Source organism: Cherax quadricarinatus, chromosome 43 (assembly GCF_038502225.1).
Source record: "Cherax quadricarinatus isolate ZL_2023a chromosome 43, ASM3850222v1, whole genome shotgun sequence".
Taxonomy (NCBI): domain Eukaryota; kingdom Metazoa; phylum Arthropoda; class Malacostraca; order Decapoda; family Parastacidae; genus Cherax; species Cherax quadricarinatus.
Window position 1 is genome coordinate 14162197 of NC_091334.1, and position 72089 is coordinate 14234285.

Below are 72089 nucleotides of genomic sequence, written 5' to 3' on the forward strand. Positions count from 1 at the left end.
TAGGTGGGCTGAACTGGAATGACCTGACTAGGGGTCAGGTAGGTGGTGATGGTTGCCGATATGATGCTTTCCAGGGCATAGTTCTAGCTGCTCAGTCAAATTATGTTCCAAATAGGGAAATCAGATCAAACAAAAATGATCCTAAATGGATGAACAATAGATTAAAATATCTGATTGGTCAAAAGAGAGGCATATATAGGCAAATCAAAAGAGGAGAGGGGCAATTAAGAAATCGATATATTCAGTTAAAGAGAGAAATAAAAAAGGGAATTAGAAAAGCAAATAGAGATTATGAGGTTAAAGTTGCAAGAGAATCGAAGACTAACCCAAAAGGATTCTTTCAGGTATACAGAAGTAAGATCAGGGACAAGATAGGCCCAATCAAAAGTTCCTCGGGTCAGCTCACTGACAGTGATAAGGAAATGTGTAGAATTTTTAACACATACTTCCTCTCAGTTTTTACACAGGAGGATACCAGCGATATTCCAGTAATGATAAATTATGTAGAACAGGACGATAATAAACTGTGCACTATTAGGGTCACAAGTGACATGGTCCTTAGGCAAATAGATAAATTAAAACCTAACAAATCCCCAGGCCCTGATGAACTGTATGCAAGGGTTCTAAAGGAATGTAAAGAGGAGCTTAGCACACCTTTGGCTAATCTTTTCAACATATCACTACAAACTGGCATGGTGCCAGATAAGTGGAAAATGGCAAATGTGATACCTATTTTCAAAACAGGTGACAGGTCCTTAGCTTCGAACTATAGACCAATAAGCCTAACCTCCATAGTGGGAAAATTTATGGAATCAATAATTGCCGAGGCAGTTCGTAGCCACCTTGAAAAGCATAAATTAATCAACGAATCTCAGCATGGTTTTACAAAGGGGCGTTCCTGCCTTACGAATTTATTAACTTTTTTCACTAAGGTATTTGAGGAGGTAGATCATGGTAATGAATATGATATTGTGTATATGGACTTCAGTAAGGCTTTTGACAGGGTCCCACATCAGAGACTATTGAGGAAAATTAAAGCACATGGAATAGGAGGAGAAATTTTTTCCTGGATAGAGGCATGGTTGACAAATAGGCAGCAGAGAGTTTGCATAAATGGGGAGAAATCAGAGTGGGGAAGCGTCACGAGCGGTGTTCCACAGGGGTCAGTGTTGGGCCCCCTGCTGTTCACAATCTACATAAACGACATAGATGAGGGCATAAAGAGCGACATCGGCAAGTTTGCCGATGACACCAAAATAGGCCGTCGAATTCATTCTGACGAGGACATTCGAGCACTCCAGGAAGATTTGAATAGACTGATGCAGTGGTCGGAGAAGTGGCAGATGCAGTTTAATATAGACAAATGCAAAGTTCTAAATGTTGGACAGGACAATAACCATGCCACATATAAACTAAATAATGTAGATCTTAATATTACGGATTGCGAAAAAGATTTAGGAGTTCTGGTTAGCAGTAATCTGAAACCAAGACAACAGTGCATAAGTGTTCGCAATAAAGCTAATAGAATCCTTGGCTTCATATCAAGAAGCATAAATAATAGGAGTCCTCAGGTTGTTCTTCAACTCTATACATCCTTGGTTAGGCCTCATTTAGATTATGCTGCACAGTTTTGGTCACCGTATTACAGAATGGATATAAATTCTCTGGAAAATGTACAAAGGAGGATGACAAAGATGATCCCATGTATCAGAAACCTTCCCTATGAGGATAGACTAAGGGCCCTGAAACTGCACTCTCTAGAAAGACGTAGAATTAGGGGGGATATGATTGAGGTTTATAAGTGGAAGACAGGAATAAATAAAGGGGATGTAAATAGTGTGCTGAAAATATCTAGCCTAGACAGGACTCGCAGCAATGGTTTTAAGTTGGAAAAATTCAGATTCAGGAGGGATATAGGAAAGTACTGGTTTGGTAATAGAGTTGTGGATGAGTGGAACAAACTCCCAAGTACCGTTATAGAGGCCAGAACGTTGTGTAGCTTTAAAAATAGGTTGGATAAATACATGAGTAGATGTGGGTGGGTGTGAGTTGGACCTGATAGCTTGTGCTAACAGGTCGGTTGCCGTGTTCCTCCCTTAAGTCAATGTGACCTGACCTGACTAGGTTGGGTGCATTGGCTTAAGCCGGTAGGGACTTGGACCTGCCTCGCATGGGCCAGTAGGCCTTCTGCAGTGTTCCTTCGTTCTTATGTTCTTATGTTCTTATGTTCTTAGGTCTTATAGCCATTTCTTAGGTCTTGTCTACTTCTTCGGTCTTGAAGCTATTTCTTAGGTTTTATAGCCATTTCTAAGCTCGTGTGTGTACTTGTAAGATTTTGTGTTTTCAAATGCAAGTTTTCCAGAGAACATTCGACAGTTATCTCGCGCTAGTGTTCGCCTAGTACAGCAGTGGGCCAGCGGACGCCACCTTGGATATACCTCTGACTGGTTTCCACTGTGTTCCAGCCCAGTCCTGGGGCCAGGCTTCTCAGGTGCTTGCTTAGTCAACCAGGCTGTTGCTAGTGCAAACATCCTGGTTGACCAGCAGTCAGCATGATAGCAGGGCCTCTTCTGCAGTCTCCCGTACTGGATTGATGAAGGCTGGAATTAAGTTACAACCCTCGATATCTGTCACAGGTATTGGATTTTCCTCTTATTTGACGGACTTATTGCTTCGACTCCAGGCTGAGGGACTGATTACCTCAAATTCCTCCTGTTCTTCACCATTCTTACTAGACTGATGAAGCCACTGTGTGGCGAAACGTTTCCTCAATAGAGATACCCAAGTGTTACAAATGTGTCTAATTTATCAACCATTTGTTTGTCTCATTACACTTCTCTGTTTCGCTGATCACCGATGAGGGGGCTCTTGATCCAAGGAATTGGACGTATGCTCCCCACGGTTGAAACCTGGAAATAAATCGTTTTCACATCTCTTCTGTTTCTACTAACTTTTCTGTACTCGACTGAAGAAGCCTTCTGTGTAGGCGAAACGTTTCGAAATAAAGATACCTAACTGTTACACATGTGCCTTACCTAACAACCTGTTGGTATTTAATACCATTTTAATATTGACTCCATCCTATAAATACTTTCACCCAGGTAGATCTGTTTGTGACTTGATGAAGTCCACTGTGTGGGCGAAACGTTGTCAATAAAGGATCACATTATGCTGCTTAAGTGTTTATTTTTCCACGATACCTCCCATCCCCCCAGGTGCTGTATGACCCCTACGAGTTTAGCGCTTCCTTGTAAATATAATATTTTTGCAGGTGTGTTCAGCTTTCACCTGCATCACTTTGTTCCTCTTCTCTCCAACTCTATTGTTAGTTTTGTCTTAGTAATTTGTACGTCAGACTGGTGTCTCTCAGCTGTGAATTAGAATTAGACACAATGTGCAGCATCTGGTTATCTTTATTGACGAAATGTTTCGTCTACACAGTAAAACTGGATACCTGGAGAGGGTTTCGGGGGTCAACGCCCCCGCTGCCCGGTCTGTGACCAGCCTCATGGTGGATCAGGGCCTGGTCAACCAGGCTGTTACTGTTGGCTTCTTCAGTCAAATACAGAGGCAGCAGGTGTAGTAGTGAAATAAAGGTGATGTAATCAGTCCATCAACCTTGGAGAAAAGTATTTGAGGTGGTCAGTCCCTCAGCCTGGAGAAGAGTTGAACTCTTCTCCAGGCTGAGGGACCGACCACCACAAATACTTTTTCTCCAAGGTTGACGGACTGATTACATCACCTTTATTTAACTACTATACCTGTTTCCTCTGTATCTGACTGAAGAAGCCTACTGTGTAGACGAAACGTTTAAAAAATAAACTGTTGCACATGTGTTAATCTTCATCAAATGTAACATATTAATGTTGATAGAATTACCGACAATATGTTAGGTAAAAGGACACAACTAATGTGACATTTTATTGTGGCAACGTTTCGCTCTCCAGGAGCTCGTCAAGCCGGCTTGACAAAGCTCCTGGAGAGCGAAACGTTGCCACAATAAAACGTCACATTAGTTACACTTGTGTCCTTTTACCTAACACATCAAATATAATACTCTGAAGAGTTCTTTCTTTACCTTCCTGAATAAGAAGAGTCACTTATTGTTAAATGTAGCCATAGATGTGGCCATTGAGTAGTGAATTACGCCTCAACATTCAAAAATTGAGAAATTGGGTTGCTCAGATGAAAAAAAAAAATTATAAATTCAAAAAAGTTTATTCAAAATACATGTATATAAATTTTAATTAGACCAAAAAATGAAACATTGTTTAAGTTAAAAAAAAAAAAAGAAAAATTGAATGCGAAATTTGACAGTTCTTTTAAGAACATCAGGAAGGAACTCTGCAGTGGTCCTGCTGGCCTATGCTAGGCAGGCTCACTTCAAACCCATTCACACCCACTCATGTACCCAGCCGACCTGTATTGAAACCTGCCCAAAGTTCTCCACTCAGTGAGGCTACCGGAGTTTCTTCCACTCATCTCTAACTCTGTCAAACCTATACTTCCCAATATTCTTTCTAAATTTAAATTTCTCCAACTTGAATCCATTGCTGCGAGTCTTATTTTGGTTAGATGTTTTCAACTCGCTATGTATCTTCCCTTTTGACGCTATGTATATCCCCTTATTTATTCTTGTTTTCCATTTGTACACTTCAGTCATATCTCCTCTAATTCTACGCCTTTCCAAGAGTTCAAATTCAGTTGCCTTCAGCCTGTTTTCGTAAGAAACGTTTCTAATGTTCGGTATAAACTTTGTCATTCTTCTCTGTATATTTTCGAGCGCATTTATGCCAATTTTGTAATATGATCCAGACCTGAGCAGCATAATCTAAATGAGATCTTACCAAAAATATATAAAGTTTAAAGTATAACCAGAGGAATTCTATTATTTATACTTCTTGATATGAAGCCAAGAATTTTATTAACTTTATTGAGAACACTTATTCACTGTTGTCTTGGCTTTATATTTCTGTTAATCAGAACTAAATCTTTTTCACTTTTATGACTGAGATCTTCATTGTTCATTGTATGAGTACCATACTTATTTCCTCTTTCTGGAAGTAGAACCTTACACTTGCCTACATTGAACTGCATCTTCCACTTCTCCGGCCACTTCAACATATCCAAGTCATCCTGTAACGTAACCATCTAGTAACCACCTGGAGAATCTACCTAAAAGTATTCTCAGGAGGTCAACTCCCCCGCGTCCCAGTCCTTGACCGGAGATAAAAAAAAAAATGACAGCTAGGACTATGATTCTTCTAAATTGCCATTCACTAAACGTAGAGAGAGGATAAACAAAGAGGACTGTTGACTCCCCTATTTATTCCTTCTCGTCCTTTATTCCCTCAATCATGTCGTTTATATAGATTGTGAACACCAAGGGTGCCAACACCGACCCTTATGCACCACTCATAACCGGTCCTCATTCCGATTTCTCAATATTAATGCAAAGTCTCTGTTGCCTATCAGTTAGTCATGCCTTGACCAGGAGATAATTTTTCCTCGTATTCATTGTGCCACTACTCTCTTAATCAGTCTCTTGTGTGGAACCTTATCAAAGGTCTTACAGAATTCCATGTACACTATCGTTTTTTTTTCTTGGTCTTCTGCCTCGAATACCTTAGTAAAAAAAAAAAAGGGTAGTAAATTCGTAAGGCAAGGACGACATTTTGTAAAGCCGTTCTGAGATTCGTTGATCAAATTATTTCTTTCAAGGCGGCTTCGAATTGCATCATTAATTGTTGATTCCGTCAACTTTTCTTCAAGTTGAAGTTATGCTGATCGAGTTCTAATTTGAAGTTAAGAAGTTATCTCCAGCCTTGTGAATGTGTATCACATAGGCCATTTAACATTTATCCGGTACAATATCAGTTTGTAGTCATCCTTTGAAGAAACTAGCTAAGGGTTTCTTAGTTCCTCCATACATTCCTTTAGAACCCTTGATGGCCTGCGTGCATTTCTGTGGCTCTCTAAACCTTTCTTTGCTAAATTCAATTTTCTGGACATTTTCATTAGATGTGTATCTGACTCCAGCAGATAAAATCGAATTCACCAACAATTTCTCACTGTATATGAGTTCATCAATCAAAGCTCGGTGACTTACTTGGCTTCAATCTATTTAGCTGTTTGAGGATCGTGTCACTAGTAATTATTGATTTCTGGGATTTCGTTTGTATCCTCGTGTGTAAAAACAGAAGAAAACAGTGTTGAAAAACGAGCTTGGCGCATGACCGGGCTCCAGGAGTAGACTCTCGAAACTCATCAGAGGTATGGTACACATTTCTTTATCGCTACCAGGGCCTGGTTGATCAAATCCTGATCTACCGGGAGGCCTGGTTAAGAACCGGGCCGCGGGGGCGCTGACCCCCGGAACACCTACCAGGTAGACTAGGTAGGAAACGGTAAGCTGACCTGAAAGTAACGTCAAGGAGTGGTCTTTGCTTCCTTCGCAACCTTAATTTCGTATTTTCTTTTGACTTCCTTTATTCTTCTTTGACATTTCTCTTAAATTTAATACATTATTCAGTAAGGTGAACCCTCGCCTCTTTTGATAAGCTGGTAAATGACTCATTTTTTTTCACCCAACAGGTGTTTTAGTTTACCGTATATCCGTTTAGGATCATTCATGATAATCTAAATTATATATTAAGAATATGTGCAGCTTGGCCAGCTTGTACAATGTTTTGGAAAATATGTTTTGGAAAATAATATATTGGCAGTCACCACTACCGTCTATCAGGTCACCACTACCGTCTATCAGGTCACCACCACCGTCTGTCAGGTCACCCCGGTCTACACTTCTCAAGTAATCCCTTGGCCTTATATAATCTGCAGCACGAAAATTGGGACCTTAACTTTGTTATCGTTATTAAGGTAATTCCATGATATGTAAAGACTAAATGATTTGTGATCGTCATCTCCAAGTTCGTCATTAACCTCAAGATAGTCAGAGAATCTTTGTTTCCCAGAGCCAAGGTTATTTCCTCTAGTTCTTACAAAAACTGGTTTAAACAGAGAGTCCTGGAGCACTTCAAGATGGCTGCTAGACTCTGCGTTACCCGTCAAATTGCTCCAATTCATTTGACTAAAGTCAAAATCTCATTAAAACTACATTTTCGTTTCTAGATGCCTGAGAAATTTCGTCCCACAGAAGTTTACTGTAGTAGCTGTCTAAATTTAGGGGTCAGTAGAACACACCAAGATTAATTTTTAACGTCCTTCGTAAACTGCAGCCCAGTAGATTTCGTCTCTCTGTCCTATCTTTATATCTGGTCACAGACCGGGTCGCTGGGGTGTTGACCCCCGGAACACACTCCAGGTCACCTCCAGGTCACAGCACACATCCTCGGCAGGAAGTTTTGCTTTATTTTATTGTCAGAGCCAAAATATGGCAAACTCAGATTCGCCAAAATTCCATGGCCAATTCACTATTTGTGGCGATTGGCGACATGGTTGCCTACTCTGGGTCTAGCATTATACCACTGGTTGTGTGTGTGTGTGTGTGTGTGTGTGTACACTCACCCAGGTGTGTTTGCCGGGGCCGGATCACAGCTGGCCCCGCCTCTTAACTCTTATCGACCGGCTTTGCTGATTCCTGGAACCCAGGACTGCGTCTCATCTACTCTTGAAACTGTGTATGATGTTGGCCTCCAGCGCAGGGCCCAGAGTGTGTACTCACCTAATTGTGGTTGCAGGGGTCAAGACTCGGTTCCTGGGCTCGCCTCTTCACTGACCGCTACTAGGTCCTCCCTCTCCCTGCTCTATAAGCTTTATCATACCTCGTCTTAAAACTATGTATAGTTCCTGCCTCCACTACATCACTTACCAGACTATTCCACTTCCTAACAACTCTGTGGCTGAAGAAATATTTCCTAACATCTCTTTGACTCATCTGAGTCTTCAACTTCCAATTGTGATCCCTTGTTTCTGTGTCCCATCTCTGGACCATCCTGTCTCTGTCCACCTTATCTATTCCATGCAGTATTTCGTATTCGTTATCATGTCTCTCCTGACCCTCCTGTCCTCAAGTGTCATCAGACTGATTTCCCTTAACCTTTCTTCGTAGGACATTGCCCTTAGCTCTGGAACCAGCCTTGTTGCAAACCTTTGCACCTTCTCCAATTTCTTGACGTGCTTGACCAGGTTTGGGTTTCAAACTGGTGCTGCGTACTCCAGTATGGGCCTGACGTACACAGTGTACAGAGTCTTGAACGATTCCTGAGGTATCGGAACGCTATTCTCAGGTTTGCCAGGCGCCCATATGCCGCAGCAGTTATCTGATTAATGTGTGCTTTCGGCGATGTGCTCGGTGTTATACTCACCCCTAGAGCTTTCTTCTTGAGTGAGGTTTGCAGTCTTTGGCCACCTTGCCAATACTCTGTCTGCGGTCTTCTTTGCCCTTCCCCGATCTTCATGAATTTGCATTTGGCGGGGTTAAATTCTAGGAGCCAATTGCTGGACCAGGTGTCCCGCCTGTCCAGGTCTCCCTGTAGACCTGTCTGATCAGCATCTTATTTAATTCTCCTCATTAACTTCACATCCTCTGCAAATAGGGATACTTCTGAGTCTATCCCTTCCGTCATGCCATTCACATATACCAAGAATAGCAGTGGTCCCAGGACTGATCCCTGTGGGACCCCGGTCCTCAGAGACGCCCACTGTGATACCTCATCACGTAACATGACTCGCTGTTGCTTCCCTGTCAGGTATTCTCTGATCCATTGCAGTGTCCTTCCTGTTATATGTGCCTGATCCTCTAGCTTCTGCACTAATCTCTTGTGAGGAACTGTGTCGAAGGTCTTCTTGCAGTCGAAGAAAATGCAATCAACCCACCCTTTCCTGTCATGTCTTCCGTTACCTTGTCGTAGAACTCCAGTAGGTTTGTGACACAGGATTTGCTTTCCATGAATCCGTGCTGGCTGTCGTTTATAACCTTTCCGTTCCAGGTGCTCCACCACTCTCCTGATAATCTCCATGACTTTGCATACTATACACGTCAGTGACACTGGTCTGTAGTTTAGTGCCTCGTTTCTGTCTCCTTTCTTAAAGATTAGGTAGTTTCCCGGTTTCAAGGGATGTGTTGAAGATTGTGCTTAATGGCACACACAGTGTCTCTGCTCCTTCTCTAAGGACCTACAGAGAGATGTCCGGTCACACCACCTTTGAGGTATCAAGGTCACTTAGGAGCTCCTTCACCTCCTCCTCGGTTGTGTGTACTTTATCCAGCACTTGTTGGTATATCCCTTGTTAGTGTACCCCTCTGTTTTGTCTTCCCAGTGTCCCTCCTGCCTCCACTGTAAATACTTCCTGAAATCTCGCATTGAGCTCCTCATATACGTCTTGGCCGTTTCTTGTGAGCTCCCCACCTTCTTTCCTCAGCCTGATTACCTGGTTCTCGACTGTTGACTTCTAATGTGGCTGTAAAGGAGTTTCGGGTCAGACTTAACTTTCGATGTTATGTCGTTTTCGTACTGCCGCTAGGCCTCCCTCTTTATCTGTGCATACTCATTTCTGGCTCCTCAACTAATCTCTTTATTTTCCTGGGTCATTTTCCTTCTGTACTTTTTCCATTCTCTTGCGCACTTAAGTTTTTGCCTCCCTACACCTTCGGGTAAACCAAGGCCTCATTCTGGTCTTCCCATTATTTTTGTTACCCTTGGGAACAAACCTTTCCTCTGCCTCGTTGCATTTTGTTGTTACGTATTCCATCATTTCGTTTGACTTTCCTACCAACTCTCTTTCCCACTTAACCTCCTGCAGGAAATTCCTTATACCTGTGTAGTCCCCCCTTTTGTAGTTTAGCTTTTCCCTGTCTTCTCTTGTTACCCTCTTCACTTATAGCTCTACGATGTATTCAAAGCTCAGAACTACGTGGTCACTTGCTGTAAGGGGCCTTTCATGTGTGATGTCCTCGATGTCTGAGCTACTCAGGATGAACACAAGGTCCAGTCTTGCTAGTTCATCCTCCCCTCTCTCTCTCTGGTAGTGTCCCTAACATGTTGGTACATGAGGTTTTCCAGTACCACATCCATCATCTTGGCTTTCCATGTTTCGGGACCCCCATGTGGCTCCAGGTTTTCCCAATCAATCTCCCTGTGGTTGAAGTCGCCCATGTGTGTGTGTCTGTGCGCGTGCGTGTGCGTGCGTGTGTGTGTGTGTGTGTGTGTGTGTGTGTGTGTGTGTGTGTGTGTGTGTGTGTGTGTGTGTGTGTGTGTGTGTGTGTGTGTGCGTGCACGCGCGCGCCGGGTTCCTGGGATACGCCTAGGTGGTAATCACTTGGCCGGTCGGGGCAACAAGGTCATTAGTCATACACATGGGGCGCGCTGCATGTCCTTCTTGCGTGGAGCCGCTCACACCCCACGACCCAAGGTGATAACAATAAGTGATAACTGATAATGATGATAATGCTGGGAGATAATGAGGGCCCAGCCACCACCGCCTCACTTGAACACTTGATGTACTGGCCCCTCCAGCCTCCTACACCACCACCTCTCCCCTCTCCTCCTCACTCCTCTTCCTACGGCGCCTCTGCTACTCCATACAGTCTGTGTTTCATCCTTGTCATTTCACCTGTTCCTGATATACCGTACTCCAGGCCTTCTCCTCCTACACCTCATTCCCTTTCTTTTTATACCTCGTTCCATCTGTTATAGGAATGCGGTTAGAAGCTTGAGTAGATCTGTAACCCAGTATGATATCATGAACATAGATAAGTACGCTTATGAAGCAACTTGAAGTGTTGACAGTCTGACTTGTGTTATAGCAGCCAGATTTAGGCTTGGTTACAAGTACTACTGACACTTTGGCAGACACACACATGATCAAATAAAATGCAAAGTATGTATTTAGCCCTATGGTCACTATCTTGAACATTGTGCTTAATTGTCCACTTATGCGATATTTCAAGATATCTTATTAATGAAAATAAGATAGGAGATATATTAAGCAAATTTCCTAAATTTGCTTGCAATAGGTAAGTGAACAGGAGATATAACTCAAGATGTACTCTTGTAAACCGTTTTATGAGCCTAGTTCCTTGATATCTGTAGTAGGTTTGCCGGTGTTGTCCCAAGCCAGGTCTCTCCCAGATGGTGACTCAGCGTAGTTCCTAGGTATACCTTTCATATACTATTGAAGAGTTTCGAGAGTTTATCTACTCTCTGAGCGTTTTGTATATGTATATGCTGTATATGCTCTTGCGCTACCTTCCACAGGATGAATATGGGGTGTATAATATCTCTCAGGTATCCTGCATCTTATTCCTTCTCTTCCAACTCTTGCTCCTCCTAATCCTCATTCCATGTTTTGCTGCTGCTGCTGCTGCTGCTGCTGCTGTTGTTGCTGCTGCTGCTGTTGTTGTTGTTGTTGTTGTTGTTCGTCTTGCCCCGTGAAGTTGACTGGCAGTAATTTACTGCCACCAGGCAGACAAGGTGGGTTAGTAATTGGTCACGCTGTTTTGTTGACACTACCTTCTCCTACCGCCTTCGCAGCACCCGCATTAGGCCAGTCTTCCTTTTTGATTGTTTGAGCAGCCAGGCTGTTGCTGCTAGCAGGTCTATATAGTCATCACTGTTCTTTTGGCTGAGCTCCATCCTGAAAACCTGTGTTCTTGTTTCATCAGTGTTTCTTGTGGTTTTAAAAGATGGAAGAATCTGTCATCTTTCATCTTGAGATTATCTATAATAGTACTTATGACAGGTGAGAGGATGAGTGAAATTTGCAGATGGGGAGAAGGTAGTGTGCAAGAAGGGGTATGCAGGTGTAGAAAGTGGTATGGAGGTGTGGGGAAAAGGGAGAGATGCACAGGTATGGGGGTGTGCAGGCGTTGAAGAGGGAAAGCTGTACAAATGGGGGGATGTGAGGGGTGTGTGGCGGGGGAAAGGTGCACATGGGAAGTGGGAGGTGTCCATGGGAAGGAAGAGGTGTACATGGGAAATGGGAGGTGTCCATGGGAAGTGGAAAGTGTCCACGGGAAGGGGGAGGTGCACATGGGAAGGGGAGGTGTCTATGGGAAAGGGGTGGTATCCATGGGAAGGGGGTGGTGTCCATGGGAAGGGGGGCGGTGTCCATGGGAAGATGTCCATGGGAAAAGGGAAGTGTACATGGGAAGGAGGTGATGTTCATGGGAAGGAGTAGGTGTACATGGGAAGGAGTAGGTGTACATGGGAAGGGGTAGGTGTACATGGGAAGGGGTAGGTGTACATGGGAAGCGGTTGGTGCACATGGGAAAGGGGTGTTGTACATGGGAAAGGGAGGTAGGCTAGTACTGACTGCAGCAAGTGTTGTGGTGACAATACATGTGTGTACAGATGAGCGAGGGTACGGTACTGATCCTGCTTCTGTGACAAAGCAGAAAAAACCCAGACTTGAAAGTCATACTTGAGGGGGGTTACCAATAGACCCTTGGCTGTCCTCTGGAGGGAACTGGGTAGGTTCTTAGTCATCTCCTGACCAGTCGGACTGTGGTTCGTATGTTGGACTGTGTATGTGGCCAGGAGGCGCTGACCATGGAAGTGGAAACTATCGAACTTAAGCTAAATGGCTCTTACAGGAACCAGGAGAGGCAGGAGGAGTTTAAAGCTATTAGTGAAATTGAAAGAAATTCAAAATATTTCTTTTCATATGCCAAAAACAAATCAAATACCACATCTAGTATCGGGCCCTTACTCAGACAGGATGGGACTTACACAGATGACAACAAGGAAATGAGTGAAATATTGAAATCCCAGTACGACTCTGTGTTTAGTGAACCACTAATCGGTCTGAGGATCGACGACCCAAATGATTTCTTCATGAATGAGCCTCAAAGCTCCATAAATGTATGCCAGATTTCCGACATTACCCTAACTCCGATAGATTTCGAAAAAGCCATTGACAACATGCCTATGCACTCAGCCCCGGGCCCAGACTCGTGGAACTCTGTTTTCATTAAGAACTGCAAGAAACCCCTCTCGCGTGCCCTAAGAACACTATGGAGGAGGAGCTTGGACATGGGTGAAATTCCACAGTCACTTAAAACAACGGATATAGCCCCACTCCATAAAGGTGGCAGCAAAGCATTAGCTAAGAACTATAGACCAATAGCTCTGACGTCCCACATCATAAAAATCTTTGAAAGAGTGCTAAGAAGCAGGATTGCAAATCACCTGGATTCCCAAAATCTGCACAATCCAGGGCAACATGGGTTCAGGGCAGGTCGCTCCTGCCTCTCACAACTACTGGATCACTATGACATGGCCTTGGATGCACTGGAAGAAAATCAGAATGCAGATGTAATATACACAGACTTTGCAAAAGCATTTGACAAATGCGATCATGGTGTAATAGCCCATAAAATACGTGCTAAAGGAATAACTGGGAAAGTGGGGAGATGGATCTTCAACTTCCTAACAAATCGAACACAAAGATTAGTGGTCAACAGAGTTAAATCGGAGGCTGCCATAGTGAAGAGCTCTGTTCCACAAGGCACAGTACTCGCCCCCATCTTATTCCTTATCCGCATATCAGACATAAACAGAGATATACACCACAGCACCGTATCATCCTTTGCGGATGATACTAGGATCTGCATGAGGCTGTCATCTGCTGAGGACGCGGTTAACCTCCAAGAAGATATAAACCAAGTTTTCCAGTGGGCAACGGTAAACAATATGATGTTCAATGAGGACAAATTCCAACTACTCCGTTATGGAAAACTGGAGGAGATAATAACTAGAACAGAGTATACTACTGACTCCGGCCATACAATAGAGCGGAAAACTAATGTAAGGGACCTGGGAGTAGTAATGTCTGAGGATCTCACTTTCAAGGATCACAACAGTGCCACGATCGCACGTGCAAAGAAAATGATAGGATGGATAATGAGAACTTTCAAAACGAGAGATGCCAAGCCCATGATGATCCTTTTCAAATCACTTGTTCTCTCTAGGCTGGAATACTGCTGTACATTAACATCTCCATTCAAAGCAGGTGAAATCGCAGATCTAGAGAGTGTACAGAGAACCTTTACTGCACGTATAAGTTCTGTCAAGCACCTTAACTACTGGGAACGCTTGGAAGCACTTGACTTGTACTCGTTGGAACGCAGGAGGGAGAGATATATCATAATCTACACTTGGAAAATCCTGGAAGGAATGGTCCCAAATCTGCACACAGAAATCACTCCCTACGAAAGTAAAAGACTGGGCAGGCGATGCAAAATGCCCCCAATAAAAAGTAGGGGCGCCATTGGTACACTAAGGGAAAACACCATAAGTGTCTGGGGCCCAAAACTGTTCAACAGCCTCCCATCAAGCATTAGGGGAATTGCCAATGAACCCCTGGCTGCCTTCAAGAGAGAGCTGGACAGATACCTAAAGTCAGTGCCGGATCAGCCGGGCTGTGGCTCGTACGTTGGACTGCGTGCGGCCAGCAGTAACAGCGTAGTTGATCAGGCCCTGATCCATCGGGAGGCCTGGTCATGGACCGGGCCGCGGGGGCGTTGATCTCCGGAATAACCTCCAGTAGTAACAGTCTGGTTGATTACTGCCAAGGTGAGAAAAAACATTTGACAGGCTTCAGTTGACATATGATCGCACGGTATTACCTCCCTGAATGGTTTTCCATCAACCTACTACTTTCTACCAGAGTACAAAAGATTATCAAGCTTTTGTTAACACATGACAAGATGGTAATATGGTTGGTGGCTGTCTGCCATCCAACTACCAAAGTGTAAACTCTTTTAAGAGAAAACACAGTAAGTGTCCGGGGCCCAAGACTTCGGCAGCTTCCCATCAGACACTGATACACCGGGAGGCCCTGGTCAAGGACTGGGCCGCTGGGGTGTTGACTGCCGAACATCCTCCAGGTAGGTACGCATGATAAGACGGTAGTGCCTCTCAAGATGGTTTCTGTCTTCCAACCTGCCACCAGTGTGCACAACATTTAACAAGCTCTAGTTTATCAGTTGTCAAAATAAATCTTACAACAAGGAAGTCAGTCCCATTTGTCAAATAGCGTCGGAACACAGAGTTCGTCTTAAGTGGCAGGGAGCGACATGCTGTCCTCCTACCACCTTCTAAGTGGCAGGGAGCGACATGCTGTCCTCCTACCACCTTCTAAGTGGCAGGGAGCGACATGCTGTCCTCCTACCACCTTCTAAGTGCATTGCTGCTTCCCTCAGTGTCACTCATAATTCCACGCAGGGGATTGCGCCTTGTGTATGTGGCGTTATGCTAGCGCTCACGCGCGTCTTTCTGTGGACTGCTGAGAGTAACAGCCTGGTTGACCAGGCAGTCATCCAGACGCACCTTACAAGCATTTTATCCAGAAAACGTTTAGTTCACTAAGAAAATTTATCATTTACCATAAAGATAGAAGGGGCCTGGTCACAGACCGGGCCGCGGGGGCGTTGACCCCCGGAACTCTCTCCAGGTAAACTCCAGGTACAGTGTGTGTGTGTGTGTGTGTGTGTGTGTGAGAGAGAGAGAGAGAGAGAGAGAGAGAGAGAGAGAGAGAGAGAGAGAGAGAGAGAGAGAGAGAGAGAGAGAGAGAGAGAAAAGCAGGGCGATGACCTCCGGAATCATTCACAGATAAGCTTGCTCCTCTACAGCTCATTCTCATTTTACTACCTAATTTTTTTTGGCGTGGTGCTCAGCGCCACTTAACAATTCCATTTTTATTGCATGTAAACTCTATTTTAAATCAGTATAAGTTTATGTAGGTTAGAGAGAGAGAGACTGACCTAACCTGACTCGACTGACTTTGTAGAGAGGAATTTTTTTTAGATGGTTTGCCTGTGGAACAGGCTGCTTCCACCCTTCTCAGCACTGGACTGAAGAAGTCACTGACTGGCAGGCGAAACGTTTCCAGAATAAAGGTATCCAAGTATTGCACAGTTGTCTCAGTTATCAACTTGTCAGTTTTCTAAATCATTCATTCAAATTCTTCAGTTATTAACTGAAGAAGAATGTTCCTCGGACGAACCGTCTTGACAAAGTTCCTCTCCGCACTTGTCTTTTTCACCATTAGTCGTCTTATACTATATTTGTCGCTACTTGTTGTATGCTGTGTCCTTGAGTATGCTGTGTCCTTGAATATGCTGTGTCCTTGAGTATGCTGTGTCCTTGAGTATGTTGTGTCCTTGAGTATGTTGTGTCCTTGAGTATGTTGTGTCCTTGAGTGTGTTGTGTCCTTGAGTATGCTGTGTCCTTGAGTATGTTGTGTCCTTGAATATGCTGTGTCCATGAGCATATTGTGTCCTTGAGTATATTGTGTCCTCTATGTTGTGTCCTTGAGTATGCTGTGTCCTTGAGTACATTGTGTTCTTGAGGACGCTGTGGTCTTGATTATGCTGTGTCCTTGAGTATGTTGCGTTCTTGAGTATGCTGTGTCCTTGAGTATGTTGTGTTCTTGAGTATGTTGTGTTCTTGAGTATGCTGTGGCCTTGATTATGCTGTGTCCTTGAGTATGTTGCGTTCTTGAGTATGCTGTGTCCTTGAGTATGCTGTGTTCTTGAGTATGCTGTGTCCTTGAGTATGCTGTGTCCTTGAGTATGTTGTGTCCTTGAGTATGCTGTGTCCTTGAGTATATTGTGTCCTTGAGTATGATGTGCCCTTGAGTATGCTGTGTCCTTGAGTATGTTGTGTCCTTGAGTATGCGGTCTCCTTGAGTATGCTGTGTCCCTGAGAGTCTTTTCCACGAGTCAATCCACGCAAAGATATTTGAGTAAGAAAGAGATTATTACAGGTGAAGGTTGGATGACAACTGACATGAAGGACGAAGATGGAGGAGGAGGAGGAGGTGAGGGGGTTGATAAAGATGAGGATGCGATGGCAGAGGATTAAGAGGAAGAGATTCAGACGGAGAAAAGGAAAAGGAGGAAGAGGAGGAATGCTGCCAGGAATCAACCTGGGGATCTGGAATAAGTGGCACTTGCGCTCGTTGTCTCAAGTGGCACTTTGGGCTGGGGGATACAAGAGTTGCCATTAATGTGGATGGCACGGGGGAGAGATGGAGCTCACTATACCCCCACCTCCCTCCCAGCTCCTCCATGGAGTAGTGATGGAAGATGGAGGGACATTGTGGGTGACTCAGGTGGGAGTGTAACATTGTGGGTGACTCAGGTGGGAGTGTAACAATGTGGGTGACTCAGGTGGGAGTGTAACATTGTGGGTGACTCAAGTGGGAGTGTAACATTGTGGGTGACTCAGGTGGGAGTGTAACATTGTGGGTGACTCAGGTGGGAGTGTAACATTGTGGGTGACTCAGGTGGGAGTGTAACATTGTGGGTGACTCAGGTGGGAGTGTAACATTGTGGGTGACTCAGGTGGGTGTGTAACAATGTGGGTGACTCAGGTGGGAGTGTAACATTGTGGGTGACTCAGGTGGGAGTGTAACATTGTGGGTGACTCAAGTGGGAGTGTAACATTTTGGGTGACTCAAGTGGGTGTGTAACATTGTGGGTGACTCAGGTGGGTGTGTAACAATGTGGGTGACTCAGGTGGGAGTGTAACATTGTGGGTGACTCAGGTGGGAGTGTAACATTGTGGGTGACTCAGGTGGGAGTGTAACATTGTGGGTGACTCAGGTGGGTGTGTAACAATGTGGGTGACTCAGGTGGGAGTGTAACATTGTGGGTGACTCAGGTGGGAGTGTAACATTGTGCGTGACTCAGGTGGGTGTGTAACATTGTGGGTGACTCAGGTGGGTGTGTAACAATGTGGGTGACTCAGGTGGGAGTGTAACATTGTGGGTGACTCAGGTGGGAGTGTAACATTGTGGGTGACTCAGGTAGGAGTGTAACAATGTGGGTGACTGGTGGGAGTGTAAGAATGTGGGTGACTGGTGGGAGTGTAAGAATGTGGGTGACTCAGGTAGGAGTGTAACAATGTGGGTTACCTGGAGGTTATTCCGGGGATCAACGCCCCCGCGGCCCGGTCCATGACCAGGCCTCCCGATGGATCAGGGCCTGATCAACTAGACTGTTACTGCTGGCCGCACGCAGTCCAATGTACGAGCCACAGCCCGGCTGATCCGGCACTGGCTTTAGGTATCTGTCCAGCTCTCTCTTGAAGGCAGCCAGGGGTTTATTGGCAATTCCCCTAATGCTTGATGGGAGGCTGTTGAACAGTTTTGGGCCCCGGACACTTATGGTGTTTTCTCTTAGTGTACCAATGGCGCCCCTACTTTTTATTGGGGGCATTTTGCATCGCCTGCCCAGTCTTTTACTTTCGTAGGGAGTGATTTCTGTGTGCAGATTTGGGACCATTCCTTCCAAGATTTTCCAAGTGTAGATTATGATATATCTCTCCCTCCTGCGTTCCAACGAGTACAAGTCAAGTGCTTCCAAGCGTTCCCAGTAGTTAAGGTGCTTGACAGAACTTATACGTGCAGTAAAGGATCTCTGTACACTCTCTAGATCTGCGATTTCACCTGCTTTGAATGGAGATGTTAATGTACAGCAGTATTCCAGCCTAGAGAGAACAAGTGATTTGAAAAGGATCATCATGGGCTTGGCATCTCTCGTTTTGAAAGTTCTCATTATCCATCCTATCATTTTCTTTGCACGTGCGATCGTGGCACTGTTGTGATCCTTGAAAGTGAGATCCTCAGACATTACTACTCCCAGGTCCCTTACATTATTTTTCCGCTCTATTGTGTGGCCGGAGTCAGTAGTATACTCTGTTCTAGTTATTATCTCCTCCAGTTTTCCAAAACGGAGTAGTTGGAATTTGTCCTCATTGAACATCATATTGTTTACCGTTGCCCACTGGAAAACTTTGTTTATATCTTCTTGGAGGTTAACCGCGTCCTCAGCAGATGACAGCCTCATGCAGATCCTAGTATCATCCGCAAAGGATGATACGGTGCTGTGGTGTATATCTCTGTTTATGTCTGATATGAGGATAAGGAATAAGATGGGGGCGAGTACTGTGCCTTGTGGAACAGAGCTCTTCACTATGGCAGCCTCTGATTTAACTCTGTTGACCACTACTCTTTGTGTTCGATTTGTTAGGAAGTTGAAGATCCATCTCCCCACTTTCCCAGTTATTCCTTTAGCACGTATTTTATGGGCTATTACGCCATGATCGCATTTGTCAAATGCTTTTGCAAAGTCTGTGTATATTACATCTGCATTCTGATTTTCTTCCAGTGCATCCAAGGCCATGTCATAGTGATCCAGTAGTTGTGAGGCAGGAGCGACCTGCCCTGAACCCATGTTGCCCTGGATTGTGCAGATTTTGAGAATCCAGGTAATTTGCAATCCTGCTTCTTAGCACTCATTCAAAGATTTTTATGATGTGGGACGTCAGAGCTATTGGTCTATAGTTCTTAGCTAATGCTTTGCTGCCACCTTTATGGGTGACTGATGGGAGTGTAAGAATGTGGGTGACTCAGGTAGGAGTGTAACAATGTGGGCGACTGGTGGGAGGGTAACAATGTGGGGGACAGGTGGGAGTGTAATAATGTGGGTGATTTAAACGGGACTTTAATTTGTTTATTAATTTCTCATACACCTGTTTTGCAAGTTTATGTAACTTGTACCTTTGATGAGTTTCGAGAGTTTTTCTACTCCCGAAGCCCGGCCATGGGCCAGGCTCGTCTGGGGCTTGCCTGGTCAACCAGGCAAGCACAGCCTAGTTGATAATAAATAATGTTTGCTGGTTAACAAGAACGATGTACGAAACCCCGTAAGAAAAATTGAGGTAGGTATTATTTAAGGTGTTGTCCCAAGAGCGGAGTTAAATGGGAATCGCCACTTACCCCCTGAGTTAACATACAGCCTTAAAAGCAGTACATTACTGCCCAAATGGCTAACCTGTTTATTGGTGATACCAGCTTCATCCTTGACTGCTTCAGTGTGCTTCACTTTTTGTGTATCGCCTTACCTATAGGTAAGTTTATTTAGGTACAGGCGCATAATTATAGTAACAGGTACACGATTATCATATATAGTAACAGGTACACGATTATCATATATAGTAACAGGTACACGATTATCATATATAGTAACAGGTACACGATTATCATATATAGTAACAGGTACACGATTATCATATATAGTAACAGGTACACGATTATCATATATAGTAACAGGTACACGATTATCATATATAGTAACAGGTACACGATTATCATATATAGTAACAGGTACACGATTATCATATATAGTAACAGGTACACGATTATCATATATAGTAACAGGTACACGATTATCATATTTAGTAACAGGTACACGATTATCATATTTAGTAACAGGTACACGATTATCATATATAGTAACAGGTACACGATTATCATATTTAGTAACAGGTACACGATTATCATATATTAACAGGTACACGATTATTATATATAGTAGCAGGTACACGATTATCATATATAGTAAAAGGTACACGATTATCATACTAACAGGTACACAATTATCATACATAGTAACAGGTAAAAATACTACAGTGAAAAGGGAAATAAAACCTGAGCACTTTCATGTGCTCACACAGGTTTTATTTCTTATTTTCAGTGTGGTATTTTTGCTTGTTTTCAACCACGAGTTTTATTGTGATTTCTTCCACATAGTAACATGTGTGTCAATTAACTAGGATAACCCAAAAAAGTCTAAGTGATTTATTTCCATTAGGGTAGATTGAAGAGTAAGTCACTTTGAATGAGTGGGTGACTGAGACGCTGCGACGTGTTGAGAGTGAGTCCTGGTTCACTGAGGTTTGTTGTCTTCACGTGACACATCACGACGGTGTTATCGACAGGTATACGAATGGCACACTCATGTTCTCTGATAGGCCGGCCCAGGGGCATGATGGATGACCAGGGGGTAGGGTGTTGTGGCAGGGTGGGGAAGGCGTAAGTGTAGGGGGGAGAGAATAGGGGGATGGGGCTAGAAGACCCGTTCCTCGCCACCCCCCAACATCCCCGTGGCGTACATCCTTCTACATTCCACTTAACTTGTGTGTGGGATGGTCTATCGTGAGAGACGGCAATTTTCAAATAACAACAACGCCATATCTAGCAATGAATACATAGCTGAATACTTGACGATATCCTCATCCTCCTACTGAAGTCTCTCAGCTTAAACTAATACTTTTCATAATTTGATGCGAGAAACTCATCCTGTGTTGTAATATGACAGGGAAACAGTCCCACTATTTAACTGTACAGTACAACTATACAGTATTATCATATACTATCATTTCCACTATGTAACTTATCATATACTGTAGGATTACCTGTAGTCGCTTCCGGAGGTCACCGCCCCCGCGACCCGTTCTCAGACCAAGCTTCCTGGGTGCTAGCCTGATCGGTCAGGCTGTTAGTCCCCGCAGTCTAATGTATGCACAAGATCTCGATTGATCAGGTCTGATTTGTGGAACTTGTTGAGTTCCCTCTTGAAAAGAGCTAGGTAGGGGTTTGTTGGTAATCCCCCTTATGTATGAAGGGAGGGTGTTGAAGAGTCGTGATCCCTTTGCACTTATTAAATTCTCTGATTGCACTCATCCCTTCCCTGCTTTTCATTGGTAGTGTCTTACACCGTCTTCCAAGCCTCTTGTGTTCATACGTAGTGTTTCGGTTTGCAGGTTTGGGACCAATCCCTCCAGTATCTTCCAGGTGTTGATCATGCACTTCAAGGGGATTTCTTGTGCTACCAGCAATTTAGGTATTTGACTGAGTATATTTATTCACTGGAGCGAAGGAGACATTCATGATAATATATAGGTGGAATATACTTCAAGGCCTGGTCCCAAATCTGCACATTACTATAACATACTGGAACGAGAGATATGGGAGAATATGTAAAATAAACCCAGGGAAAAACTGGGTCGCCGTGTACACAATAAGAGAACATTGTATCAACATCCGTGAGCCAAGACCGTATAACACACTACCACAAAGTACCAGAAACATTGTCGGAACAAATGGAAAACTTTTCAAGAGGAAATTGGCCATGTACCTCTTACAAGTGCCAAATCAACCAGGCTGTGATAGATACATGGGCCAGTGGACCGCCGGCAATAACAGCCTGGTTGATCAGACAAGCACCAGGTAAGTCCTGCCAGAGTAGGAAGACTCGCGAAAGCCTTCAAAGGTGTATCTGTATATTATCCAGCTCTGGAATTTCCCTTGCGTTGATGGGGCTGTTAGTATACGGCAATATTCCAGCCTGTGAATAAACCATTTATGAAACCAACAAGTTGATCAGCGAGACACTTGTGCAATATTTGGTTATCTTTATTCTGGAAACATTTCGCCACCCAGTTGCTTCTTCAGTCCACTGCAGAGAAAGTTGTGAGATGAAGAGTTTGAGGTAATCAGTCCCTCAGGCTTGCGGCTTTATGTAACCTTTATTATTCTTCCCTGTATATATACTTTATTATTTTACCCTCATTATCGCTCCCATATTATGAAACTTAACGAAGCATTTTAGACCTTAGGTTTTATTCTGTAAGCTTCGTTGGTTCTACAAAAGAACTTGACTTGTCCCAGAGGAGAACTTGGACTGGTCCCAGGAGAACTTGACTGATCCATTAAAAGACCTTGGCTGGTTCAACAAAACTTGACTGGTCCTTCAGTTCCTTAGATGGTGTTACGGGAAACCACAGCTGGTTCTGTAGAAGACCTACATGAGCGTAGAAGCTGCGATGAGAGGAGGAGGATTCAGTTATGTTATCCTTGTGATCACTGGAGCCCCGGGCGCTCACACCAACACGCACACCACCACCACCACTCCACCAATGCGCACCACCACCACGAACCACTCCACCATAAACCAATCCACCACCACCACTACCAGACACTACACCACAGGTGTAGTGTCTATCTGCATAACCACCTGGTATACCTACAGTCTACCTGGAAGGTGTTCAGGGGTCAAAGCCCCCGCAGCCCAGTCCATGACCGGGCCTCCCGGTGGATCAGGGCCTGATAAACCAGGTTGTTGCTACTGGCCGCATGTAGTCCAATGTACGAACTACAGCCCGGCTGTTCGGGTATTGACTAAGTATCTGTCCAGCTCCGTCTTGAAGGCAGCCAGGGGTCTGTTGTTAATTCCCTTTATAGCTGGTGGGAGGCTGTTGAGCAGTCTTGGGCCCCAGACACTTATTGTGTTTTCTCGTAATGGTACCCCTACTTTTCATTGGGGGGGTGGTATGTTGTATCTTTTGCCCAGTCTTTTGCTTTTGTAGGAGTGATTTCTGTGTTCAGATTTGGGGCCAGTCCCTCTAGTATTTTCCAGGTGTAGATTATGATGTATCTCGCCTGCGCTCCAGTGAGTGTAGGTCAAGTGATTCCAAGTATTCACAGTAATTAAGGTGTTTGACGGAAATTATATGTGTAGTAAAAGTTCTCTGTACATTCTCTGGATCTGCGATTTCACCTGCCTTGAATGGAGATGTTAGTGTACAGCAATATTCCAGCCTAGAGAAAACAAGTGATTTAAAAAAGATCATTGGTTTGGCATCCCTTGTTTTGAAGGTTCCCATTCTATTATTTTCCTCGCTGTATAGCCCTTGTGGCTTAGCGCTTCTTTTTTATTATAATATTATTTTCCTAGCAAATGTGATAGTGACATTGTCGTGATTCCTGAACGCGAGATCCTCTAACATTAACAGTCCCAAGTCCTTCACACTATTTATCCCCTCTAATGTGTGATTAAAGTTTGTAGTATACTCAGTCCTAGTTATTATTTCCTCCAGTTTTCCATAACGGAGTAGTTGGAATTTGTCTTCATTGTACATCATATTGTTCTCTGTTGCCCATTGGAAAACTTGGTTTATATCTTCTTGGAGCTTTGTCGTGTCCTCAATGAATGACACTCTCATGCAGATCCTATTATCGTCTGCCGAGGATGGTACAGTGCTGTGGTTTACATGTCTGTCTGTCTGATGTGAGGATGAGGAATAGGGTGGGGGCGAGTACTGTGCCTTGTGGGCCAGAGCTTTTTAGTGTTGCAGCTTCCGACTTAACTCTGTGTTTACCACTACTCTTTGTGTTTGATTGGTTAGAAGGTTGAAGATCCATCTGCCCTTTAGTGCGCATTTTGTGCGATTGCACCATAATCGCACTTGTCAAAGGCTTTTGCAAAATCTGCATTTTGTTCTTTTTCCAGTACATTCAAGACCATATCATAATGGTCGAGTAGTTTCAAGAGGCAGGATCACCCTCCTCTGAACCCTTGCTGCCCTGGATTGTGCAATTGTTGGGAATCCAAGTGATCAGCGATCATGCTTCCTAGAACTCGTTCAAAGACTTTCATGATGTGGGACGTTAGAGCTGTTGGTTTATAGTTCGTAGCTGTTGTTTTGCTGCCACCTTTATGGAGTAGGGCTATAGCCGTTGTTTTAAGTGCCTGTGGGATTTCACCCGTCTCTATGCTTCCAAACCATAGCATACTTAAAGCACGTGAGAGGGGCTTCTTGCAGTACTTAACACAAAGTTCCACGAGACTGGGCCTGGGGCTGAGTGCATAGGCATGTTGTCAGTGACTTTTTCAAAGTCTATTGGAATTAGGGTTATATCAGGAATTTGGCATACATTGACAGGGTTTTGTGGCTCATTCATGAAAAAGTAATTTTGGTTGTCGATCTTTAGACTGATTAATGGCTGGCTAAACACAGTCATATTAAGATTTCAGTATCTCACCCGTTTCCTTGTTGTCATCTGTGTAATTCCCATCTTGTGTGAACGAAACTCGATGCCAGATGTGGTTTTTGCCTTGTTTTTGGCATATGAAAAGAACTATTTTGATTTCTTTTTTTCGATTTCACTAATTGCTTTTAGTTCATGTCTCTCCACGATCCCGTATGAATGATTTAACTTAAGCTCAGTATTTTCCATTTCCTTGGTCAGTGCTTCCTTCCGTGTTTCAGATAATCTATCCCCCTGGAGGAGCTCAGTGATTCTTCGGCTTCTCCTGTAGAGGGAGCGCCTCTCTCCAGCTTCTCTTTCATTTTCTTGGGGAAATATACATTGAGCATTCTTCAGCTGCCAGGAAATTGATCCTTTCAAGGCACTGGTTTGTTATTTAAGATATCTTCCTAACACGTTTCATTTAGGACATGGTTTACCTGACTCCAGTTGATGTTCTTATTGTTGAAGATGAATTTGGTGAAGGCACCTTCGTAGCTGTATGCATTTTGCTGGTTAGGACCCCTGTTCATGCAAGTCTGAATTTCAATTAATTGTTTTTGGAATGTTAGCAGGTCCTCATTATTTCTGAAAATACTATCCCTGGAAGCATCTGAGCTGCCTCCAGGGATAGTTTCGGCTATAACATTATTTTGCTACATTCTTCCATTTTGTATGTCTTAGATTGAAGTCACCAAGCATCAAGATGTTTGGGGATGGAGCTGGAAGGTTTTCCAGGTATGAAAGATGCTTAATGTGATTGCTGTTTTTTAAAGCAGTGGATAAGTCATTACCATCAAATTACCGCCCACTAACCCTGACCTCATTTATATGGAAATTATTAGAATCGCCGCCAACACCATTCCTTTCCCCTCCCTCACCCCCGCCTCCAACATCCCCTTTCACTTTTCCTCTGATATTTTAGTCCTCCCTTTTCCAAGCCTCACTATCACATATTCCTCACAATAAACCCACACTCCCATCCCTTCTACTGACCCTCCACACAAACCACCCATCATGAACATTCCTTCTACTCCGCCCACATGAGAGCCCACCCCCTACCTACTCCGCCCACATTGTATGAAATATCGCCCATATATGCTGTTTTCTTCTGCACCGCATTCGTTGGGATCGCACGACTTGTCGTTCCCAGGAACACACGCACAAACACCATTTACAGTTTCAAGAGTAAGTATAATAATAGGGCGTCTCAACATTCGTGGACCTGGACTACTCAACATACTACTACAAGATATCAGAATTCTTGTGGAGCAAGTGTTCAAGTCTTCAAGAGGAAACTGGATGACTACCTCTGCTAAATACCGGATCACTGAAGCTGTAATGGATATGTGGGCCAGCACGACGCTTATAGCAACAACCTGATGGACCTGGGAAGCACCAGGCAGGGCTGCTGAAGTAGGAAGCCTCGAAGTTGGCCACAGGTATGTCCCGGGTACATCAATAAACTAAGACTGAAGTAAAAACTGGCAGCACATGGTATTAGAGTAGAGCACTAGCTAAAATTTACAGACCAGTAGCCCGAACTTCTCACATCATAAAAATCTTTGAAAGAGTGATGAGACGGCAGATTACAAATTTCATGGACCAGCACAACCAACATAACGTGAACCAGCATGGTTTTAGAGCAGGACGATCATTCCTGTCACAGCTGCTGAACCATTATGACAGAATTACGAAGGCACTGGAAGACGACCAAAACGCAGATGTTATTTACACAGATTTTGCAAAGGCGTTTGACAAATGCGATCATGGAGTGACAGCGCACAAAATGAAGGCCATGGGCATTACGGGGAAGGTAGGCAGATGGATTTTCGGTTTCCTAACACAGAACACAAAAAGTAGTAGTAAACAGGGCAATATCCAGCATCAGCGAGGTCAAAAGCTCAGTGCCCCAAGGCACTGTCCTGGCACCTCTGCTGTTTCTCATCCTCATAACAGACATAGACAAAAACACCCGGCACACTTTTGTATCATCATTTGCAGATGACACTAAAATAAGCATGAAAGTCAGTACTGTAGAGGACACTGAAAAAGTACAGGAAGACACAAGCAGGGGTTTCCATTGGGCAGTGGAGAACAACATGACGTTCAGTGGTGATAAGTTCCAGCTGTTTAGGTATGGAAAGAATGAAGAACTTAAAAGGAACACGATATACAAAGCTCAAGAGGATCACCAAATAGAACGTAAGGAACACGTAAAAGACCTGAGAATAATTATGTTAGCTGACCTTTCTTTTAAAGACCATAACAAGACAAAGATCACGAGAGCCAGAAAGATGACGGGGTGGGTATTGAGAACTTTCAAAACAAGTGAAATAATGCCGATGGTGACACTCTTCAAATCGCTAGTGCTCCCTCACTTAGAATATTACTCAGTGCTGACGGTCCCGTTCAAAGCAGGAGAAATATCGGAGCACCTAAACTACTGGGATCGCCTTCAAGTCTTGAACATGTACTCATTGGAGCGGAGGAGAGAGAGAATGATGATATGTACCTGGAAAGTAATCGAGGGCCTGGTCCCAAATCTGCACACTGCCATAACAACATACTGGAGTGAGAGATATGCGAGGAGGTGTAAAATAAACCCAGTGAGGAGCAGGGGTGGGGACAATAAGGGAACACTGTATCAACATCTGGGGTCCCAGACTATTCAACATCTTAAGAGAAGATATCAGAAACACGGCTGGAACAAATGTAGAAGCCTTCTAGAGGAAACTGGACAAGCGTCTTCATCAGGTGCCAGATCAACCAGGCTGTGATGGATATGTGGGGCAGCGGACCTCCAGCAGCAACAGCCTGGTTGACAAGGCAATTTCCAGACGAGCCTGGCCCATGGCCGGGCTCAGAGAGTAGGGAAACTCGCGAAACTCTTCAAAGGTATAAGGTATATCTCTCGTGGATAGATGGCTGTGTAGGCCTTCGAGCTACTGGCAGGAACAGCCTGGTTGACCAGGCATCGGACACTGCATGGAGGGAGGAAAGGAGGGTGTTGGGTATGGTGAAGGAGTGTCATTGGGTAAGGGAGAGGGTGAAGTGAAGATTGGGGATGGATGAGGGAGATGCTATAGCGCGTAGGTAACAACGTTGTATTACACACACACACACACACACACACACACACACACACACACACACACACACACACACACACACACACACACACACACACACACACACAAGACTAGTCCCAGAGCTAAGAGGTATGTCCTACGAGGAGAGGTTAAGGGAAATCAACCTGACGACACTGGAGGACAGGAGAGATAGGGAGGACATGATAACGACATACAAAATACTGAGAGGAATTGACAAGGTGGACAAAGACAGGATGTTCCAGAGATTAGACACAGTAACAAGGGGACACAGTTGGAAGCTGAAGACACAGATGAATCACAGGGATGTTAGGAAGTATTTCTTCAGCCACAGAGTAGTCAGTAAGTGGAATAGTTTGGGAAGCGATGTAGTGGAGGCAGGATCCATACATAGCTTTAAGCAGAGGTATGATAAAGCTCACGGCTCAGGGAGAGTGATCTAGTAGCGATCAGTGAAGAGGCGGGGCCAGGAGCTCGGACTCGACCCCCGCAACCTCAACTAGGTGAGTACAACTAGGTGAGTACACACACACACACACACACACACACACACACACACACACACACACACACACACACACACACACACACACACACATACACACAGGCAAGTGGCGTGAAAGTGTTAACCAGTGTCTCGTGATAGCTGTGACGACCTGGCTCCTTTCCTCCCTCCCTTTTTCTCTCTCCTTCATTCCCTCCCTCCCCTCCGACCCTCCCTACCTACCGCCCGTCATCCAAGATCATCCTACCCTTCATTCTTCCCCCCCTCCTCTCTCCTCCTGCCTTCATCAGAGTGGGGGATCAGTCACAAGCTGTGTAACCAAAGCTGTGGCCTGGTGCTCTTGTTCTTTACAATGTGCACAAGTGGTATTAGTATATATGGTGCATTATCAAGTATTGATATGTATGGTGTATTATCAAGTATTGGTATGTATGGTGCATTATCAAGTATTGGTATGTATGGTGTATTATCAAGTATTGGTATGTATGGTGCATTATCAAGTATTGGTATGTATGGTGTATTATCAAGTATTGATATGTATGGTGTATTATCAAGTATTGGTATGTATGGTGTATTATCAAGTATTGGTATGTATGGTGTATTATCAAGTATTGGTATGTATGGTTTATTATCAAGTATTGATATGTATGGTGTATTATCAAGTATTGGTATGTATGGTGTATTATCAAGTATTGGTATGTATGGTTTATTATCAAGTATTGGTATGTATGGTGCATTATCAAGTATTGGTATGTATGGTTTATTATCAAGTATTGGTATGTATGGTGCATTATCAAGTATTGGTATGTATGGTTTATTATCAAGTATTGGTATGTATGGTGTATTATCAAGTATTGGTATGTATGGTTTATTATCAAGTATTGGTATGTATGGTGCATTATCAAGTATTGGTATGTATGGTGTATTATCAAGTATTGGTATGTATGGTGTATTATCAAGTATTGGTATGTATGGTGTATTATCAAGTATTGGTATGTATGGTTTATTATCAAGTATTGGTATGTATGGTTTATTATCAAGTATTGGTATGTATGGTGCATTATCAAGTATGGTATATATACTGTATTATCATGCATTGGTATACATGGCGTATATATGTCGTGCCCAATAGGTAAACTTGCGATTTTTGGTTGAAATAGCAACGCTCTTCTTGCCGAATAAGGCAAGCGAAAATTTGTGTTTGCAATAATTTCGCAAATCATTCTGAACCTAACGAAAAAATATATATTTCATTGTGTTTATTATTAAATTATTGTAAACTTATCTAAAATATATTTAGTTGGATTAGGCTAAATTAAATTGCGCTTGTTATAATAAGGTCAGGCAAGTTTTCCAAGGTTCTTTTGGGTCAAAATTATTAATTTTTACATTAACATAAATGAAAGAAAATATATCTTTATACGTATAAGAGAAATTTTTTATTAAGGACTTAATTTTAAATGAGCTCTTGGTAATCGACTAATTTTTACCTATTTGGCACTATATATATATATATATATATATATATATATATATATATATATATGTCGTGCCGAATATGTAAAACTGGTCAATTAGCAAGAACTCATTTAAAATTAAGTCCTTTCTAAAATTTTCTCTTATACGTTTAAAGATATATATTTTTCATTAATGTTGATGTAAAAATTATAATTTTACACCAAAAGGAACTTAGAAAACTTACCTAACCTTATTATAACAAGCGCAATTTATATTAGCCTAACCCAACTAAATATATTTTAGATTTGTTTACAATAATTTAATAATAAACAAACACAGTGAAATATATTTTTTTCGTTAGGTTCAGAATGATCTTGGCGACATTATTGCATACACAAATTTTCACTTGTCCTATATGGCAAGATGAGCGTTGCTATTTAAACCAAGATCGGCACGACATTATATATATATATATATATATATATATATATATATATATATATATATATATATATATATTATATATTACCTGGAGTTTACCTGGAGAGAGTTCCGGGGGTCAACGCCCCCGCGGCCCGGTCTGTGACCAGGCCTCCTGGTGGATCAGAGCCTGATCAACCAGGCTGTTGCTGCTGGCTGCACGCAAACCAACGTTCGAGCCACAGCCCGGCTGATCCGGAACTGACTTTAGGTGCTTGTCCAGTGCCAGCTTGAAGACTGCCAGGGGTCTGTTGGTAATCCCCCTTATGTGTGCTGGGAGGCAGTTGAACAGTCTCGGGCCCCTGACACTTATTGTATGGTCTCTTAACGTGCTAGTGACACCCCTGCTTTTCATTGGGGGGATGGTGCATCGTCTGCCAAGTCTTTTGCTTTCGTAGTGAGTGATTTTCGTGTGCAAGTTCGGTACTAGTCCCTCTAGGATTTTCCAGGTGTATATAATCATGTATCTCTCCCTCCTGCGTTCCAGGGAATACAGGTTTAGGAACCTCAAACGCTCCCAATAATTGAGGTGTTTTATCTCCGTTATGCGCGCCGTGAAAGTTCTCTGTACATTTTCTAGGTCGGCAATTTCACCTGCCTTGAAAGGTGCTGTTAGTGTGCAGCAATATTCCAGCCTAGATAGAACAAGTGACCTGAAGAGTGTCATCATGGGCTTGGCCTCCCTAGTTTTGAAGGTTCTCATTATCCATCCTGTCATTTTTCTAGCAGATGCGATTGATACAATGTTATGGTCCTTGAAGGTGAGATCCTCCGACATGATCACTCGCAGGTCTTTGACGTTGGTGTTTCGCTCTATTTTGTGGCCAGAATTTGTTTTGTACTCTGATGAAGATTTAATTTCCTCATGTTTGCCATATCTGAGTAATTGAAATTTCTCATCGTTGAACTTCATATTGTTTTCTGCAGCCCACTGAAAGATTTGGTTGATGTCCGCCTGGAGCTTTGCAGTGTCTGCAATGGAAGACACTGTCATGCAGATTCGGGTGTCATCTGCAAAGGAAGACACGGTGCTGTGGCTGACATCCTTGTCTATGTCGGATATGAGGATGAGGAACAAGATGGGAGCGAGTACTGTGCCTTGTGGAACAGAGCTTTTCACCGTAGCTGCCTCGGACTTTACTCTGTTGACGACTACTCTCTGTGTTCTGTTAGTGAGGAAATTATAGATCCATCGACCGACTTTTCCTGTTATTCCTTTAACACGCATTTTGTGCGCTATTACGCCATGGTCACACTTGTCGAAGGCTTTTGCAAAGTCTGTATATATTACATCTGCATTCTTTTTGTCTTCTAGTGCATTTAGGACCTTGTCGTAGTGATCCAATAGTTGAGACAGACAGGAGCGACCTGTTCTAAACCCATGTTGCCCTGGGTTGTGTAACTGATGGGTTTCTAGATGGGTGGTGATCTTGCTTCTTAGGACCCTTTCAAAGATTTTTATGATATATATATATATATATATATATATATATATATATATATATATATATATATATATATATATATATATATATATATATATATATATCCATCCATCCATCCATCCATCCATCCATCCATCCATCCATCCATCCATCCATCCATCCATCCATCCATCCACGGAACAAGTGTATTGATCAATAACAACACTTCACTAGCCAAGGAGTCGAACCATACTGTTTTGGCCCGCCTCATGGTGAGAGAAAACGCATGACGCTTTAGACTAGTGGTCTAAAGCGTCATGCGTTTTCTCTCACCATGAGGCGGGCCAAAACAGCATGGGTTCGACTTTTTGGCTAGTGCAGTGTTTGTGTGTGTGTGTGTGTGTGTACTCACCTAGTTGTACTCACCTAGTTGAGGTTGCGGGGGTCGAGTCCGAGCTCCTGGCCCCGCCTCTTCACTGATCGCTACTAGGTCACTCTCCCTGAGCCGTGAGCTTTATCGTACCTCTGCTTAAAGCTATGTATGGATCCTGCCTCCACTACATCGCTTCCCAAACTATTCCACTTACTGACTACTCTGTGGCTGAAGAAATACTTCCTAACATCCCTGTGATTCATCTGTGTCTTTAGCTTCCAACTGTGTCCCCTTGTTACTGTGTCCAATCTCTGGAACATCCTGTTTTTGTCCACCTTGTCAATTCCTCTCAGTATTTTGTATGTCGTTATCATGTCCCCCCTATCTCTCCTGTCCTCCAGTGTCGTTAGGTTGATTTCCCTTAACCTCTCCTCGTAGGACATACCTCTTAGCTCTGGGACTAGTCTTGTTGCAAACCTTTGCACTTTCTCTAGTTTCTTTACGTGCTTGGCTAGGTGTGGGTTCCAAACTGGTGCCGCATACTCCAATATGGGCCTAACGTATACGGTGTACAGGGTCCTGAACGATTCCTTATTAAGATGTCGGAATGCTGTTCTGAGGTTTGCTAGGCGCCCATATGCTGCAGCAGTTATTTGGTTGATGTGCGCTTCAGGAGATGTGCCTGGTGTTATACTCACCCCAAGATCTTTTTCCTTGAGTGAGGTTTGTAGTCTCTGACCCCCTAGACTGTACTCCGTTTGCGGCCTTCTTTGCCCTTCCCCAATCTTCATGACTTTGCACTTGGTGGGATTGAACTCCAGGAGCCAATTGCTGGACCAGTTCTGCAGCCTGTCCAGATCCCTTTGTAGTTCTGCCTGGTCTTCGATCGAGTGTATTCTTCTCATCAACTTCACGTCATCTGCAAACAGGGACACCTCAGAGTCTATTCCTTCCGTCATGTCGTTCACAAATACCAGAAACAGCACTGGTCCTAGGACTGACCCCTGCGGGACCCCGCTGGTCACAGGTGCCCACTCTGACACCTCGCCACGTACCATGACTCGCTGCTGTCTTCCTGACAAGTATTCCCTGATCCATTGTAGTGCCTTCCCTGTTATCCCTGCTTGGTCCTCCAGTTTTTGCACCAATCTCTTGTGTGGAACTGTGTCAAACGCCTTCTTGCAGTCCAAGAAAATGCAATCCACCCACCCCTCTCTCTCTTGTCTTACTGCTGTCACCATGTCATAGAACTCCAGTAGGTTTGTGACACAGGATTTCCCGTCCCTGAAACCATGCTGGCTGCTGTTGATGAGATCATTCCTTTCTAGGTGTTCCACCACTCTTCTCCTGATAATCTTCTCCATGATTTTGCATACTATACATGTCAGTGACACTGGTCTGTAGTTTAATGCTTCATGTCTGTCTCCTTTTTTAAAGATTGGGACTACATTTGCTGTCTTCCATGCCTCAGGCAATCTCCCTGTTTCGATAGATGTATTGAATATTGTTGTTAGGGGTACACATAGCGCCTCTGCTCCCTCTCTCAATACCCATGGGGAGATGTTATCTGGCCCCATTGCCTTTGAGGTATCTAGCTCACTCAGAAGCCTCTTCACTTCTTCCTCGGTTGTGTGCACTGTGTCCAGCACTTGGTGGTGTGCCCCACCTCTCCGTCTTTCTGGAGTCCCTTCTGTCTCCTCTGTGAACACTTCTTTGAATCTCTTGTTGAGTTCTTCACATACTTCCCGGTCATTTCCTGTTGTCTCTCCTCCTTCCTTCCTTAGCCTGATTACCTGGTCCTTGACTGTTGTTTTCCTCCTGATGTGGCTGTACAACAGTTTCGGGTCAGATTTGGCTTTCGCTGCTATGTCATTTTCATATTGTCTTTGGGCCTCCCTTCTTATCTGTGCATATTCATTTCTGGCTCTACGACTGTTCTCCTTATTCTCCTGGGTCCTTTGCCTTCTATATTTCTTCCATTCCCTAGCACACTTGGTTTTTGCCTCCCTGCACCTTTGGGTAAACCATGGGCTCATCCTGGCTTTTTCATTACTCCTGTTACCCTTGGGTACAAACCTCTCCTCAGCCTCCTTGCATTTTATTGCTACATATTCCATCATCTCATTAACTGGTTTCCCTGCCAGTTCTCTGTCCCACTGAACCCCGTTCAGGTAGTTCCTCATTCCTGTGTAGTCCCCTTTCTTGTAGTTTGGCTTCATTCGTCCTGGCCTTCCTGCTTCTCCCTCCACTTGTAGCTCTACTGTGTATTCGAAGCTTACAACCACATGGTCACTGGCCCCAAGGGGTCTTTCATATGTGATGTCCTCGATATCTGCACTACTGAAGGTGAATACTAAGTCCAGCCTTGCTGGTTCATCCTCTCCTCTCTCTCTTGTAGTGTCCCTTACGTGTTGGTACATGAAGTTCTCCAGTACCACCTCCATCATCTTAGCCCTCCAAGTTCTTGTGTGTGTGTGTGTGTGTGTGTGTGTGTGTGTGTGTGTGTGTGTGTGTGTGTGTGTGTGTGTGTGTGTGTGTGTGTGTAATATGTGTAATATGTGTGTATTAAAAATTCAAAGGAAAATTATAGGCAGCTACAGCAGTAACTAGGTAATAAGAGCAAATACGTAACTACACGAGCACCTAATTAACTATGTGAGTACCTAAGTAACTACGTGGGCAACTAGGTGACAGCAGGAACATCTCACATATGTGTGCTCTGAAACAGCTGTAGTCGAGTGTGTAAGTTGACAGAATATAGAGCGGAGAGCACAGTGTACTTCACCATCGTTCATCACCATCATCATCACTACTTCTGAGTTAAACACACAAACCACACAAAATTATGTAGAAGCAACGGAAAACAGAAACGGCAAACAAAACGCAGTAGCAATTGAATATCGGTTCTGTGTGTGCTTTTATTGATAAATTCTAGTTTAAAATGTCCAGTGTCCTGTCATAGTGATAGTTTTATGTCCAGTGTCCTGTCATAGAGATAGTTTTAGGTCCAGTGTCCTGTCATAGAGATAGTTTTAGGTCCAGTGTCCTGTCATAGAGATAGTTTTAGGTCCAGTGTCCTGTCATAGAGATAGTTTTAGGTCCAGTGTCCTATCATAGTTTTATGTTCATTGTTCTGCCATGGAGATAGTTTTATGTCCAGTGTCTGTCACGGTGATAGTTTTATATCCCATGTCCTGTCAATACCTGCCTGGAGTCTACCTGGAGGGTATTCCGGGGATCAACGCTCCCGCGGCCCGGTCCACGACCAGGCCTCCCGGTGGATCAGCGCCTGATCCACAAGGCTGTTTACTGCTGGCCGCACGTAGTCCAGCGTACGAACCACAGCCCGGCTGATCCGGCACTTGACTTTAGGTATCTGTCCAGCTCTCTTGACAACCAGGGGTCTATTGGTAATTCCCCTTATGGCTGTGGGAGGCTGTTGAACAGTCTTGGGCCCCGGACACTTATTGTGTACCAGTGGCGCCCCTACTTTTCACTGGGAGTATGTTGCATCGCCTGCCAGGTCTTTTGCTTTCGTAGGGAGTGATTTGTGTGTGCAGATTAGGGACCAGTCCCTCCAGAATCTTCCAGTTGTAGATTTTGATATATGTCTCTCGCCTGCGCTCCAGTGAGTACAAGTCAAGTGCTTCCAGGCGCTCCCATAAGTTAAAGTGTTTGATAGAACTGATATGTGCAGTAAAGGTTTTCTGTACATTCTCTGGCTCTGCAATTTCACCTGCCTTGAATGGGGATGTTAATGCACAGCAGTATTCCAGCCTAGAAAGAACAAGTAATTTAAAAAGGATCATCAGTGGTTTAGCATCTCTTGTCTTGAATGTTCTCATTAACCATCCTATCAGTTTCCTCGCAGATATGATAGTGACATTGTTGTGGTCTTGAAGGTGAGATCCCCAGACATTACCACTCCCAGGTCCTTCACATTACTTTTCCGATCTATTGTGTGATTAGAGTTTGTAGTATACTCAGTCCTAGTTATTATTTCCTCCAGTTTTCCATAACGGAGTAGTTGGAATTTGTCTTCATTGAACATCATATTGTTCTCCGTTGCCCATTGGAAAACTTGGTTTATATCTTCTTGGAGGTTAACAGTGTCCTCAATGGATGACACTCTCATGCAGATCCTAGTATCGTCTGCACTCTCTAGAAAAGCGTAGAATTAGGGGGGATATGATTGAGGTGTATGAATGGAAATAGGATTAAATAAAGGTGATGTAAATAGCGTGCTAAAAATATATAGCCAAGACAGGACTCGCAGCAGTGGTTTCAAGTTGGAAAAATTTAGGTTCAGGAAGGATATAGGAAAACTAGTTTAGTAATAGAGTTATGGATGAGTGGAACAAACTCCCGAGTTCTCTCATGGAAGCTAAAACATTGTGTGGTTTTTAAAAATAGGTTAGATAAATACGCGAGTGGGTGTGAATTGGTCCTGACTAACTTGGGGCAGTGGCTTAGGCTGGTTGGTGACTTGGACCTGCCTCGCATGGGCCAGTAGGCCTGCTTCAGTGTTCTTTCTTATGTTCTTATGAAGCAGCAATCCAGCCAGAATAAAGATATTTTTTAGCTAACATAAAGACAGATAACCCGCACATGGGAGAAAGTTATGACGTCGTTTGGGTCCGACTTGGATAATTTACAAGCCTCTTATATATACTGGCTTTCTTAATTTCGTATGTTAGTATAACATGTAAATGGTTCAAGTCGGATCGAAACGTTGTCGTAAGCTTCTCTCTCCTATGTGCGAGTTATTTGTGTATTGTTTCAATGACGATATTGTGCCTTTTTGTTCCTTAGCTAACTTATCCCAGAATAGCAATTTGTACAAGAAATAATTACTACGTGGTGTAAGTAGCTGATAAGTATCATGAAATATAATAAAATCAGTAATTTAAGGTAAAAGAGACCCGATATAAACTGTAAGAGGATGATAGATTTAAAGAACACAGCATATGACCAGCGCGGCTTTGTTGACAAGGCAATGGCCTCGCACACTGAGTGTCCGTCACTCAATCCCCGACATAGGTGGAAACGTTGGGCATGTTACCTTGCACCTGATGTCCCTGTTCACCTAGCAGTGAATAGGTACTTGGCTGTTAGCAGACCTTTGTGGGTCGCATCCTGGGGAAGAAAAGGTTGAAGAACCCCAAATGGAAATAGGTAAGGCAGCTCTGGATGGCTTTCTTGGGTTATCCTGGGCGGCTAGCATTCCGGGTTAAAAACCCCAACAACTCTTACCTTAAAGAGCAAGTATACGCTGGATGACAACTTTCTGGAGAGTAATGAACCACTTCAACTTACCTAGCTGTCTTCAAACAGGAACTTGATAGGTTCCTGAAGCCAGTACCTTATTAGCTTTGCTGTGGTGCCTACTGTGGACTGTGCTGCTGCTGTTACCTCAACCGATCTACCAGCATCAGTGGTCTGAATGATCAGGCAGTTTAAGAAACTGTTTTCTACTCATGTACATTAATAAATGTGTTCACTTGTGAATGAGTATGTATACTTGTCATTGTGTTTGTTCACTTTTGTGTGTATTCACTTGTGATGTTTTTGTTCACTTGTGTTATTAACTTCTGGAAGAGTTTAGGGATAAAGTTGAAACACTGGATTTAAATTAGACTATTTTTCAGTTCTACCCCATCATTTTCTCCATCCTCCTCCCCAACTCCACTCCATTTTACTCCCTTTTTCCTCTCGTATGCATCCTTCCCTCTTCCCTTGCCATTCCATTTTTTTAGTTTAGCACGTCTGTTGTTTATTGGGAGAGAATTTGGAGAATATCATACATTTCCCACAGTGTATATAAAACCTTCCTTTGACCAGCCATATTTATTCTCATCTTTGATCATGAAAAGCATATTTGAGAGTCAGTGCATTAGAGCCAGAGAGAGAGAGAGAGAGAGAGAGAGAGAGAGAGAGAGAGAGATTTAGAATGGAGGGTAAAGGTAGGAAGAACAAATTGATATCTTAGAGAGCTCTAAGTTATACCTAAGCAAATCATGGAGTTGTGGAGACTATCCAACACAGCCTGGTTGATCAAAACGGTAGATGTTTCCTGGTTGAGGGATAGGCTAGGATGTAATCTGGTAGTTATGGGGCTGGGGAACTTACGTAGGAAGAACCAGCCTCTGTCAGTTAAACCATTCCAGGTAAGCTGGCAGTAGCACACTGGTTAGGCAGGTAAGCCACAACAATAAGCTTAAGGACCGTCCTCTTCAGTTCTAACCGCCAGACTAAAACCTTCTAAAAATAGGGTTACAACACTTTGTGTTTGCGCAGTGCTGTTATGGAGGTGATGCTGTGGAGATGGTGCTGTAGAGATAGTGATGTGGAGGTGATGCTGTGGATGAGATAACGTAGAGGTGATGCTGTGCTGTGGATGGGAAAATGTTCAGGTGATGCTGTGGTGATGTTGAGGCTTTGGAGGTGATGCCGTGGATGGGATAATGTGGAGGCGATGCTGTTGGAGAAAAGTGGAAAGTTGACTGCCTTCTCAATCAAACTTTTGGCTGGCCGCTGTCCCACATGTCCCTAACAGCCTGGTTGATCCGGCACTTAGCAGAGGTGATCCAGTTTCATATTGAAAACTTGAACACACTTTCCAAGAATATTTCTGTTATTGACTGACTGGTATATGACCAACGACGAAAAATAATTCGACGAGTCAGTCATTCAATCACGCACACTTGTTGGTGTCGTTGAAGTCGCTAAGAGAGGCGTGTCACACAACATTGTAAATATTACTGCAGCATCATACCTGGAGGTTATTCCGGGGATCACCGCCCCCGCGGCCCGGTCCATGACCAGGCCTCCCGGTGGATCAGGGCCTGATGAACCAGACTGTTACTACTGGTCGCACTCAGTCCACCGTACGAGCCACAGCCCGGCTGATCCGGCACTGACTTTAGGTATCTGTCCAGCTCTCTCTTGAAGGCAGCCAGGGGTTTATTGGTAATTTCCCTAATGCTTGATGGGAGGCTGTTGAACAGTCTTGGGCCCCGGACACTTATGGTGTTTTCTCTTAGTGTACCAGTGGCTCCCCTACCTTTAATTAGGGACATTTTGCATCGCCTGCCCAGTCTTTTACTTTCGTAGGGAGTGATTTCTGTGTGGAGATTTGGGACCATTCCTTCCAGGATTTTCCAAGTGTAGATTATGATATCTCACTCCTGCGTTCCAACGAGTACAAGTCAAGTGCTTCCAAGCGTTCCCAGTAGTTAAGGTGCTTGACAGAACTTATACGTGCAGTAAAGGATCTTTGTAAACTCTCTAGATCTGCAATTTCACCTGCTTTGAATGGAGATGTTAATGTTAACCGCGTCCTCAGCAGATGACAGCCTCATGCAGATCTTAGTATCATCCGCAAAGGATGATACGGTGCTGTGATGTATATCTGTCTATGTCTGTTATGAGGATGATGAATAAGATGGGGGCGAGTACTGTGCCTTGTGGAACAGAGCTCTTCACTATAGCAGCCTCCGATTTAACTCTGTTGACCACTACTCTTTGTGTTCGATTTGTTACCTGGAGGTTACCTGGAGGTTATTCCGGGGATCAACGCCCCCGCGGCCCGGTCCATGACCAGGCCTCCCGATGGATCAGGGCCTGATCAACTAGGCTGTTACTGCTGGCCGCACGCAGTCCAACGTACGAGCCACAGCCCGGCTGATCCGGCACTGACTTTAGGTATCTGTCCAGCTCTCTCTTGAAGGCAGCCAGGGGTTTATTGGCAATTCCCCTAATGCTTGATGGGAGGCTGTTAAACAGTTTTGGGCCCCGGACACTTATGGTGTTTTCCCTTAGTGTACCAATGGCGCCCCTACTTTTTATTGGGGGCATTTTGCATCGCCTGCCCAGTCTTTTACTTTCGTAGGGAGTGATTTCTGTGTGCAGATTTGGGACCATTCTTTCCAAGATTTTCCAAGTGTAGATTATGATATATCTCTCCCTCCTACGTTCCAACGAGTACAAGTCAAGTGCTTCCAAGCGTTCCCAGTAGTTAAGGTGCTTGACAGAACTTATACGTGCAGTAAAGGATCTCTGTACACTCTCTAGATCTGCGATTTCACCTGCTTTGAATGGAGATGTTAATGTACAGCAGTATTCTAGCCTAGAGAGAACAAGTGATTTGAAAAGGATCATCATGGGCTTGGCATCTCTCGTTTTGAAAGTTCTCATTATCCATCCTATCATTTTCTTTGCACGTGCGATCGTGGCACTGTTGTGATCCTTGAAAGTGAGATCCTCAGACATTACTACTCCCAGGTCCCTTACATTATTTTTCCGCTCTATTGTATGGCCGGAGTCAGTAGTATACTCTGTTCTAGTTATTATCTCCTCCAGTTTTCCATAACGGAGTAGTTGGAATTTGTCGTCATTGAACATCATATTGTTTACCGTTGCCCACTGGAAAACTTTGTTTATATCTTCTTGGAGGTTAACCGCGTCCTCAGCAGATGACAGCCTCATGCAGATCCTAGTATCATCCGCAAAGGATGATACGGTGCTGTGGTGTATATCTCTGTTTATGTCTGATATGAGGATAAGGAATAAGATGGGAGCGAGTACTGTGCCTTGTGGAACAGAACTTTTCACTATGGCAGCCTCCGATTTAACTCTGTTAGGAAGTTGGAAGATCCATCTTCCCACTTTCCCAGTTATTCCTTTAGCACGTATTTTGTGCGCTATTATGCCATGATCGCATTTGTCAAACGCTTTTGCAAACTCTGTGTATATTACATTTGCATTCTGATTTTCTTCCAGTGCATCCAAGGCCATATCATAGTGATCCAGTAGTTGAGAGAGGCAGGAGCGACCTGCCCTGAACCCATGTTGCCCTGGATTGTGCAGATTTTGGGAATCCAGGTGATTTGCAATCCTGCTTCTTAGCACTCTTTCAAAGATTGTTATGATGTGGAACGTCAGAGCTATTGTTCATAGACAGCAGACATGCTTGTGCTCCCACCAAGGGTTCTCAGTTGTCGCTCCACATCGGGTCCACTGCTTCTTTGAACTCGGGTTCACTGTGGGCCTAACACCGTAATTGGTGATTTGAATCCCTGTCTACTAGTGGGTTGAGGTCCTGTCTACCTAAAATGCAAACGTAGATCCATCCACCGGGAGTCCTAAATCTCGTGGTCTCCAAACTTTTCACTAGGAGGGCCACATCGTATATTTTACACATTTCGCTGTCCAAAGAAAAAATCGGTCTTATAAATAAATATAAATGAATATTTGCTCTCATAGTGCTGACGTACATTGTACGCCTTCAAGGCTGCAACAGTTTCGTGGCATACGCCACACAAGGTTTTATCATATGTTTGTATAAAGAAGTACTTTACGCTTCGTTCTTCATTAAACAGGCGGCACTCTGCGCTATTCTTTTCCATTTTCCTTCAGTAACTGAAAGGTATATCTGAAAAATGAAAAATCAGGACTAATATTTAATCATATTTTGACATTGTTATAAGCTACAAAATCCTTAAAGTGATTCAAAATAAGGTTTATTTTTTTTTGTTGTAAATATTTCAAGTTGCTGCTGACCGCAGTTTGGAGACCCCTACCCTGACGGCCCCAGAGGCGAGGTTCCAACCTCCGTGTGTAGTGTGATGAGCGGCAGCAGCAGCAGCATTATTAGCGGTGGAGGTGGCACTATCAGTGCTGTTATTGGATGTTCAGATTGCTCTCCTGCCTCCACCCTGCCTTCCCTAACTGCCTTCATTGGAGGGTAAAAAGGCTCATCTTTTTATATTTTTATATTAGGGACTGGGACGTACTTAGGCTTTATTGGGCGGTGAGTGTGGCGTTGGAGAGAGATGATCCCGGTGTACCGGGAACCGGCGCACCTCTGATGTACCTGTCACCGGTGTCAAGGGTTGTTCTACACTGGTATGAGAAGAGTTCAAGGGTGTGTTGTGAGTTGAGGCAAATTACCCTATGTGAAATGCGTTCTTTCCCCTAAGTCTCAGTCTGTGTGTGTGTGTGTGTGTGTGTGTGTGTGTGTGTGTGTGTGTGTGTGTGTGTGTGTGCGTGTGTGTGTGTGTGTGTCTCCCCGAGAAATCAAGAAGAGGGGAAGGAAGATAAACGTATCAAGTGTCAGGGATGGTACGCCAGGGTGAGGTAGAGAGCAGGAAGTGTACATGCTCCAGGGTGAGGCAGGTAGTATACATGCTCCAGGGTGAGGCAGGTAGTATACATGCTCCAGGGTGAGGCAGGTAGTATACATGCTCCAAGGTGAGGCAGGTAGTGTACATGCTCCAGGGTGAGGCAGGAAGTGTACATGCTCCGGGTGAGGCAGGTAGTATACGTGCTCCAGGGTGAGGCAGATAGTATACATGCTCCAGGGTGAGGCAGGTAGTGTATATGCTCCAGGGTGAGGCAGGTAGTGTACATGCTCCAGGGTGAGGCAGGTAGTGTATATGCTCCAGGGTGAGGCAGGTAGTATACATGCTCTAGGGTGAGGCAGGTAGTATACATGCTCCAGGGTGAGGCAGGTAGTATACATGCTCCAGAATGAGGCAGGTAGTGTACATGTTCCAGGGTGAGGCAGGTAGTGTATATGCTCCAGGGGACAATAAAAATGTCCCTTACCTCCACCTCCAGGAGGAGACTGATAGGTCAACACGTGAGCCGACCACCACACAGGGATAAGCCGACGCCAACACACGTACCCAGGACAAACAAACATGGATGTGGGAAGGGGGGGAGGGGCTTTACGGGAAGGGAGGAGGAGGAGGAGCAGAACTGGCAGGTAGGCCCACAGTAGCATTTACCTCCTCTACTCTCACCTCTTCAATTGGGTTGACTAACGTAGCCGCTTCTTCCGTTACTCTGATGTTAAGAACATAAGAACGAAGGAACACTGCAGAAGGCCTACTGGCCCATGCGAGGCAGGTCCAAGTCCCTACCGGCTTAAGCCAATGCACCCAACCTAGTCAGGTCAGGTCACATTGACTTAAGGGAGGAACACGGCAACCGACCTGTTAGCACAAGCTATCAGGTCCAACTCACACCCACCCACATCTACTCATGTATTTATCCAACCTATTTTTAAAGCTACACAACGTTCTGGCCTCTATAACGGTACTTGGGAGTTTGTTCCACTCATCCACAACTCTATTACCAAACCAGTACTTTCCTATATCCCTCCTGAATCTGAATTTTTCCAACTTAAAACCATTGCTGCGAGTCCTGTCTAGGCTAGATATTTTCAGCACACTATTTACATCCCCTTTATTTATTCCTGTCTTCCACTTATAAACCTCAATCATATCCCCCCTAATTCTACGTCTTTCTAGAGAGTGCAGTTTCAGGGCCCTTAGTCTATCCTCATAGGGAAGGTTTCTGATACATGGGATCATCTTTGTCATCCTCCTTTGTACATTTTCCAGAGAATTTATATCCATTCTGTAATACGGTGACCAAAACTGTGCAGCATAATCTAAATGAGGCCTAACCAAGGATGTATAGAGTTGAAGAACAACCTGAGGACTCCTATTATTTATGCTTCTTGATATGAAGCCAAGGATTCTATTAGCTTTATTGCGAACACTTATGCACTGTTGTCTTGGTTTCAGATTACTGCTAACCAGAACTCCTAAATCTTTTTCGCAATCCGTAATATTAAGATCTACATTATTTAGTTTATATGTGGCATGGTTATTGTCCTGTCCAACATTTAGAACTTTGCATTTGTCTATATTAAACTGCATCTGCCACTTCTCCGACCACTGCATCAGTCTATTCAAATCTTCCTGGAGTGCTCGAATGTCCTCGTCAGAATGAATTCGACGGCCTATTTTGGTGTCATCGGCAAACTTGCCGATGTCGCTCTTTATGCCCTCATCTATGTCGTTTATGTAGATTGTGAACAGCAGGGGGCCCAACACTGACCCCTGTGGAACACCGCTCGTGACGCTTCCCCACTCTGATTTCTCCCCATTTATGCAAACTCTCTGCTGCCTATTTGTCAACCATGCCTCTATCCAGGAAAAAATTTCTCCTCCTATTCCATGTGCTTTAATTTTCCTCAATAGTCTCTGATGTGGGACCCTGTCAAAAGCCTTACTGAAGTCCATATACACAATATCATATTCATTACCATGATCTACCTCCTCAAATACCTTAGTGAAAAAAGTTAATAAATTCGTAAGGCAGGAACGCCCCTTTGTAAAACCATGCTGAGATTCGTTGATTAATTTATGCTTTTCAAGGTGGCTACGAACTGCCTCGGCAATTATTGATTCCATAAATTTTCCCACTATGGAGGTTAGGCTTATTGGTCTATAGTTCGAAGCTAAGGACCTGTCACCTGTTTTGAAAATAGGTATCACATTTGCCATTTTCCACTTATCTGGCACCATGCCAGTTTGTAGTGATATGTTGAAAAGATTAGCCAAAGGTGTGCTAAGCTCCTCTTTACATTCCTTTAGAACCCTTGCATACAGTTCATCAGGGCCTGGGGATTTGTTAGGTTTTAATTTATCTATTTGCCTAAGGACCATGTCACTTGTGACCCTAATAGTGCACAGTTTATTATCGTCCTGTTCTACATAATTTATCATTACTGGAATATCGCTGGTATCCTCCTGTGTAAAAACTGAGAGGAAGTATGTGTTAAAAATTCTACACATTTCCTTATCACTGTCAGTGAGCTGACCCGAGGAACTTTTGAGTGGGCCTATCTTGTCCCTGATCTTACTTCTGTATACCTGAAAGAATCCTTTTGGGTTAGTCTTCGATTCTCTTGCAACTTTAACCTCATAATCTCTATTTGCTTTTCTAATTCCCTTTTTTATTTCTCTCTTTAACTGAATATATCGATTTCTTAATTGCCCCTCTCCTCTTTTGATTTGCCTATATATGCCTCTCTTTTGACCAATCAGATATTTTAATCTATTGTTCATCCATTTAGGATCATTTTTGTTTGATCTGATTTCCCTATTTGGAACATAATTTGACTGAGCAGCTAGAACTATGCCCTGGAAAGCATCATATCGGCAACCATCACCACCTACCTGACCCCTAGTCAGGTCATTCCAGTTCAGCCCACCTAAGTAATTTTTCAGTCCTATGAAATCAGCCAAGCGAAAGTCAGGGACGGAGACTTGATTGCCATTATTAGGGGAATTCCATGATATGTTAAAACTGAGTGATTTGTGATCACTCTCCCCAAGCTCATCATTAACCTCAAGATTATTAATTAGTGTTTCCCTACTGGCAAGAACCAAGTCAAGGAGGTTATTTCCCCTAGTTGGCTCTGTCACAAACTGTTTTAAAAAACAATCCTGGATCGTATCAAGAAAGTCACCCGACTCTAAATTTCCTGTCAAATTGCTCCAGTCAATCTGTCTATAGTTGAAATCTCCCATTAGCACAACATTTTCGTATGTAGATGCCTTACGAATTTCGTCCCATAGAAGTTTACTGCACTCCCTATCAAGATTTGGGGCCCTGTAAATCACACCCAAAATTAGTTTTTCTCGGCCCTCGAGAAGCTGTAACCAAACAGATTCAGTGGCTGACGCTTCTAATTTAATATCTTGTCTAACACAACAATTTAAATTGTCTCTGACATACATCGCTACTCCACCACCTTTCCTGTTGACCCTGTCAGTGTGGAATAATTTATAGCCTTGTATGTGACATTCAGAGGGCATCTCTCTATCTTTCAGATTGAGCCAGGTCTCTGTTATAGCAATAATATCTATGTTTCCTGCACTTGCAATTAATCTTAGCTCATCTATCTTATTTCTAACACTCCTGCTATTAGTATAGTAAACCTTAAGGGAGCTAGTCCCTTGCTGCCCTCTGCTGTCCCCCTTTGTTTGCTGACCTGTTCTATTGTCTTTATTTATAACTTCATGCTGAATGCCTTTTATACATTTACTGTTTCCAACCCTAGTGTTGCAACCTGCTTGTTTCCCACACACACCCATACCTCTATCTTCCATCAGTTTAAAATCATAGGCATTTCACCAATGGCCTTCTCAATCGAGTCTGCAAGTGCTACCACCCCTGCCCCAGAGAGATGAACCCCATCCCTTGCATACATATCATGTTTGCCATAAAAGTTGTTCCAGTTGTCAATGAATGGGATTGCAAGTTCCTTGCAGTATCTGTCTAGCCAGCAATTTACACCAATTGCCCTAGACAACCATTCATTTCCTACTCCCCTTCTAGGCAAGATGCTACATATGATTGGGATCCCTCCCTTAGACTTAATGAAATCTATAGCTGACCTGTACTTATCTAGCAGCTCTTCTCTCCTACCCTTCCCAATATCATTTCCACCAGCACTGAGACAGATAATGGGCTTGTTCCCATTACCTGACATGATATTATCCAGCCTGTTGACAATGTCCCCAACACCAGCTCCAGGGAAGCACACTCTATCTCTCATCTTCTTATTCCTATTACAAAAAGCACGATCAACATATCTTACCTGAGAGTCACCAACCACAAGAATGCGCTTACCTTCATTAGCAGGGGCAGTAGTACCCTTACCTTCACTGGCCACTGAAGTACATTCATCCTGGAGAACAGAGAAGCGATTTCCTACCTTCAGATCTGCACTCTTAACTTTCCTTACTCTGATGCGCCTCCCATTACTGTGAACAACTCGCCACTTGTAGCAGGTGCTGGGCTGCACCTCACTGCTGGTAGCCGTTGCTACCACCCCACCTACAGCCTCCTCACAGTGAGAGACAGACTGCACCTCACTGCTAGAAGCCTCATTCCCCACATCTCCAACCACCGGCATCAATGATGTCTGATCTCTTGGGTTTTACAGTCTCAACTCTAGTGTATTTTTCCCTTTTCCTGTGCCTTGTGTTAGGTTGATTATTATAATCACGAATGAGCGGAGAACCTCTGAAAATCGATGGGTTCACTCTTAGTTTACTCGTCGTTTCCTTTCTATTTATTTGAGGTAATTTGCACCGTCTACAAAGCCTCTTCTTGTCATGAGGAGTCTTTTCGGTGTGTAGGTTTACGACCAGTCCCTGCAGGATTTTCCATTTGTAAATCATGATGTACCTTTCTTGCTTACGTTCCAAGGAATACAGTTGGAAAATTTTTAAGCGCTCCCATTAATTCAGATGCTTGACGGAATGTATACAAGTTTTCTGCACGCTTTCTACCTCGGTAATCTCGTCTGCATTGAAAGGGGTCGTCAGTATACAGCAGCATTCCAGCCTGGAGAGAAGTGACTTAAGTATCATCATTGGAAGCTACAGATACCCAGACTATCATTCCTTGCTGTTTCCATAGCAACATTGTTGTGATCCTTTGATGTGAGATCTTCCGACATCATTACTCCTACGTAGAGCTCGTGGAACTTTCGCCCCGTCGAATTATTTGAATTTGTCCTGTATTCTGTTACAATATTTCCTTCATTCTTCCATAGCGGAACAACTGAAACTTTTCCTCATTGAACTGCTGTCTGAGGCCCAGCAATTCAATGTTCTTATGATTTATATCTGTCTGAAGATTCTGTCTTCCATGGACTCCAGTCTCGTGTCATAGGCAGTGGATATTATGGTAATAATTAATGTTCTTGTTTATGTCGGATATAAAAATGAGTAACAGAAGAGGGACGAGTATTGTGCCTTCAAGTCCACAGTTATTCACTATGGCAAATTAAACAATTGAAAATGTCTGACATGCCTTACTTTTTTGTACTAAACTATGTACAGTGAACTAGGCGCATCGGCGGGAAAATCTAAATCTAACAAACATCTTTGGTACATTATGTAGCTTCCCCGATTTATGTGACAGTAAGAAAGCCTGCATATGTGGTGTCTCCTTGTTGACGGTTCTGAGACTCAGGGTCACCCTGATGTTTATGACAGTTAAAGGTCTATCTAGCTCTTGTCTGCCTGATGATGGTTCCGGGATTATGGCCTGGTCAGTCAGCCTGTTGGAGCTAGCGGCACGTAGTTCGACGTAGTTACCACAGCTCGTGTGGTTAGGTATGGTTCAGAGGAATTTGTCAAGTTGAATCTTGAGGACCGTTAAATATGAACATATAGGAATGGAGCAACGCTGCAGTATGCCTACTTACCCATTACATTGCAGGCCCTTGTATGTTGAACTATGGAAGAAATAACAATAAAAGGCATGATTGCAAATATGAAAAAATACCACAATGAAAATAGAAAATAAAACCTGAGCGCTTTCATTTGCTTACACGATTTTTTTCTATTTTTCTGAAGATATGTGTGTAAGCACATGAAAGCGCTCAGGATAAAGCATATTGCGTGTGCAACTTCTTGAAGGTTTCATTCCGGCCACTCTGGACCTAGACATGGAAATTGTCAAGTCTGGGCATAATTTGCCATTTAGTAATACTGTAGAACACTGCAGTAGGCCTACTGACCCATGGTTGGCAAGTTCCATTCACATCCATTCCTATTCATGAATATCAGTCTTAAAATATAGCGACAATATGTAGGTTTGCTGAGATGTTATCATGTGTAGATTGACACCACACACACACACACACACACACACACACACACACACACACACACACACACACACACACACACACACACACACACACACACACACACACACACACACGGTTCAAGACTAAGGACAAATTTCAATACAAGTGTCTTCTTCATTGGCTTCTTAAGACTGAAGAGAAGCCACTTGTATTAAAACATCTTTTCTATGAATGTCTTGAAGTGTATAGGTGTGTATTTATCTACGTACCATCGGTATCACTATATGTTTCCAGTCACTTTATAAAGTCAGTCGTAGAGGAAACTTCTCACAATATGTTGTTTATGACATTGTCTTATCCCTACTCTTGCATATGTCCAGGTTAGTTTTAATGTTACCAGACGTTCTTGCTTCTGTGACGCTAGTTGATACTTTCTTCCACTAATCTACAACTCTTTGCCATCAAGTCATCGCTTGAGCAAATCTTGTCTTTAAGTGTCGTGTATCACCCACAAAGAGGGATGTGGAGTCATCTACCCCAGCAGAACTATAGGTTCAGTTGTGGTTTGGGGTATGGGAGTTTTCAGGGTAACTGGCTTGGACTTGGGGTCCTGCCCTGGGGGCTCAGACCATGCCATACCACACCACCTCAACCACACACCCACCACCCACTGACCGCTGCGGCGACCACCCGTCACAACCTCCGCCCTTTCCACCCACCTTCTTCCCTCAAGGCTTCACTTTGACGGATGTTAGGCATTCCCAAAATTTATGCTTGCGGATTTTGAACAGTCTGATATCTTTGTGGGTTTGTGACTTGTACGGGCTTAAACTAATTGTAGCTACAGTAAGACTTCTTTAGGGAAGCCCAAATCTATAACCGTGGATTAACCATACCACATACCACGGGTGGGGATAGAACCCGCGATCAGAGTCTCAAAACTCATGTTGACGGCTTTGAGGGGACTTGAGCTAGAGTTCGTCACTGCCACGCTAGTTGGAGATTCGTCTGTAAAAACTTGCATTTGTGGTCAGTGGTGTCTATGCTAACCTTCCTATGGTGTTGAAATATACCTAGTTGGACGAATCTTATTGTGGCTAACTGGTCCAGTGGCTAACGCGACGGTCTGGAGTTTTGAGACTCTCTGATCGCGGATTCTATCCCCACCAGTGGTATGGTTTGTTTGCAATCGTGTCATTACGATTTCATGAGTCAACCGTGGATTATTATTAAGACACGTAAAGAATGAGTAAGACTTTAAAAACCCACTATAATGTCTTTGAGTTATAATGTTATCTTCTGTCGTGGTTTCTTCCAGGTCGTTTACATTTCTTTTGTACGTTATTATATTTTTGATTGCTTTTAGTGTTTTTTCGTTAATCATGACTGATTTCTCCAAAACACTGGAAAATTGTTTCCTTCGTCATGGTGGTTTGTATACAGACTTTGTGAAAGTCTTCGAGAAATGTGGTCATGGTGTAATCGAAACATTGCGGGCAAAAGAATAACTGGAAAGTTTGGCAGATAGATATCAGGGTTTTTTTCAATCTTCAAAACGAGTGATGTCAAATTAGAGGCTTGCACCATAAGTTAAAAAAAAAAGGTGACCAAGTGCAAGGGGAAAAAAAGATGACCAGGTGTAAGGGGGGAAAAAGGTAACCAGGTGTAAGGGCAAAGTTGATTTCCTGGTTGTAAATATTCTGGGAGTCGTCCTCTAGACTTTGGTTTTTCCATATTCATTTTCATATAACTAGATAAATAATCATAGAGGTAGATTGATAACGATAATTTAAAGTTTTATTATATAAATATTGTACAGCGAGAAAATTATTTAAGATGTGTACTACAAAAATGAAAAGCACGGAATATATAAAAAGTTCCGGAAATATACTCAGCGGCCACTTTATTAGGTACAACTGATCTTTAATACAAATATCTAATCAGTCAGACACGGACTGAGAAAGACCACAAGACTCCATTGCTAATGGAACTTCTGAGAGAGAGGAAATCTTCAGTCATTTCTCATACTGAGAATAACAGCAGTGAAGTGAAACCGGCACTGAACAGAAATAAAGAACATTCCCAGTTGCCTGCTCTTAATGGTGTACTTCTTCACTCACGTGCAACAAGTAGCAGTCAGTTCCTTAATTAAGACTCAACCAGAATCAAATCCTCCAAATATTTCCCTTAAAAATGGGAAACCTGTTGGTCATGATGTATCTGAGAAAAGGGAGGCAGAGAAGACAAAAGGTAATGAATAAAGCCAATAAAAACTTAACGAAAGAGACAGTAAATGATGGGACTGAAAATAGTACCGATGGTTTGTCTTTCAAGTAGACACCTGAGAATGATTACTCTAACTCAATGAGTAAACCAGTTAGACCAGATAGTAGCACTTCAGTGCCTAAAAGCATGCAGACGTGGTCAAGACGTTCACTTGTTGTTCATTCCAAACATCAGAATGATTGTTGGTGCCAGACGAGGTGGTGTTAGTGTCTCAAAAGCTGCTGATTTGGGATTTTCAGGCGCAACAGTCTTTAGAGTTTACAGACAAAGGTTTGAAAAACAAAATATCCAGTGAGCAACAGTTCTGTGGACGAGAAAGCTTTGATAATGAGAGAGATCATAGGAAAATGGCCAGACTATTTCAAGCTAATAGGAAAGTGACTAACCCAAATAGTCACGCGTTACAACAGTGGTGTGCACAAGAGCATCTCTAAATGCACAACACATCGAACATTAAAATGGATGGGTTCCATCAGCAGAAAACCACACCAGGTTCCACACCTGTCAGCTAAGGACAGGAAAATGAGGCTACAGTGGGAACAGGCTCGCTTAACTATTCACCCATTGCTCCTCTCTTTTCTCCCTCGCATGTCACTCCTCTCTCTAACCTATACTTGTATACTTGTCCCACGCCATGGGGTAACGCATAGCTCACTAGTAAGAGCACATGCCTCATAATTCACTCGCTGGTCTGTGAGTTTTAGGACTCCCCTGCCATGGGTTCAAGCCCCATTCGTTCTGTGGTTTGTTTCATAATTGCACGGTCCTAGGTTATATTCCCTTGCACAGATAAACGTATAGGCAAGTTTCATTTTATTCTGCTGCCTCTGCCCATCTAGTTGTAAATACAAGTACTGCGTGTTATTAGACTACTGTAGATCACGTCCACGGAAAAATGTGTTAGAATGCTCCACTGTCTATCGAAATGTCATAGCCGGTGTAAGAAATCTCCAGGTAGATGGACCTACTGGAATGTTACCCTATGTAAGAAAACATTACAGTCCTATACACAACCTCTGCTTAGGAGACTGAAAACTTATAACGACGTTTTGGTCCAGCCATGGTATTGTGAATTTTTATTCTAGTCCTGTGCCTAAGAAAGCTCCAGTACCTGTTGGAATGTCACATCCTGTGTCTATAAGAAACTCCAGCAGCATTGGAAGTATTTCAAGGTTGGATGCACGATATCCCTTTGCCTGATGATGTTAATTTAGAAAAATAACACTGATATCTTCCCCTTGCACATGCAATATATTTTGTATCTGTAGAGAGAGAAAGTGTATTGGTGTGCTGGATGTGTGTTGTGTGTGTGTGTAGTGGTTATCACACAGGCTGGTATTTACCAATCTTAGCCTCACAATTACCGAAGCAAATTCAAGAGAAAACACTCACTCTGTTTACCTCGTCTCAGGCACGGAGTGGCTCCTCTCTCTCTCTCTCTCTCTCTCTCTCTCTCTCTCTCTCTCTCTCTCTCTCTCTCTCTCTCTCTCTCTCTCTCTCTCTCTCTCTCTCTCTCTCTCTCACTCACTCTCTCACGTACGCATCTGGTAGGCGTAAGACACCTGCCTCATGACATAGACACTGGATGACTCCAATATCTTCAAAAGGAAACTACCTACCTGGAGTCTATCTGGCAGGCATTCCGGGAATCAACGCCCCCGCGGCTCGGTCCATGACCAGGCCTCCCGATGGATCAGGGCCTGATCAACTAGGCTGTTACTGCTGGCCGCACGCAGTCCAACGTACGAGCCACAGCCCGGCTGATCCGGCACTGACTTTAGGTATCTGTCCAGCTCTCTCTTGAAGGCAGCCAGGGGTTTATTGGCAATTCCCCCTAATGCTTGATGGGAGGCTGTTGAACAGTTTTGGGCCCCGGACACTTATGGTGTTTTCCCTTAGTGTACCAATGGCGCCCCTACTTTTTATTGGGGGCATTTTGCATCGCCTGCCCAGTCTTTTACTTTCGTAGGGAGTGATTTCTGTGTGCAGATTTGGGACCATTCCTTCCAAGATTTTCCAAGTGTAGATTATGATATATCTCTCCCTCCTGCGTTCCAACGAGTACAAGTCAAGTGCTTCCAAGCGTTCCCAGTAGTTAAGGTGCTTGACAGAACTTATACGTGCAGTAAAGGATCTCTGTACACTCTCTAGATCTGCGATTTCACCTGCTTTGAATGGAGATGTTAATGTACAGCAGTATTCCAGCCTAGAGAGAACAAGTGATTTGAAAAGGATCATCATGGGCTTGGCATCTCTCGTTTTGAAAGTTCTCATTATCCATCCTATCATTTTCTTTGCACGTGCGATCGTGGCACTGTTGTGATCCTTGAAAGTGAGATCCTCAGACATTACTACTCCCAGGTCCCTTACATTATTTTTCCGCTCTATTGTATGGCCGGAGTCAGTAGTATATTCTGTTCTAGTTATTATCTCCTCCAGTTTTCCATAACGGAGTAGTTGGAATTTGTCCTCATTGAACATCATATTGTTTACCGTTGCCCACTGGAAAACTTTGTTTATATCTTGGAGATTAACCGCGTCCTCAGCAGATGACAGCCTCATGCAGATCCTAGTATCATCCGCAAAGGATGATACGGTGCTGTGGTGTATATCTCTGTTTATGTCTGATATGAGGATAAGGAATAAGATGGGGGCGAGTACTGTGCCTTGTGGAACAGAGCTCTTCACTATGGTAATTCCCCTTATGGCTGGTGGGAGGCTGTTGAACAATCTTGGGCCCCGGACACTTATTGTGTTTTCTCTTAGTGTACTAATGGCGCCCCTACTTTTCACTGGGGGTATGTTGCATCGCCTGCCAAGTCTTTGCTTTCGTAGGGAGTAATTTCTGTGTGCAGATTAGGGACTAGTACCTCCAGAATCTTCCAGTTGTATATTATGACGCGCTCCAGCGAGTACAAAGTGCCTTCAAGTATCTTCACCAGGAGCCAGATCAACTAGGCTGTGATTGATATGTGGGTCACGTGGGCCACCAGCAGCAGCAGCAGCCTGGTTGACAGGAAAGCATAAGACGAGCCTGGACCAAGACTGGGCTCTGAGAGTAGAAAAACTCTCGGAACTCATCATAGGTGTATCAGAGGTTCTTCTCCTTAAAATATTTAAGGCAAGTAATGAGGGTTTCTTACGTTTTTTTTTGATGAATATTGCTTTCCACGAATCAGGGTCTGCAGCAGAGCGCATGGGCATGCTATCAGTGGCTTCGTCGAAGTCAAGTGGTGGCAGAGTTATATCAGTGTTAGGGAGATGTCTGCAGTATTTTATTTCGGCACTTATGCAACATGGGAATCTTTATTAAGGAAACGTTTAGACACAGTGGCTTCTTCAGTTCAGTACAAAGCAGAGAGGGGTAAGGAGAGTAGTTTGAGATAATCAATCCCTCAGCCTGGAATCGAAGTGTTCAGTCCATCACTCTTGTTGAAAGTACAGCATATGGTCGGAGAAGTGGCTTATATACTGTAGACAGGCGAGTCGAAGCAGGAGGAAGCGGAATCACAGTGGAACCATCGACTATTGTAAGTAGGTGTACGTCCAAAGGTTGGATAAGTATTGAAGAATTCCTTGTATCAAGTTCCCATGATGTTGCAGTGTCTGACATTCTTCATTAATTGTCCAACCTTTGGACGAAGACCTACTTACACTGGTAGATGGTTCCATTGTGATCCCGCTTCCTCCTGCTTCGACTCGCCTGTCTACAGTATATAAGCCACTTCTCCGGCCATATGTTCTATTTTCTACAAGAGTGATGGACTGAACACATCGATTCCAGGCTGAAGGACTGATTTCCTCGAACTCCACCTCTCCTTACCCCTCTGTGCTTTGTATTGGACTGAAGAAGCCACTGTGTCTAAACGTTTCCTTAATAAAGATTCCCATACGTTATATAAGTGTCTCAGTCTTCAACTTGTCTGTTTTCAGACCATTTATCACACAGTATTTTATTTCGTTCATAACACAATATTTAGGCAGGTTAGTGGTTCACTGAGCACTGAGTCACATTAGGACTTAAAGCATTTCACTCATTTCTTTGTTGTTAGTATATGTCACACCATCTTTAATGAAGACCCTGATAGTAAATCTTTTTGACCTGGATTTTGCATATGAGAAGTATTTTTTAAATCATTCAGTGTCACTTATGGCTTTTAATTCTCCCCCCCCCCTCGCTCTCTCTTCGACTCTATGTTGTACTTTATTTGGACTCTACTTTTTCTAATGCTGTATCCAGTGTTACTTTTCGATCTTCAGAGTCTGCTATGTTAGAGCGGCTCTGTTATTCGTTATCTTCTCCAATAGAGGGGGGATGGGCCTCTCCCTTTACTACCTGCACTGTCTCCCTCTAAATTTTTTCAGGTATAATATTGAATATATCATTCTTGCTTACGATTTAAAAGTATTGTTAGAGGGGCTTCAAGCAGTCCCAATAATTTAAGTGTGTCAGATTTATGTAGGCAGTGAACATTATATATACTCCATATCTACAATTTCACCTGTCCTCCCTCTCCTCCCCCCCATCTCTCTAACCATCCATCCTGCCTTTGCTTCCCATCCTCCATCCAACCACTCCGTCCATCTTCCCTCCCTCTTTCCTCCTCTGTGCCTCTTCTATCTCCGTGTGTGTAACACACACACACGCACACACACTCCTCCTTCTCCCCTTCCCCCTTCCCCTTCCTCCCTCCCTCTCCCTCACCCTCACTCATCCGCTCCCTGAGCATTTATTTTTATTGAAGCCAAATTAGTTACAGGACACCTCTGGTAGATTCAGCCCTCAGACGCACTTTGTACTCCCTCTCCTCTCCTAGCCCTCTCACCCCTCCCGCTTCCATTCCTCGCTCCTCCCCGTTTAGTATGGGAGTGTAAGAAAGGGGTGAGTGTTGTCAACCTCCGCTGGGGTGACTACATCAGTCGCCCCACAGTGCTGTGATGACTGCACTGGCTGCCACCCACCTTCGTGTATAAAACTCATCCTGTGTGATGGAATATGACTTGAAAATATAACTAGCGTATGGCGGTAGTTTCTACTCCCAGAGCCCGGTCATGGGCCAGGCTCGTCTAGTGCTTGCCTGGTCAACCTGGCTGTTGCTGCTGGAGGCACGCTGCCCCACATAGCCATCACAGCCTGGTTGATCTGGTACCTGGCGAGGATACTTGTCCAGTTTCTCCCTGAAGACTTCTACACTCGTTCCAGTCGTGTTTCTGATATCTTCTGGTAAGATATTGATAGTCTGGGGTCACGGATGTTGATACAGTATTCTCTGGCACCCACCGCACCCCTGCTTTTCACTGGGCTTATTTTGCACTGATAGAGAGAGAGAGAGAGAGAGAGAGAGAGAGAGAGAGAGAGAGAGAGAGAGAGAGAGAGAGAGAGAGAGGGAGGGGGGGGTATAATTAAATAGGTAAGTTAGATGGAAGGCCACGTATACCAAACAACTGACATTAGTATTAGTCTCATTCAGCACCTGGACGGGATTCATGGATTTCCATATTTATAAAAAAAAAGAAATGAAAATTAGCACGAGCACGAGCACTCAGTATTCTTTAGAGAAGGAAATTGACTTTAAGTGAAACACCAGAGACCTTAGAGGGCAGACATAGCTTTTTACTTAAGAAAAGCAGAACGCTAGCCAAAAGATTACAGACCAGTAGCCTAACATCCTGCATCATAAGTCTTCCAGAGAGTCGTGAGAGGCGAAATTGCAGATTTTGTTGAACATCATAATCTGCACCAGCATGATGTTAGAACAGCGTGACTTTGTAAATGGTCCAAGTTGGACCGAAACGTCGTGGTAAACTCTCTCTCCTGTGTGCGGGTTATTTGTGTATTATTCCAGTCACGGTATTGTGCCTTTTTGTTCTTTAGGTTAGGTAAGGTTTGTCAGGAAACAGAACAAGTGTTTCCTGACACGGGTCTTAGTCATATGATGACCTGCAGCTGGAGCTTTTGATCAGCTGACCGAGGCCTTCCGCTGGCCTACCCCTCCACCCCCTTTAAATGTTATGGTTATGATTGTAACCATTTCTTAACATGTTGAGTGTCAGGTACTTTTTAAAGCAGGCGAAATTACATGTGGATAATAATAATGATAATTAATAATAATTTTATCTCAGCATAATAGTGTTTGTACAGAGATGGGTGACATTTAGTTGTGCATGAGTTATGCAGAGCATTTCGAGCATAAAGCATTCTCTGATCATAGTTTAGTCAACCACCTTTCGAGCATAAAGCATTCTCTGATAATAGTTTAGTCAACCACCTAAATTATTGGGAACACAGGATGTCCCTTGGTTTGTACTCCTTGGAACGTATGCGAGATATATCATAATTTACACCAAGACAAATCTGCATACCGAAATCATTACGGAAATCAGTTTTGGCCCAGGGCCAGGCTGTGGGAGGTGATGGTCTCTGGGTAATGTGGTGGTCGTGCTTTGCTGGTGGTGTGGTGGTGGTGTGATAGTTGTGGTTGTAGTGGTAGTGTAGTTGCAGTAGTGGTGTAGTTGTGTTGTAATGGTGGTGGTGGTGTTGTTGTGGTGGTATGGTAGTGTAGTTGTGGTGGTGAAGGTTTGGTTGTGGTGGTGTAGTTGTTGTGGCTACCTGGAGGTTATTCCGGGGATCAACGCCCCCGCGGCACGGTCCACGACCAGGCCTCTCGGTGGATCAGGGCCTGATCAACCAGGCTGTTAATGCTGGCCGCACGCAGTCCAACGTACGAGCCACAGCCCGGCTGATCCGGCACTGATTTTAGGTATCTGCCCAGCTCTCTCTTGAAGGCAGCCAGGGGTTTATTGATAATTCCCCTTATGCTTGGTGGGAGACTGTTGAACAGTCTTGGGCCCCGGACACTTATGGTGTTTTCTCTTAGTGTACCAATGGCGCCCCTACTTTTAATTGGGGATATTTTGCATCGCCTGCCCATGCAGGTAGTTGTGTCGGCATTGTTATCTGGGGGGGGGGTCATCACAGGGTATGTCACCCTCGCCCTCGTATGTCACACCTTGACACTCTTGAGTGTGTACACTGTTGCTGATCTGGTTTACTCATCAAATTGTGGTTGCAAGGGTCGATTCACAGGTAGGTGTGTGTGTGTGTGTGTGTGTGTGTGTGTGTGTGTGTGTGTGTGTGTGTGCGCGCGCGCTCACCTAATTGTGGTTGCCGGGAGTCGGGTCATGGCGCCTAGCCCCACCTCTTCACTGGTTGCTACTAGGTCCACTCTCTGCGCCATGAGCTTCATCATACCTTTTCTTAAAGCTGTGTATGGATCCTGCCATCCTACATCACTCTCCAGACAGTTCCGCTTCTTGACAACTCTATGACTGAAGAAGTACTTCCTAGTATCCCTGTGACGCATCTGAGTTTTCAGCTTCCAGTTGTGACCCCTTTGTGTGTGTGTGTGTGTGTGTGCGCACGCCCTCCCCTCTCGTCTTATCAGATCAACTCATAAAACAATGTAGTTTTCATCCATCACTTTGTTTCCCTATTTCTGAAACTGAAAAATAAAATATTTACTAATATCCTTATGTCTCGTCTACGTTTTTTTTAACTTCTATCATCATCATCATCATCATCATCATCCTGCTTCTCGCACTGCAATGTCCCCCATTTGCCTTATTGATTCAGTATTTTATACCCCTTATTCATATCTGCTCAGTGCTCCTTTCCCAGGCTCAGTTTCATTTGTCTGCCCTCTACCTGGAGGGTGTTCCGGGGGTCAACGCCCCCGCGTCCCAGTCTTTTGCCAGGCCTACCGATGGATCAGGGTCTGATCAACCAAGCTGTTACTGCTGGCCGCACGTAGTCCAACGTAGGAACCACAGCCAGGCTGAGTGTGTATTGACTTTAGGAGCTTAGCACACCTTTGGCTAATCTTTTCAACATATCACTACAAACTGGCATGGTGCCAGATAAGTGGAAAATGGCAAATGTGATACCTATTTTCAAAACAGGTGACAGGTCCTTAGCTTCGAACTATAGACCAATAAGCCTAACCTCCATAGTGGGAAAATTTATGGAATCAATAATTGCCGAGGCAGTTCGTAGCCACCTTGAAAAGCATAAATTAATCAACGAATCTCAGCATGGTTTTACAAAGGGGCGTTCCTGCCTTACGAATTTATTAACTTTTTTCACTAAGGTATTTGAGGAGGTAGATCATGGTAATGAATATGATATTGTGTATATGGACTTCAGTAAGGCTTTTGACAGGGTCCCACATCAGAGACTATTGAGGAAAATTAAAGCACATGGAATAGGAGGAGAAATTTTTTCCTGGATAGAGGCATGGTTGACAAATAGGCAGCAGAGAGTTTGCATAAATGGGGAGAAATCAGAGTGGGGAAGCGTCACGAGCGGTGTTCCACAGGGGTCAGTGTTGGGCCCCCTGCTGTTCACAATCTACATAAACGACATAGATGAGGGCATAAAGAGCGACATCGGCAAGTTTGCCGATGACACCAAAATAGGCCGTCGAATTCATTCTGACGAGGACATTCGAGCACTCCAGGAAGATTTGAATAGACTGATGCAGTGGTCGGAGAAGTGGCAGATGCAGTTTAATATAGACAAATGCAAAGTTCTAAATGTTGGACAGGACAATAACCATGCCACATATAAACTAAATAATGTAGATCTTAATATTACGGATTGCGAAAAAGATTTAGGAGTTCTGGTTAGCAGTAATCTGAAACCAAGACAACAGTGCATAAGTGTTCGCAATAAAGCTAATAGAATCCTTGGCTTCATATCAAGAAGCATAAATAATAGGAGTCCTCAGGTTGTTCTTCAACTCTATACATCCTTGGTTAGGCCTCATTTAGATTATGCTGCACAGTTTTGGTCACCGTATTACAGAATGGATATAAATTCTCTGGAAAATGTACAAAGGAGGATGACAAAGATGATCCCATGTATCAGAAACCTTCCCTATGAGGATAGACTAAGGGCCCTGAAACTGCACTCTCTAGAAAGACGTAGAATTAGGGGGGATATGATTGAGGTGTATAAGTGGAAGACAGGAATAAATAAAGGGGATGTAAATAGTGTGCTGAAAATATCTAGCCTAGACAGGACTCGCAGCAATGGTTTTAAGTTGGAAAAATTCAGATTCAGGAAGGATATAGGAAAGTACTGGTTTGGTAATAGAGTTGTGGATGAGTGGAACAAACTCCCAAGTACCGTTATAGAGGCCAGAACGTTGTGTAGCTTTAAAAATAGGTTGGATAAATACATGAGTAGATGTGGGTGGGTGTGAGTTAGACCTGATAGCTTGTGCTAACAGGTCGGTTGCCGTGTTCCTCCCTTAAGTCAATGTGACCTGACCTGACTAGGTTGGGTGCATTGGCTTAAGCCGGTAGGAGACTTGGACCTGCCTCGCATGGGCCAGTAGGCCTTCTGCAGTGTTCCTTCGTTCTTATGTTCTTATGTTCTTATCTGTCCAGCTCCCCGTTGAAGGCAACCAGGTGTCTATTGGTAATCACCCTTATGGCTGGTGGGAGGCTGTTGAACAGTCTTCGGCCCCGGACACATAATTGGAAGGAAAGCAAACAATGTTTAATTGTGGTGGTGTGGTAGTGTACTTGTGGTTGTGGTGGTTTGGTAATTGTGGTGGTGTACTTGTGGTTGTGGTGGTATGGTAGTTCTAGTAGTGTACTTGTGGTTGTGGTGGTATGGTAGTTCTAGTAGTGTATTTGTGGTTGTGGTGGTATGGTAGTTCTAGTAGTGTACTTGTGGTTGTGGTGGTATGGTAGTTCTAGTAGTGTACTTGTGGTTGGGGTGGTATGGTAGTTCTAGTAGTGTACTTGTGGTTGTGGTGGTATGGTAGTTCTAGTAGTGTACTAGTGGTTGTGGTGGTATGGTAGTTCTAGTAGTATACTTGTGGTTGTGGTGGTATGGTAGTTCTAGTAGTGTACTTGTGGTTGTGGTGGTATGGTAGTTCTAGTAGTGTACTTGTGGTTGTGGTGGTATGGTAGTTCTAGTAGTGTACTTGTGGTTGGGGTGGTATGGTAGTTGTGGTGGTGTGGTTGTGGTGGTATGGAAGTTGTGGTGGTAAACAGTGTTTACCTGTCATACTCCATCATGAAGGATGATATGCCTGGACTAGCAGACTTCAGTTGGCCCATCAAGATATCCTTAATCATTCTATATACGTGTGTGGAGGAAAAGCAAGACACTTGCGCAACATTTCGGAATCTTTACCGAGAAAACGTTTCCTCAGTAAAGATTCCCAGATGTTGAACAAATGTCTCATTCTTCAACTCGTGGGTTTTCAGAAATCATTTACATCACAGGTTTATAGAGGGAGGGTAGAGAAAATGGGGGAAGGGTTGGTAATCTGGATTTTTCCTGTGTTTTGCTACTCATCTTCCTCAGACAACTACACTTGTGACCACTCCCCGCTCCCCCCTCCCTTACACCTGGCTGTTTCATCTCTACATCTGCCACTGTTGTAGAGAACACCTGTTATTATTATTTATGTATTATCATGGAGAAACTGTAAAAATTTAAGGGTCATGTTATGGTTGGGGAATGGGAGGTAATCCAGGTTTGACCCGAGGAAAGGGAAAGTAAGACCCTCTTTGTATTGTTTGTGAACGTTATAGTGCCCCCCTTTGTATTGTTTGTGAACGTTATAGTGCCCCCCTTTGTATTGTTTGTGAACGTTATAGTGTACCCTTTGTATTTGTGAACGTTATAGTGCCCCCTTTGTATTTGTGAACGTTATAGTGCCCCCTTTGTATTGTTTGTGAACGTTATAGTGCTCCCCTTTGTATTGATTTTGAACGTTATAGTGTACCCTTTGTATTTGTGAACGTTATAGTGCCCCCTTTGTATTTGTGAACGTTATAGTGCCCCCTTTGTATTTGTGAACGTTATAGTGCCCCCTTTGTATTTGTGAACGTTATAGTGCCCCCTTTGTATTTGTGAACGTTATAGTGCCCCCTTTGTATTGTTGGTGAACGTTATAGTGCCCCCTTTGTATTTGTGAACGTTATAGTGCCCCCTTTGTATTGTTGGTGAACGTTATAGTGCCCCCTTTGTATTTGTGAACGTTATAGTGCCCCCTTTGTATTTGTGAACGTTATAGTGCCCCCTTTGTATTTGTGAACGTTATAGTGGCCCCCTTTGTATTGTTTGTGAACGTTATAGTGGCCCCTTTGTATTGTTTGTGAACGTTATAGTGGCCCCCTTTGTATTTGTGAACGTTATAGTGGCCCCCTTTGTATTTGTGAACGTTGTAGTACCCCCTTTGTATGGTTTGTGAACGTTATAGTGCCCCCTTTGTATTTGTGAACGTTATAGTGCCCCCTTTGTATTGTTTGTGAACGTTACAATGCCCTCTTTGTATTTGTGAACGTTATAGTGCCCCCTTTGTATTTGTGAAAGTTATCGTGCCCCCTTTGCATTGTTTGAACGTTATAGTGCCCCCTTTGTATTTGTGAACGTTATAGTGCCCCCTTTGTATTGTTTGTGAACGTTATAGTGCCCCCTTTGTATTTGTGAACGTTATAGTGCCCCCTTTGTATTGTTTGTGAACGTTATAGTGTCCCCTTTGTATGGTTTGTGAATGTTATAGTGCCTCCCCTTTGTATTGTTTGTGAACGTTATAGTGCCCCCCTTTGTATTGTTTGTGAACGTTATAGTGCCCCCCTTTGTATTGTTTGTGAACGTTATAGTGCCCCCCCCTTTGTATTGTTTGTGAACGTTATAGTGCCCCCCCTTTGTATTTGTGAACGTTATAGCGCCCCTTTGGTATTGTGAACGTTATAGTGCCCCCTTTGTATTTGTGAACGTTATAGTGCCCCCCTTTGTATTTGTGAACTTTATAGTGCCCCCTTTGTATTGTTTTTGAACGTTATAGTGCCCCCTTTGTATTTGTGAACGTTATAGTGCCCCCTTTGTATTGTTTGTGAACGTTATAGTGCCCCTTTGTATTGTGAACGTTATAGTACCCCCTTTGTATTTGGGAACGTTATAGTGCCCCCTTTGTATTTGTGAACGTTATAGTGCCCCCTTTGTATTTGTGAACGTTATAGTGCCCCCTTTGTATTTGTGAACGTTATAGTGCCCCCTTTGTATTTGTGAACGTTATAGTGGCCCCCTTTGTATTGTTTGTGAACGTTATAGTGGCCCCTTTGTATTTGTGAACGTTATAGTACCCCCTTTGTATTGTGAACGTTATAGTGCCCCTTTGTATTGTGAACGTTATAGTGCCCCCCTTTGTATTGTGAACGTTATAGTGCCCCCTTTGTATTTGTGAACGTTATAGTGCCCCCATTGTATTTGTGAACGTTATAGTGCCCCCTTTGTATTTGTGAACGTTAAAGTGCCCCCTTTGTATTGTTTGTGAACGTTATAGTGCCCCCTTTGTATTGTTTGTGAACGTTATAGTCCCCCTTTGTATTTGTGAACGTTATAGTGCCCCCCTTTGTATTTGTGAACGTTATAGTGCCCCCCTTTGTATTTGTGAACGTTATAGTGCCCCCTTTGTATTTGTGAACGTTAGTCCCCCCCTTTGTATTTGTGAACGTTATAGTGCCCCCTTTGTATTTGTGAACGTTATAGTGCCCCCTTTGTATTGTTTGTTAACGTTATAGTACCCCTTTGTATTTGTGAACGTTATAATGCCCCCCTTTGTATTGTTTGTGAACGTTATAGTGCCCCATTTGTATTGTGAACGTTATAGTGCCCCCTTTGTATTTGTGAACGTTATAGTGCCCCCTTTGTATTTGTGAACGTTATAGTGCCCCCCTTTGTATTTGTGAACGTTATAGTGCCCCCCTTTGTATTTGTGAACGTTATAGTGCCCCCCTTTGTATTTGTGAACGTTATGTGCTCCTTTGTATTTGTGAACGTTATAGTGCCCCCCTTTGTATTGTTTGTGAACGTTATAGTACCCCCTTTGTATTGTGAACGTTATAGTGCCCCTTTGTATTGTGAACGTTATAGTGCCCCCCTTTGTATTGTGAACGTTATAGTGCCCCCCTTTGTATTTGTGAACGTTATAGTGCCCCCTTTGTATTGTTTCTGAACGTTATAGTGCCCCCTTTGTATTTGTAAACGTTATAGTGCCCCCTTTGTATTGTGAACGTTATAGTGCCCCTTTGTATTGTGAACGTTATAGTGCCCCCTTTGTATTGTGAACGTTATAGTGCCCCCTTTGTATTGTGAACGTTATAGTGCCCCCTTTGTATTGTGAACGTTATAGTGCCCCTTTGTATTTGTGAACGTTATAGTGCCCCCTTTGCATTGTGAACGTTATAGTGCCCCCTTTGTATTGTGAACGTTATAGTGCCCCCTTTGTATTGTGAATGTTATAGTGCCCCCTTTGTATTGTGAACGTTATAGTGCCCCTTTGTATTGTGAACGTTATAGGGCCCCCTTTGTATTGTGAACGTTATAGTGCCCCCTTTGTATTGTGAACGTTATAGTGCCCCCTTTGTATTGTGAACGTTATAGTGCCCCCTTTGTATTGTGAACGTTATAGTGCCCCCCTTGTATTGTGAACGTTATAGTGCCCCCCTTGTATTGTGAACGTTATAGTGCCCCCTTTGTATTGTGAACGTTATAGTGCCCCCTTTGTATTGTGAACGTTATAGTGCCCCCTTTGTATTGTGAACATTATAGTGCCCCCTTTGTATTGTGAACGTTATAGTGCCCCCTTTGTATTGTGAACGTTATAGTGCCCCCTTTGTATTGTGAACGTTATAGTGCCCCCTTTGTATTGTGAACGTTATAGTGCCCCTTTGTATTGTGAACGTTATAGTGCCCCTTTGTATTGCGAACGTTATAGTGCCCCCTTTGTATTGTGAACGTTATAGTGCCCCCTTTGTATTGTGAACGCTATAGTGCCCCCTTTGTATTGTGAACGCTATAGTGCCCCCTTTGTATTGTGAACGCTATAGTGCCCCTTTGTATTGTGAACGCTATAGTGCCCCCTTTGTATTGTGAACGCTATAGTGCCCCCTTTGTATTGTGAACGCTATAGTGCCCCCTTTGTATTGTGAACGCTATAGTGCCCCCTTTGTATTTTGAACGTTATAGTGCCCCCTTTGTATTGTGAACGTTATAGTGCCCCCTTTGTATTGTGAACGTTATAGTGCCCCCTTTGTATTGTGAATGTTATAGTGCCCCCTTTGTATTGTGAACGTTATAGTGCCCCCTTTGTATTGTGAACGTTATAGTGCCCCCTTTGTATTGTGAACGTTATAGTGCCCCCTTTGTATTGTGAATGTTATAGTGCCCCCTTTGTATTGTGAACGTTATAGTGCCCCCTTTGTATTGTGAACGTTATAGTGCCCCCTTTGTATTGTGAACGTTATAGTGCCCCCTTTGTATTGTGAATGTTATAGTGCCCCCTTTGTATTGTGAACGTTATAGTGCCCCCTTTGTATTGTGAACGTTATAGTGCCCCCTTTGTATTGTGAACGTTATGGTGCCCCCTTTGTATTGTGAACGTTATAGTGCCCCCTTTGTATTGTGAACGTTATGGTGCCCCCTTTGTATTGTGAACGTTATAGTGCCCCCTTTGTATTGTGAACGTTATGGTGCCCCCTTTGTATTGTGAACGTTATAGTGACCCCTTTGTATTGTGAACGTTATGGTGCCCCCTTTGTATTGTGAACGTTATAGTGCCCCCTTTGTATTGTGAACGTTATGGTGCCCCCTTTGTATTGTGAACGTTATAGTGCCCCCTTTGTATTGTGAACGTTATGGTGCCCCCTTTGTATTGTGAACGTTATAGTGACCCCTTTGTATTGTGAACGTTATGGTGCCCCCTTTGTATTGTGAACGTTATAGTGCCCCCTTTGTATTGTGAACGTTATAGTGCCCCCTTTGTATTGTGAACGTTATAGTGCCCCCTTTGTATTGTGAATGTTATAGTGCCCCCTTTGTATTGTGAACGTTATAGTGCCCCCTTTGTATTGTGAACGTTATAGTGCCCCCTTTGTATTGTGAACGTTATGGTGCCCCCTTTGTATTGTGAACGTTATAGTGCCCCCTTTGTATTGTGAACGTTATGGTGCCCCCTTTGTATTGTGAACGTTATAGTGCCCCCTTTGTATTGTGAACGTTATGGTGCCCCCTTTGTATTGTGAACGTTATAGTGACCCCTTTGTATTGTGAACGTTATGGTGCCCCCTTTGTATTGTGAACGTTATAGTGCCCCCTTTGTATTGTGAACGTTATGGTGCCCCCTTTGTATTGTGAACGTTATAGTGCCCCCTTTGTATTGTGAACGTTATGGTGCCCCCTTTGTATTGTGAACGTTATAGTGACCCCTTTGTATTGTGAACGTTATGGTGCCCCCTTTGTATTGTGAACGTTATAGTGCCCCCTTTGTATTGTGAACGTTATAGTGCCCCCTTTGTATTGTGAACGTTATAGTGCCCCCTTTGTATTGTGAATGTTATAGTGCCCCCTTTGTATTGTGAACGTTATAGTGCCCCCTTTGTATTGTGAACGTTATAGTGCCCCCTTTGTATTGTGAACGTTATGGTGCCCCCTTTGTATTGTGAACGTTATAGTGCCCCCTTTGTATTGTGAACGTTATGGTGCCCCCTTTGTATTGTGAACGTTATAGTGCCCCCTTTGTATTGTGAACGTTATGGTGCCCCCTTTGTATTGTGAACGTTATAGTGACCCCTTTGTATTGTGAACGTTATGGTGCCCCCTTTGTATTGTGAACGTTATAGTGCCCCCTTTGTATTGTGAACGTTATGGTGCCCCCTTTGTATTGTGAACGTTATAGTGCCCCCTTTGTATTGTGAACGTTATGGTGCCCCCTTTGTATTGTGAACGTTATAGTGATCCCTTTGTATTGTGAACGTTATGGTGCCCCCTTTGTATTGTGAACGTTATAGTGACCACTTTCCCCACAGACAGTGGAAAACAACCTTTGTGTACAGCTCAGCACATTTTTAATAGAAATATTTCGCCACGAGTAGTTTCTTTAGTCTCAGTGAAACAAGTGGCGAAACGTTTTCTTTAATAAATATCCTGAAACAAGTGGCGAAACGTTTTCCTTAATAAATATCCTGAAACAACTGCCGAAACGTTTTCTTTAATATATATCCTGAAACTGGCGAAACGTTTTCCTTAATAAATATCCTGAAACAACTGGCGAAACGTTTTCTTTAATATATATCCTGAAACTGGCGAAACTTTTTTAATATGTCCTGAAACAAGTGGCGAAACGTTTTCTTTAATAAATATCCTGAAACAACTGGCGAAACGTTTTCTTTAATATATATCCTGAAACAACTGGCGAAACGTTTTCTTTAATATATATCCTGAAACAACTGGCGAAACGTTTTTTTAATATATATCCTGAAACAAGTGACGAAACGTTTTCTTTAATATATATCCTGAACTGTACACGTGTGTCCTTTTTCCTTTAATGGGATCAAGAAGCTCCTTTGAATGGCGCCTCACAGTGGTGCCGGCACCATGGTGGGGTGTGGCTCCGGCACTGTGGTCGGGTGTGGCGCCGGCACCATGGTGGAGTGTGGCTCCGGCACCATGGTGGGGTGTGGCTCCGGCACCATGGTGGGGTGTGGCTCTGGGGTGTGTCCCAGGACAAGGAAGGTGACCCAGCCAGACTGATGGGGGTCGGGAAGGGAGATTGGGAAGCAGAAGGGAGGTGGTAAGGGAGAATAGAAGTAGGGAGAGTGATTGGGGAGGGAGATTGATGAGTGGAAGAGTGAGTGATGAGTGGTAAGGGAGAAGGATGAGTGTAGGGTGATGAATAGGGGATATGAGTGGGAGGGAGAGCGGCGAGTGGAGGAGAAAAATGAATGTTAGAGAAAGAGATGACTTCGGAGGGAGAGGGATGAGGGGGGAGGTAGAAGGGACAGGCAGACTGATGGGTGTGTGATAAAGGGAAGACTGATGTCCTTAAGTGAGAGTTGCAGACTTAATGTGGTTGGTGGTGGTGATGGTGGGGAGATATTCCTGGAGTTGATAATGGTGGTGGTGGTTGTTGTAATGGTGGTAGTGATGATAGTTACCATACTGAGTGTGCTTTACCTGAAGACAGTTTCGGGAGTCAACGCCCCGCGGCACAGTACCGGACAAGATCTTTTGGTGGATGACCTGATCAACCAGCCTGTCACCGCTGGCCACACGCAGTCTAACGTATGCGCCACAGCCCGGATGATCAGAAACTGACTGGAGGAAATTATCAAGTTCCCTCTTGATAGTTCCTCTCATCTATGAAGGAGGGCGTCGAGTGTTGGTACCCCTACACTAATTATCTCTTGTACTTGCAGCACCTAACCTTTCAGTCTACCTGGAGGGTACTCCGGGGATCAACGCCCCCGCGGCCCGGTCCACGATTAGGCCTTCCGATAGATCAGGGCCTGATCAACTAGGCTGTTACTGCTGGCCGCAGGTAGTCCAACGTACGAACCACAGCCCGGCTGATCCGGCACTGACAAGGTATCTTATCTGTCCAGATCCCTCTTGAAGGCAACCAGGGGTCTGTTAGTAACTCCCCTAATGGGTGGTGGGAGGCTGTTGAACAGTCTTGAACCCCGGACACTTTATGTATTTTCTCTTAGTGTATTATTGGTGCCTCTACTTTTTCACCGGGGGTATGTTGCATCGTCTGTCAAGTCTTATGCTTTCGTAGGGAGTGATTTCTGTGTGCAGATTAGAGACCAGTCCCTCTAGGACTTTTCAGGTGTAGATTATGACGTATCTCTCTCGCCTGCGCTCCAGTAAGTACAAGTCAGGTGCTTCCAAACGTTCCCAGTAGTTAAGGTGTTTGATGGAACTGATATGTGCAGTAAAGGCTCTCTGTACATTCTCTAGATCTGCGATTTCAGTGGTGGTATTTTGTACTCTCAGCTGAACCTCTTGAATTCGTAGGGAATCATTTCAGTGTGCAGATTTCTGATCAGTCTCTCAAGTATTTTACAGGCATAAATTATGTTGCATCTTTTTCACCTGCGTTCCAAGGAGTATAGTTTGAGGAACTTGAAGCGTTCCCAGTAATTTAATAATAATAATCAAACATGTTTCATCGCTGCCCGTCTCGTGGCCTCATGATGGGCTCTCCCTCCCCTCTCTCCTTCCTCTCATACACATACATGTGACCCACTAACAGGTGGGGCCTAAAGAATTTCCGGTAGATGCCTGCCTCCCTCTGTGTGACGGCTCAGTGATCACCACTCAGCTGTAATGTTGACGGGGGGCGAACATCCCTCTCCCCTCCCCCGTGCTCCATTTTCCCTCCCTCCCCTTCATCCATCTCCCTAACTCTATCCCTCTCTCCTCATATATTTCTATCCCTCACTGATGCACATAAATAATACATGATAGTCCTGGGAGAAGTGGATAAAATAAAAATATCTGAATTTCTTCCTGAAGCCATTTGAATATTCCACTTCCCCTACAACCTCATCTTTCAATAATTTTTTTACTAATAGGTATATTTTGTTACATAATATAGTACACAAAACTTAAAAGGATACATTGCTGGTACAAAGATGGTATACACAGTACACGAGCTTTTGAGGGATACATTTCAAGTGAATATTGCTACATGTTTGTCACAGATTGCAATTCGAAAATCTCATCCAGCTCCTCAGAGCTGGAGCGCATACCCAAGATACAGTGGGCATTACCCCCTCTGAACCACAGTGCTGAGGCACTGGAATAGAAAAGTAGCTGCCCTAGGATTCCTAGTTACCTTGATGAGTCTTTTGCTTATCTCCTTAAGGAACTTAGATGCACTCTTTCTCCAGGGGCCAAGGGTCTTGGAGCATATGGGAACGAACATATAATGATGGGCAAGTTCTCCGTATTTTCTAGGCTTTTGGGACTCCCTGAAGCTGGCAGCTCCTCCTCCTTCCTCCCTGGTAAGTTGGAGCTTGGTATCAGTCAATGTGGATGCACATGTATAGTCCAACAACACCTGCTTGCTGTCTGTCCATGTCGTAGGGGTTCTTAAAATGAGATATCGAGGGTTGAAGATAGCACACTTGTTGGATGGTAACACTATATTGTCAGACTGTGGTAATGGGAGATGGAGCCCAGCCTTGCCGTGTTCTAGCCTGGATGTCTGTGCGCCGACTGAGGAGGCAGAGGTACGAGCGTACACATGCGCATCCCGTGACGTCACACAAACAGTCACAGGCCTAAAAGGGATCTTCTATATAAACACATGGATGGTACTATGATATGCTATACAACACATATAAGGGGATCAGCAACTATGCTGACATCCAGGCTCGAAGGTTGATACCATCTGGATGCTTTTGGCACCATCAAATCTGTATAGTTGGGGTGTCTTATTGCTGGGCATTCAGCTGTTATGAAGCTCCTTTTAATGTTATGAACCTCTTCATGCCTTCCAGTCTTTTCCTCGGATCTACTGCAAACATGATCGTGGTACCCGAATTAGTCTGCCGATCCACTGCCGTCAATACACCTGTGTTCGGCGAGAATAGGGCTGGCAAGTCGAATGGCAACGCCAGTGCGGATGGTGTGTGGGTCTCGACGTGTTCCAAGAGAGGAGTTGGGAACAGCCAGCAGGAAGTCCCCTGCATGAGGAGTCCTTAGTCCTTATGTAGATAGAAGTATAGTTTTCGGCTCCTTCGTTCTTCTATACCCCCATTAATCGTTCCTCCAGCCTGGTTGATCAGACCGGGAGGCCTGGTCAAGGACTGGGCCGCGGGGGCGTTGATCCCTGGAACACCCTCCAGGTAGACTCCATTATTTGTTCCTCCATTCATCTATATCCCCATTATTCGTTCATCCCTTCCTCTATTCCTCATTCGTTCCTTTATTCTAGCTAGTTCTGACTGACTCTGCATATCTCCCTTTGCCCCGTGTGCTTCTGAGTGGTTATATCAGGCCACTGTTACTGTGAATGGTGGTAGATAGGATTCAATACCTTTTCATTTAACTTTATTTTCCGGTGACCATCGCCTCCTTTCCTCGGTCTTTAATCCTTCACTTGCCTATTGCCCTGAGACTGATCTCTGCGTATGTATTTGTATTGTATGGATGTATGGGAATACAGTAGTCGATGAGTGGAACAGTCTGCCAAGTTGGGTCATTGAAGCTAAAATCTTGGGTAGCTTAAAATATAGGTTATATTAATACACGAGTGAGAGGCATTAGATTTGAGTGGGTTTTGCACACGATTGAATAGGGTTATAAAAGTTTATTTCTTGGGTAGCATTGAGAATGGGTTGGGCACATATTTTTGTTAGTAGGTTTGAGAAAGACTTGCCTAATATGGGCCAGAAGGCTTGCTGCAGTGTTCCTCCTCTCATGTATATGTTCTCCTCTGGTTGTGTTTTCAAGGGTCAGCAGATTGATTCTGACCCCGTGCCTCTTAGATCAGACATCTGCTGGAATCTAACCAAAGGGCTATCATATTTAAAGCTGTGAATAGACAGAACTTGTGTGTGTGTGTGTGTGTGTGTGTGTGTGTGTGTGTATGCAGGAGGTGGGTCCACACACACACACACACATCTGTATCCTCTAGCGTCCAAGCATAATCCTTCATATCCTGTATCCTTAGTGCTTACACCCACACCCTGTATTGAAGGCTGCTATGAAATTAAGACACATGTGCAACATCTGGGTATCTTTATTGTAGACGTTTCGCCATCCAGTGGCTTTATCAATACAAATTCTAGGACATAACTTGAAGACAGTAGAACTATGTACAGAAGATGAGGTAATCAGTCCCTCAACCTTGGAGTAGGTGCGAAGAGCACCATAGTCTTGGAGATTCTGAAGCAGAAGCCAGGAGCCTGGCGCTTATATAGTAACGTCAGGTGTAGCAGATGAGGGCATAGTCACTGGTAGGCGGGATTCCCCAGTGGAAGTAGGTCCTTCCCAAAGAGATGGGTTAGTTGTAGTAGTAGTTGTCGTAGTCATGAAGGTTATGTACATGTCCTCAGAATCAAGATTCCATGATGCTGCAGTGTCTGACAAGTTGTGTAAAAAATGGTATATAATACCGACAAGATGAAATTAAGACACATGTGCAACATCTGGGTATCTTTATTGTAGACGTTTCGCCATCCAGTGGCTTTATCAATACAAATTCTAGGACATAACTTGAAGACAGTAGAACTATCTTCTGTACATAGTTCTACTGTCTTCAAGTTATGTCCTAGAATTTGTATTGATAAAGCCACTGGATGGCGAAACGTCTACAATAAAGATACCCAGATGTTGCACATGTGTCTTAATTTCATCTTGTCGGTATTATATACCATTCTTACACAAGGCTGCTATGTTACACTCACCATACACAGTCATTATTAATAAGGTGTATATTGTACCCTCCTTTCTCATTTTGTGACATTCCCCGTTGGTAAGGTGGTATTT